This window comes from Eptesicus fuscus, chromosome 1 (assembly GCF_027574615.1).
Source record: "Eptesicus fuscus isolate TK198812 chromosome 1, DD_ASM_mEF_20220401, whole genome shotgun sequence".
NCBI classification, from domain to species: Eukaryota; Metazoa; Chordata; class Mammalia; order Chiroptera; family Vespertilionidae; genus Eptesicus; species Eptesicus fuscus.
This window is the reverse complement of record NC_072473.1, coordinates 46,188,084-46,260,172: the sequence shown is the minus strand read 5'-3', so window position 1 is coordinate 46,260,172 and position 72,089 is coordinate 46,188,084. Positions and strand designations below refer to the sequence as shown.

Sequence of the window (72,089 nt, the reverse complement as noted above, 5' to 3'; positions counted from 1 at the left end):
TCATCCAAGGAAATAGCTTGAAAGAAGAGGAGCTAAATTGACCAAATATCCAATGTTACCAGATAGTGTCCCAGTTTTAGCACTGAAAGTCCGATGCCAAGGGGAAGCCTTTTATGCATGAGCAAACCTGGATGATTGGGTATACCTATAGCCAGGATCAGAACCCATATCTCACAACTCTCAGACCAATGCCAATGCTAATGCTACTGTCCTATGCTGTCTGTATGCCAAGAACTATTATCTGAATGTTTCACCTTCTCTACATCTTAGTGAACCAGGACATTTATTCATGCTGGGTCATTTTTATTCATGCTGGGTCATTTTCTACTTCTGCTCTACCTAGAACAGAAGCAATAGCAGTTATGTGTCCTCAAAGGTACTTCACGCAATTTTGGCAAAAGAGAAGTGTCCTTCAGCTTTCTCAGCTACAAATGAAAGATAACCCCTATATTGCTCACCTCACATGGATGGAGTGTAGAACAAATATTATTGGATGTAAAGTGCTTTTTAAACTATTAATAGTTGGTCACATGTGAAAGATTGTGGTTATTCTCCTACCTCTCCCCCACTCCGCCCCCCTAGAAATCAGCTTCGTCGTTTTGTTCTTCTTCGTTAAGCAGTGATATAGCCAGCAACTGTGTGAACTTTGGCCAATTCCTTGGCCTCTGTGCCTCAGTTTCTTCATATTCAACTAGGGCTAATAATCATCCCTGCTATGATTGTTTTAAGGATTTAAATAATTATTATATGTAAAGCATTTAAAAGAGTTTCTGGCACATGGTCAAGGATGATATATGCATTAGCTGTTTTCTTTATTAAAAATTATCTTTATTGTGGAGAGTATTACAAATGCCCCCTTTCCCCCACATAGACCCCATATACCACACTCCCAACCCCCTCCACAGGCCTTCATTGCACTATTTTCTGCCTATGTGTTATGCATATATGCATATAAGTTCTTTGGTTAATCTCTTCCCGCCCCTGCCTCTCTTTCTCTGAAATTTGTCAGTCCATTACATGCTTCAATGTCTCTGGATCTATTATGTTTGCTGGTTTATTTTGTGTGTAAGATTCCACACATAAGTAAGATCATGTGATACTTATCTTTTCTGACTGGCTTATTTTGCCTAGCATAATGCTCTCCAGGTCCCTCCATTCTGTTTCAAACTGTCAGAGATCCATCTTTTTTACAGCTGCATAGCATTCCATTGTGTAAATGTACACAGCTCTTTTATCCATTCATTTACTGATGGTCATTTGGGCTGTTTCCAGATCTTAACTATTGTTAATAGCGCTGCTATGATTATAGGGGTGCATATATTCTTTCTGATTGGTGTGTCATGATTCTTAGAATACATTCCTAGAAGTGGGATTACTGGGTCAAATGGCAGTTCCATTTTTAATTTTTTGAGGAAACTCCATACTGTTTTCCATAGAGGCTGCACCCATATGCATTGCCACAAACAGTTACCAGGGTTCCCTTTTCTTGACATCCTCATAAACAATTATCATTTGTTGAGAGGCAACATGGTGACCTGCAGGAAGGTAGGGAGGGAGAGCGTGTGAGAGAGTGAGGGAGGGATACAGGTGTGTGTGGATGTGTGCGGGTGTGTGTGTGAGTGAAACAGGGAAAGTTAGACCCTGCAGTTCTACCAAGGGGCTGCCAATCTGGGCAGTCTTAGATGGCTGTGGAGGACACCAGCAGCACACAGACCACGCCACCTTGAATAACAGAACTGCTTAAGACTAGAATCCTAGCCTCGCCAACACCCAGTCTGGTCTCAGAAGCAAACCAGGACCCTACAGCCACTCTGGTAAAAGACTTGCGATCACTGCTGCAGACCCAGGGACACCAAGACTCCAGGCACCACAGACACAGATTTCTGTGAGTCACAAAGCCAATCTCCCTCCCCCGCTGCCCCTGCAGCAGCGACATAGAAACTACCAGACCCCAGCTGCACAATAAGGCTTTCTGCACACACAAAGCAGTGGTGACTCTACCTGACTTTGAGCCTTGGTGTCGGACATGGGAAGTTTGTTTCCCGAGATTCGTCCCCGTGCCCAGGCAGGGAGACTGAGCTGAATTTGAGCCTAGCTGCTCATCGCTAGGGAGGTAGTTTTCTGCGACCAGATTCTGTGCCCACGCAGGGTAGGGAGACAGCACTGACTTGAGCCTGGACTTGCGAACTTGGGGAATTTGTTTCCCGCGACTAGTCTCCATGCCCAGGCAGGGAGGCAGTCCTGAATTTGAGCATAGATGCACGATCTTGGGGAGATTGTTTTCTGTGACCAGATCCTGCACCCATGCAGGGAGACAGCGCTGAATTTGAGCCTGGGGGTGCAAACCCAGGGAGATTCTTTCCCATGACTAGACCCTGCACCTTAGCAAAGAGGGTGCGCTGAATTTGAACCTGGATGTGCGGACTCGGAGAGTTTGTTCCCCACAACCATACCCTGTGCCTACACAGGGAGGCAGTGCTGAATTGGAGCCTGGGTGCATGGACACGGGGAGTTTGTTTTCCACAGTGCACACCCGCATGACCAGACCTCACACCCACACTAAGTGGAAGTGCCACCTGACTTTGATTCAGGGCAAGCGCACACAGAAGGCTGTTTACCTCAGGGCAGAAGTGGACCTCCTGTCAACACAGTGTGACTAAGCAACCCGGTCTCCCAAGCAGATTGGGGAACCTGAATCTCCACGCAAGAGGCAGCAATGAGCACCAGTGACTAGACTCTGTTCCTCATTGCGTGCACCTGGGATTCCTGATTCCCAGTACTTTCACACTAAGAACCAGCGATTCCAATTCTTGGCACATGCACACACAGGGACCTTGATTCTCAGTTCGAGGTAGCACCAAGCAACAGAGACTCTGATACTTGATTCTTGGCATGAACACAGGGAGTCACTGACTCCTGATATGCAACAGGGGACCTTGATTTTTTGGCACACACCAGTGGGTTCTCTGTTTCAACGTGGCACAGGCCACACTAAGTCCCTGATTCTAGGTGCATACACGAAGCCACACTAAGAGCCTGTGACTGATCCAAGGTGAGCGTGGCTCCCACCAACCCACAGCAACCACACATCTTAGTGTCAGAGCTCTTCAATGACACTTGGGGGGTGCAAAACTCCCACTGCACATGGCCCAGGACCCCGCAACTCGACATTTGAACCTTCTGGTGGTAGTCAGAATAGAGAGACAATGAAGCAATCCCCAGAGGAAAGAAAAGAAGGAATTGCCAAGAAAGGAAATAAGTGAAACAGAAGCATGAAACAGGACAGAAAAACAATTCAGAGTAATGATCATACAGTTCATACACCAGATGGACAAGAAAATCAACAACCTATGACATGCGTGTCAGCACTGACACGCGTAGCCATTTCTGATGGCACGCAGCCGCATGCCGAAGATTAAACATTTGCTGCTCCAGAGGATGAAACATTTGAGAAATAATGTTTTTTTCCTCAATGTGACACACTACCCGAGTTATGCTCAGTTTTTTGGTGAAGTTTGACACACCAAGCTCAAAAGGTTGCCCATCACTGACCTATGCAAAAATCAGGAAGAAATAAAAAATGATATAGCTACAATCAAAAACACCATGGAAGGCTTCAACAGTAGACTAGAAGAAGGAAAGGACCAGATTAGTGAGTTAGAAGATCAGGTACAGAAACAAGTCCAATCTGAACAGCAGCGAGAGAAAAATATTAAAAAGAAGGAGGAGAGCCTAAGGGAGCTTTGGGACAATGCAAAACAAAATAACATACATATAAAAGGGCTGCCAGAAGGACAAGAAGAGCAGCAAGGATTAGAAAATTTATTTGAAGAAATAATGACAGAAAACTTCCTTGATATGGGGAAGAAAAAAGTTACTCAAGTACAGAGAGTTCCAAGCAAGATGAATCCCAAAAGACCCACACCAAGACACACCATAATTACAATGGCAAATGTTATTGACAAAGAGAGAATCTTAAAGACTGCAAGAGAGAGACAGAGAGTTACCTACAAATGATCCACCATCAGATTATCAAATGATTTCTCATTAATACACCACTGGCATCACTGGATAAATCCTCTAGACAAAAAAAATCAGCAAAGAAACAGCAATCCTAAATGACTCACTAGATCAGATGGACTTCATTGACATCTTCAGAACATTTAACCCCAAAGCTGTGGAATGTACGTTCTTCTCAAGTGCACATGTGACATTTTCAAAAATAGACCACATACTGTGTCACAAGTAAAAGTCTCCCAAAATTCAAGAAGATTGAAATCATACCAAGCATCTTTTCAGATCACAGTGGCATAATATTAGAAATAAACTACAATAAAAACAATCCAAAACACTCAAACACTTGGAAGCTGAATAGCATATTTTTAAATATTGATTGGGTTACCAATGAGATCAAAGAAGAAATTAAAAACATTCTGGACACTAATGACAAGAAAAACACAACAATCCAAAACCTATGGGACACAATGAAAGCAGTCCTGAGAGGGAAGTTTATAGCTCTACAGGCCTACCTCAAAAAAAAAAAAAAAAAAAGAAAAAATGGTAGTAAATCATATAACCTTACAACTCAAAGAATTGGAAAGAGAGCAACAAGAAAAGCCCAGAGTGAGCAGAAGGAAGGAGAAAATATTAATTACAACAGAAATAAATGACATAGAGAGAAAAAAACAATACTAAAGATTAATGAAACCAAGAGCTGGTTCTTTGAAAGGATAAACAAGATTGAGGAACCTCTACCCAGGCTCACCAAGAAGCAAAGAGAGAGGAATCAAATAAACAAAATCAGAAATGATAAAGGTGAAATAACAACAAACCCCACAGAAATACAAAGGATTGTTAGAATATATTAGGAACAACTATATTCCAACAAACTAGACAACCTGGAGAAAGTGAACGTATTCTGAGAAAAATACAACCTTCCAAAACTCAATCAGGAAGATTTTAAAAATCTCAATAGGCAATAACTATGGAAGAAATTGAAGCAATCATCAAAAAGCTTCCAGCAAACAAAATCCCAGGGCCAGACGGCTTCACAGGGGAGTTATACAAAACATTCAAGGAAGAATTAAAACCTATCCTCCTCAGACTATTCCAAAAATTCAAGAGGAAGGAACACTTCCAAACTCATTCTATGACACCAGCATCACCCTAATACCAAAACCAGATAAAGACAACACAATGAAAGAGAATTACACCCCAATAACCCTCATGAACATAGATGCCAAAATCCTCAACAAAATTCTAGCAAATCAGATCCAGCAGTACATCAGCAAGATCATACAACATGACCAAGTAGGATTCATCCCAGGCATGCAAGGATGGTACAATATCTGCAAATCAATAAACATGATACAACACATAAACTAATTGAGGGAGAAAAATCACATAGTCATATCAATTGATGCAGAAAAAGCATTTGACAAAATCCAACACCCTTTCTTGATAAAAACTCACAGCAAGGTGGGAATAGAAGGATCATACCTCAACATAATAAAAGCCATATATGACAAAAACGACAAGCCAGCATCACACTCAGTGGGCAAAAACTAAAGTCATTTCTCCTAAGAACAGGATCAAGACAGGAATGCCCTCTCTCACCACTCCTGTTTGACATAGTACTGGAAGTACTAGCCATTGCTATCAAACAAGAAGAAATAAAAGTCATCCAAATTGGCAAAGGAGAAGTAAAACTGTCCTTATTCACAGATGACATGACACTGTACATAGAAAACCCTAAAGACTCCATCAAAAAATTATTAGACATAATAAATGAATTCGGCACTATAGCAGGATACAAAATTAACGCCAAGAAGTCTATGGCATTTCTATACACCCATAGTGAACTTACAGAAAGAGAGACTAAAAAAGCAATCCCATTTACCATCGCACCAAAAAAATTAAGATACTTAAGAATAAACTTAATTAAAGAGGTAAAAGACCTATATGCAAAAAACTACAATACACCCTAACCGGTTTGGCTCAGTGGAAAGAGTGTCGACCTTCAGACTCAAGGGTCCCAGGTTTGATTCCAGTCAGAGGCATGTACCTTGGTTGCGGGCACATACCCAGTGGGGAGTGAGTAGGAGGCAGCTGATCGATGTTTCTCTCTCATCGATGTTTCCAACTCTCTATCCCTCTCCCTTCCTCTCTGTAAAATATCAATAAAATATATTTTTAAAAAAACTACAAGACACTGAAAAAAGAGATAGAGGAAGATATAAACAGATGGAAGAACACACCATGTTCATGGATTGGTAGAATCAACATCATCAAAATGTCCATACTACCCTAAGCAATCTATAGATTCAATGCAATCCCCATTAAAATACCAACGGCATATTTCACAGCCCTAGAAAGAACTCTCCAAAAATTCATCTGGAATAAAAATAAGACCCTGAATAGCTGCAGCAATCCTGAGAAAGAAGAACAAACTAGGCAGTATCTCAATACCAGGTATCAAGCTGTATTACAAAACCACTGTTCTCAAAACAGCCTGGTACTGGCACAAGAACAGACATATAGATCAATGGAATAGAATAGAGAACCCAGAAATAGACCCAAACCACTATACCCAGTTAATATTCGATAAAGGAGGCGTGAACATACAATGGAATCAAGACAGTCTCTTCAATAAATGGTGTTGGGAAAATTGGACAGATACATGCAAAAAAATGAAAGTAGACCACCAACTTACACCACACACAAAAATAAACTCAAAATGGATAAAGGACTTAAACATAAGATGGGAAACCATAAAAATACTAGAGGAATACACAGGCAGGAAAATCTCAGACATATGCAATAGGAACTACTTCACTGATACTGCTCCTAGGGCAATGGAAAATATAGAGAAAATAAACAAATGGGACTACATCAAAATAAAAAGCTTTTGCACAGCAAAGGAAACCATAAATAAAACAACAAGAAAGCCCATTACATGGGAGAACATATTTGCCAATGACATCAACGATAAGGGGTTAATCTCCAACATTTACAGGGAACTCATGCAGCTTAACAAAAAAAAAGATAAACAACCCAATAAAAAAATGGGCAACTGATCTAAATAGACACTTTTTGAAAGAAGACAGAAGGAAGGCCAAGAGACATATGAAAACCTGCTCTAAATCACTAATCATTAGAGAGATGCAAATCAAAACAACAATGCGGTACCACCTCACACCTGTCAGAATGGCCATTATCAACAAGTCAACAAATGACAAGTGCTGGGGAGGATGTGGAGAAAAAGGAACCCTCGTGCACTGCTGGTGGGAATGCAGACTGCTGCAGCCACTGTGGAGAACAGTATGGAGTTTCCTTAAAAAACTAAAAATAGAACTCCCATTTGACCCAGTGATCCCACTTCTAGGAATATATCCCAAGAAACTGGAAACATCAATCAGAAAGGATATATGCACCCGTATGTTCATAGCAGCACAATTCACCATAGCTAAGATTTGGAAACAGCCTAAGTGCCCATCAGCAGATGAGTGGATTAAAAAACTGTGGTACATCTACACAATGGAATACTATGCTGAGGTAAAAAAGGAGCTCTTACCATTTGCAACAATATGGATGGAGATGGAGAACATTATACTTAGTGAAATAATCCAGGCAGAGAAAGATAAATATCACATGATCTCACTCATTTGTGAAATATAATGAACAACATAAACTGATGGGGAAAAAATAGATCCAGAAACAGAGAAACATCAATCAGAACGTCAAACCTCAGGGAAGAAATTGTGAGGTAATCAGTAACCCAAGAATGCCTGAGAACGCCTTTCTAGCCATGCTAGCAATCATCAGATGTATGGTAATTTTACCTGGGACAAGAGGGTAAGTATTTTGGTCTTATGCTCCTGACCCTTCATGGGTAAGACCCCTTACATGGGCTGATCCTCTGCTAATGTAGTTACCAATAATACCAAACACCTTGGTCATCCAGGAGGTCCATGGGTGGGGCAAGAAAGTATAAATACACAGGGGTCTCCACCCATCTTCCCTTTTGTGTGACACAAAATCAAAACAATGTCCCTTCGTGTGTACAATTAAAGAGAGGTTTCTGGCTTGTGTGGACACCAAAGAAAAGGTGTCACTACTATCACTACTTGCCCCTGGTAGAGGTGCAGAAAATGTAACTAAGAACTTGTCTATATAAAAAGAAATGAACAGCCAGTTTGAAAGGGAATTGCCATGGACTAGAACAAAGAATATCCTTACATGATATTATTCTACACTATCATTAAAATTTTTCCCAGATTTGGATCACCCCCAGTACTTATAATAGTTCCTCGCACCCTTGGGGATAAGAAAAAAAAAATCATCTGTTTGGTGCTTGGAGACAAACTTAACACATCTCTTGATACTTTAGAATTACAACAGTATAATATACAATGATTCCAAACAAACTTACAAACTAATTCTTTGAATGCCTGGCAGCAATTTAAAAAGGACATGTAAGGATTTAATCCTTTTCATTGTGTAGAGGGCCTCCTGGGAAGGCACCTGAGCATTCTACATTGGTCCCTCTTACCCTTTAAGTCAAGTGAGACCCTCTTCTGACAATTCAATTGCTCACAGCTGTTGCATGAGCTCTCTGTTCATGTCGAGGTTGAAGTCTTGTGATGACTGGTGCCATGGATCTGTCTCTCACCCAGTGGGGGGAACTGAGCCCTCCCTGGAGAAGAAACCCGGGTTCCCCAAGATATGTGATCAGTGCTGGGGCCCCGCCAGCAGGTGAGGGGATCCCAAGGCAGGTGCTGGGCATGGAGGCCACGGGGGCATAGGCTACCAAGGAGACAAAACTGAACCTCACGTCACCTTGCTTGGCCCCGGAGGATGGCTGGTTAGCCAGAGATGGGTAAGATTACTCAAGGAAGGAACAACCTAAGACAGGCACAGTCGCAGAGGGGCCATCAGGAGAGAATTTGGGGATGAACAGAGGTGGGGCACAGACCCTCACCTCCCCCCAACATTGCAGGGGCCTGAATCCTAGCCCCTTCTGAGGGAGGTCTCCTGCCCCCATGGCTGCTTCGTGCTTCCCATGCCCAGCTCAGATCAGGACCCAGTTGACCAACAGAGACTTGGCCGACAGCAGCTGCCCTCTCACTCCAAAAGAATTTTTTGAGTTGTCTTGTACCCATGGTGTGGGGAAGTGGGTTTATGATATCTAAATCCAGCCTACCACCAGGAATGCTCAAGACCTACTCAAGAAGGCAAATAATCCTTTCCACTAATATTTACAGGATAAAATAAGATTGTTGTTAGAGTAATAAATTTGACAGTAAAATAGTAGTCAAGTTTTCAGGCAAATTTAAATTGGCTAGTTGAAACAAGCGAATATTCTAGAAAAATTAATTGTACTGGACAAAAAGTTGTTCCTAAAGTTTTAACTAAAATTTTATTGGTACTTCATCTCATGATAAAATTGTGCACCATGTAATGAACCTAAAACAGTAATAATATAGTGCAAAAAATTAAAATTTAAAAGCCATCAAGACTACATTATAAAATTTTCAAAAGTCTCCTAACATTTAAATCAAAAAAGGGGGGGATAGTAGAATAATATCATGTAAGGAAAAATACCCTGTAAGTAAATTACATCTAGGAAATTAATACTTTAGAAAATTAATTGTAAGGCTAAAAGCAAGACACCCATGAAAAACACACAAGGTGTCAAAACGAGCCAGAGGAAAACCATTTGGGCAAAAAATGAAATAGTATCCCAAGTCAAATTTATAGAAAATATTCCTTTATTAACTTTTGGTCGAGAAGATGTTTGTATATTTTCAGAAAACAACTCCGAGACCATGTGGATTCCAGCAACAGAGAGGAATCGATAGGACTACTCCAGCCATGAAGACAGAAGAGAAGCAGTCCAGAGACGGAAGACGCTGATGTGGCCTTCCCATACTAGCAGTTAGCAGCTGTGCATCACTGCAGGTTGCCCAGGACCAAACCAGAGAGAGTCGGACCTGCATTACCACCATTTTTCCACCATCGAGAACTGAAATGTCAGTGCTGATACGTACACATAAGGAACTGTTGGACATTGAAATTGGGTCTCAAAAGAACTGTTGGCCCAGAAAGAAACTCACTACAGACTGATTCATTTGCCTGTCACCATAGCCATTATTGCTTGTCTCATTTTCGGTTCTTATAAGTGTATTTCTAATAGCACATGATCTCACTCATCTAGGGGAAATAATGAAAACATAGACTGATGAACAAGAACAGACCCAGAAACAAGGAGGCATGGATCAGACTGTTGGGCCTCAGAGGGAGGGTAAGGGAGGGTGGGGGTAAAGGGGAGCGATCAACCAAAGGACTTGTGTGCAAGCATATAGCCTAACCAGCAGTTCAGGACAACAGGGGGGTGGGGGCATGCGTGTGGAGGGGTGTGGGATGGGAATGGGGGGATGAGGACAAATATGTGATACCTTAATCAATAAAGAAATTTAAAAAAAAAAGAAATGGGCAATGAACCTAAATGGAAACTTTTCGAAAGAAGACAGAAGGAAGGCCAAGAGCCATATGAAAACATGCTCAAAGTCACTAATTATCCGAGAGATGCAAATCAAAATGACAATGCGGTACCATCTCACACCTGTCAGAATGGCTATCATCAACAAATCAATAAATGACAAATGTTGGTGAGGATACAGAGAAAAAGGAACCCTTGTGCACTGCTGGTGCGAATGCAGATTGGTGAAGCCACTGTGGAGAACAGTATGGAGTTTCCTCAGAAAACTAAAAAAGAAACTCCCATTTGACTCAGTAATCCCACTTCTAGGAATATATCCCAAGAAACTAGAAACACCAATCAGAAAGGATATATGCAACCCTATGTTCATAGTGGCACAATTCACCTTAGCTAAGATTTGGAAACAGCCTAAGTACCCAACAGCAGATGAGTGGTTTAAAAAACTGTGGTACATCTACACAATGGAATACTACACTGCGCAAAAAAAGGAGGAATTTCTACCATTTGCAACAACATGGATGGAACTGGAGAGCATTATGCTAAGTGAAATTAGCCAGTCAGGGAAAGATAAATATCACATGATCTCACTCATCTATGGGAAATAATGAACAACATAAACTAATGATCAAAAACAGATCCAGCCGAAACCGGTTTGGCTCAGTGGATAGAGCGTCGGCCTGCGGACTGAAAGGTCCCAGGTTCTATTCCGGTCAAGGGCATGTACCTTGGTTGCGGGCACATCCCCAGTAGGGGTTGTGCAAGAGGCAGCTGATGGATGTTTCTCTCTCATCGATGTTTCTAACTCTCTATCCCTCTCTCTTCTTCTCTGTGAATAATCAATAAAATAAAAAATAAAAATAAAAATAAAAAAAAACAGATCCAGAGACAGGGAAGCATTGATCAGACTGTCATACCTCAGAGGGAATGTAGGGGAGGTTTTGGGTAAGGGGGAGAGATCAACCAAAGACTTGTATGCATGCATAAAAGCCTAACCAGTGGACACAGACAACAGCAGGTGAGGCCATCAGTGTGTGTGGGGGAACGTAATGGGGGGATGAGGACAAATATGTAATACCTTAACCAATAAAGAAATTTTTAAAAAATTTTCATTTGTTGATTTGTTGAGAATAGCCATTCTGGCAGGTGTGAAGTGATACCTCATTATCATTATAATTTGCATCTCTCTGTTGTTTACTTGCCTTGAGCAATTTTTCATATCTCTTGGCCATTAGTATGTCCTCTTTGGAGAATAGTCTACATCAGTACTTTGCCCATTTTTTAAAAATTGCATTGTTTCTTCCTTTTCTTAAGTTCTATGAGTTCTTTCTATATTTTGGAAATTAACCCCTTATCAGATGTATCATTGGCAAATATGTTCTCCCGTACAGTGGGATTCCTTTTTTGTTGTTGTTGATGGTTTCTCTTCCTGTGCAGCTTTTTATTTTGATGCAGTCCCATGTTAGAGAGTACACGAAACTTGGTTATAAATTTGTAAGGAGGACATTCTGAGAAAAGTGAAGGGTGTGGAAGGCCGTCTGCCCTATTTATCAGAATTCTGATGTAGGGGACTCAGGGAAGTGTCGAAGGCGGCACCCCTAATTATTCTTTGACCTTTCCTAACAAGTCTATGTACATGGTGCAGATCCCTGGGTGTTCCCTGGAATCCTTATGCTTAATCCCTGGATGTCCTTGCAATGTAAACACATGTGTCCTCCCCAAATTACTCACCCTACTGATTGTATCTTATATAATAAAGAGGTAATATGTAAATTGACCATCATTCCAACACACAAGATGGCCGCCTCCATGTGGTCAAAGATGGCACCCCCATGTGGACACCAGATGGCCACCACAAGATGGCCAGCAGGGGAGGGCAGTTAGGGGTGACTGGGCCAGCATAGGAGGGCAGTTGTGAGCAACCAGGCCTGCAGGGGAGGACACTTGTGGGGGACAAGCCCTTTAGGGGAGGGCAGTTGGAGGCAACCAGGCCTGCAGGGGAGGGCAGTTGGGAGGGACCAGGCCTGCAGGGGAGGGCAGTTGGGGGGGACCAGGCCTGCAGGGGAGGGCAGTTAGTGGCAACCAAGCCTGCAGGGGAGGACAGTTATTGGTGACCAGGCCAGCAGGGGAGGGCAGCTAGGGGCAATTGGGCCGGCAGGGGAGCAGTTAGGCGTAGATCAGGCTGGCACGGGAATGGTTAGGGGGTGATCAGGCTGGCAGGTAGAAGCGGTTAAGGGCAATCAGGCAGGCAGGCAGGCGAGTGATTGGGAGCCAGCAGTCCCAGATTGTGAGAGGGATGTCCCAGATTGGAGAGGTTGCAGGCTGGGCTGAGGGAAACACCCCCCATGCACAAATTTATATAGTCTAAAGATAAAATTCTAATAAAAGCCTAACGAGGCAGGTAATTGGGGCTTCTTGGACCCTTGAGTCAGGCAAGCTCCTTAGCCCTCTCTTTCACAGTGAAACTGTGTTGGAGTAATCTGTTGATCTGTCGTTCAGGGGCTGGTGGTCAGTCCCATTTGTTTATTTTTTCCTTTGTTTCCCTTGCCCTAGGAGATGTATCAGCAAACATATTGCTAGGAGATATGTCTGAGATTTTGCTGCTGAAGGTTTCTTCTAGGATTTTCATAGTTGCACATCTTACATTTAAGTCTTTTATTCATTTTGAGTTTATTCTCTTGTATGGTGTAACTTGGTGGTCTAGTTTTATTTTCTTGCTTGTCAAATTTCCCCAAAACCATTTATTGAAGACACTGTCTTTACCCCATTGTATGCTCTTGCATCCTTTGTCAAGTATTAATTGAGCATAATGGTTTGGGTCAATTTCTGGGTGTTCTATTCTGTTCCATTGATCTTTATGCCGTTTCTTGTGCCAGTATCAGACTGTTCTGATTACAATGGCTTTGTAGTATAATTTGATACCTGGTAATGTGATAACTCCAACTTTGTATTCCTTTCTCAAGATTTCTGTGACTTTTTGGAGTTTCTTTTGGTTCCAAATAATTTTTTGGACTATTTGTTCTATATCTGTGAAAGATGCCATTGTCATTTTAAGAGGGATTGAGCTGAATCTATAAATTGCTTTGGGTATTATGGGCATTTTAATTATGTTAATTATTCCAATCCATGAACAGAGTATATTCTTCAATTTGTTTGTATATTTCTCTCTTGCTTTTCTCAGTGTCCTGTAGTTCTGAGTATAGGCTTTTTACCTCATTGGTTAAGTTTATTCCAAGATATATTTTGTTGTTGTTGTTGCAATGACAAATGGTTTTTTTGGGGGTTTTTTTAGTTTCTCTTTCTGAGAGTTCATTACTGGTGTATAAAACTGCCATTGATTTCTAGATGTTAATTTTGTACATTGCTACTTTTCCAAATTCATTTATTAAATCTAGTGATTTTTGGTGGAGTCTAGAGTTTTCTATGTAAAATATCATGACAAACTGCAAATAATGAGTTTCATTTCCTCCTTTCCAATTTGGATGAATTTTATTTTTTCTTCTTATCTGATTGTGGTGGCTAAGACTTCCAGTACTATGCTAAATAAGGGTGGTGAAAGCGGGCACCCCTGTCTTGTTCCTGTTCTTAAGGGAAATGCTTTTATTTTTGCCAATTGAGTAATATTGGCTGTAGTTTTGTGATATATGGCCTTTATTTGTGTAATTGCTCTATATACACTTTGCTGAGAGTTGTTATAAAAAATTTGTGCTGGATTCTGTTAAATGCTTTTTCTGCATCTATTGATATGATCATATGATTTTTATCTTTCAGTTTGTTTATGTGATGTACCACATTATTGGTTTGCGAATATTGCACCAGGCTTGCATTCCTGGGATAAATCCTACTTGGTCATGGTGTATGATCTTTCTGATGTACTGCTGGATCCGATTTGCTAGAATTTTTTTGAGGATTTTGGCATCTATGTTCATGAGGGATATTGGCCTGCAATTCCCTTTCATTGTGTTGTCTTAATCTGGTTTTGGCATTAGGGTGATGCTGGCTTCATAGAAGGAGCTTGGAAGTGTTCCTTCCTCTTGAATTTTTTGGAATAGTCTGAGGAGGATAGGTTTTAGTTCTTCCCTGAATGTTTGGTATAACTCCCCTGTGAAGCCATCTGGCTCCGGGCTTTTGTTTGCTGGAAGCTTTTTGATGACTGCTTCAATTTCTTCCATAGTTATTGGCTTATTGAGCTGTTTAGATTCTTCCTGATTGAGTTTTGGAAGGTTACCTTTTTCTAGGAATATGTCCATTTCCTCCAGGTTGTCCAGTTTGTTGGAATAGAGTTGGTCATAGTATTTTTTGCTTGGTCATGATGGATAATCTTTTAAATATATTTCTGGGTCCGATTTGCTGATATTTTGTTTTGGATTTTGGCATGTATGTTCATCTGGGAAATTTTGCCAGTAATTTTCTTTTATTGTTGTTTTTCTGGTTTGGGAATTAGGATAAAGCTGGCCTCATAAAAAAAAAAACAACACCTTAGAAGTCTTCCTTTCTCTTGAACTTTTTGGAATATTTTGAAGAAGATAAGTGTTAGTTCTTCTTTGAATGCTTGGTAAAAAACCCCTGTCAAGCTGTCAGGTCCAAGACTTTTGTATCCTGGGAGGTTTGTTTTTTGTTTTTGTTGCTTGTTTGTTTTTTACCACTGCTTCAATTTCATTAGTTGTTATTCATTTATTCAGATGTTCTGATTCTTCCTGAGTCAGTTTTGGAAGACTGTATGTTTCTAGGAATTTATCCTTTTGTCCAGTTTATTCAATTTGTCGGGTTATAGTTGTTTGTAATATTTTCTTACAATCTCTGTCTTTATGTGGTGTCAGTTGCTGCTTCACTTCTCTCTTTTCTTATTTTATTTATTTGGGTCCTCTCTCTTTACTTCTTTTTTTATGGATTTTGTTTTCTTTATTGATTAAGGTATTACATGATGAGTGAATCTCTATGTGGCCTACTCTTTATGTCCTTGTTTATAAGGATTCTCCTCACCTAGTCTTCAGTTGGTTATTCAGGATGGTTTTACTATATTTTAGTTGTAACTCCAGTTTGGCCCTCAGAAAATGTCAGTATAGCTTCCACTTAATCAGCCACCATCTTGAAATCTTGCATTAGCTGTTTTAGTCAGGCTTCCCCAACCCATCTGTCTCAGAGTCTAAGACAAGTTTACTAGGTGTGCCAGTTAATAATGTGGATTATTTTCAATAGATGGAGTTACACATATGTTGATATATATGCGATTTGATATGTATGCTATTTTATTGTATTGACAGCAAGCTTCAAAACTTCATATGTCAAATTGCTAAAGGTGTTAACATCATAGGTATTTTTACGCTTAAAAATGTCAAATTTCATGTCAAAAGAAGAGCATTTGTGGGAAGTTTTAATTTATTTTGAAGAAAAAGTTATCATATACTTTGGGAAGCTTATGGTGAACATGCTCCATCTCAAGATACTTGTGAACACTGGTTTAAACGCTTTAAAAGTGATGATTTCTATGTGAAAGATAAAGAATGTCCAGGTCAACTGGAAAAGTTTGAAGACCAACAATTACAAGCATTTTTGTATGAAGATGCGTGTCAAACTCAAAAACAACCTGCAGAAAGATTAAATGTTGCTCAGCGAACAATTTCTGATCATTTATAAGCAATGGGAAAGTTTTTAAAGGAAGAAAAATGGGTGCCACATCAACTGAACAAAAGACAAATGAAAAACCGAACAGTCATCAGTAAAATGTTGCTTCAACAGCACAAAAGTCTTTTTTGCATCGAATTGTGACCGGCGATGAAAAGTGGATTTATTTTGAGAATCCCAAATGCACAAAATCATGAGTTGATCCAGGTCAACCATCAACATCGACTGCAAGGCCAAATCTCTTTGGAAAGAAGATAATGCTCTGCATTTGGTGGAATCAGGAAGGTTTGGTGTATTGTGAGCTTCTAAAACCAGGTGCAACCATTAATATTGATCACTACCGACAACAAATAATCAATTGGAACCACACTTTGATGATGAAATGACCATAATGTGCCAGAAGACACGGAAAAGTAATTTTGCTTCATGATAACACAACATCACACACTTCAAAACCAGTTAAAGACACGTTAAAAGATCTTGCCTGGGAAGTATTAACCCACCCGCTGTATTCACCAGACCTTGCTCCTTCAGATTACCACTTGTTCCGATCAATGGCACATCCACTTTCTGAGCAGCACTTCAAAACGTACGAAGAAATGGAAAATTGGGTCTCTGAATGGTTTGCCTCAAAAAAAGAAAAGTTCTATTTGAATGGTATCTACAAATTACCTGAAAGATGGGGAAAATGTGTAGCTAGCGATGCACATTACTTTGAATAAAGCACTTTTGATGTTTCTCTTGAAATTATCGTGTTTTCTTTTATTACAAAATCCACCATTATTAACTGGTATACCTAGTAAGAGTACACAGAAATTTTGAAAATAAATAAATAAATAAATAAATAAATAAATAATATTAAGAGGGCACATGAATCAAGTGACATCAAAGCTACTACTTACCTTGCAATCTATTTCTACTAGGTCCCTAGTTTTTTGTGTTCTGTACCCACAGCCCTCCCACCATGGATTACCAAGAAAATGAATATTGGGACCAATGGGGACAGTGTGTCACTTGCCAACTGTGTGGCCCTGGACAAGAGCTCTCCAAGGTAAGTCCTGGTGGTCAGAATATTTCTTCTGTTATATCTTAGGAACCATCTGGCAATAGAGAGAGTCCAAGATTGGGAGAGCCTCACATGTGCTTAATACAGTTCAATGGGCAAAATATGGAACCCAAAGATTATAACCATAGCTGTTATAGCTCCAACAAGAAGTCAGCCTGCCAAGGTGAGGGTCAGAGGAGCTTGTTTTCTGCTACCTTGTCTTCCAAATCACTGGTTTGATCCTTGGCTTCATCTAACCTACTGTTGATTCCTTCTAGTGTATTCTTCATCTCAGATCTTTTATTCATTTATGACTGATTCTTTTTTGTTTCTATGTCTTCTTTTATGCTTAGTATCTCTGTTTAAGTCCAAGTTTCCTGAGCATCCTTATAACCATTGCTTTGAGCTCTGTATCTGGTAGATTGCTTGCCTCTATTTCATTTAATTATTTTTTTCTGGGGATTTCTCCTATTTGTTTATTTGGGACATGTTTCTTTGTTTCCTTTTTTGGCTGCCTTTTTCTATTTGTTTATGTGTATTAGGTAGATGTACTATGTCTCCCAGTCTTAGTTTGGTGACTTTATGCAAGGTGTCCTGTGGGTACCAGTAGCACAGGCTCCCTTATCACCCAAGCAAGATGATCTAGGAATATCTCATGTGTGGGTTATATGAACCCTATTATTGTAGTTGAGTCTTGATTATTGTTGGCTCCTCTGTGAGTGGAGTCAACCCTCAGGCTGCCTGACTGTGGGAATTATCCTTTGCCAGAGCATATGAGCTATTGTGTATGTGATGACCACATGAAGTGGAATTGGCACTAGCAGGGTCTGGTTCCTGCTGAGATCTCCCCTTGGAGGTGATACTTGTGGAGCTAATTGAGTCCTGCTCTTATGTGATCTGAAACCTGTCACTGGGTGTGTTGTTACTGAGGGACTATATTGTAGGCCAATGTCAGACACTACTTGTGACTGGCCTTGAGATGTTTGGTGCTTCAAAGTGACCCACAGTTTGTTTCAGCCTCTACTGGGCCTATTTGTGCATAGGAGAGGCCAAGGTGCACACCAAGGATGGATTTCACCATCACCAAACCTAGTGATAAGTCTTAAAAATGCTCAAGGCACCCTCAGTTCCACCTTCACTTGCCTCTGCCTGCCAGCTGCCTTTTAAGTCAGTCACTGAAAAAAATCTCTGGAATTGTGTGAAATAGGTTCTCAGTGAGTCACCAGGTAAAAGTGAGCGGTGTTTACTAGATTGATATAGATTCAAACTTAGTTCCAGTTATGGGTTTCAGTCCAATCAGCAAAAGTTCCAGGGTACACCAAGGCCTGTAACCACCCACCAGATGCCTGTGGACCTTTGTGGTGGGCTGGCGTCTCAGGGAATTGTCAGGGTGAGGCCAGCAGCATTCATCAGGCCTAAACAGATCAATGTTTGTAGGAAGAGATGGTTCTGCGCAGGTGGGGAACACGAGTGGCAAAATGCCCCCATTTTAGAGCCACACAATTTAGTCTGCCTCTGGACCTCCTTGACAACCCTACTTCTGCAGGGCAGGGATGCTGGAGTCAGGAGGGTGGGGCTAGTAGATCTCCCATGGGGGGACTGTTCTGGTAAGGCTTTTGGGAAGGGGAGGCAAATGACCTCCACCCCAGTGCCACATAACTCTGTCTCTGACATCCACTGAGTCTTTCTGGACTATTCTTCAGTTGGTTATTCACGTGACCCAAACAGCTAACTGTCCTACAAAGTGTAAGCTCTGGGAGTCTAGAGGGTTGGGCTATTGCATTCCCTGAGGGTGATGCTCAATGGAGGGGAATGTTCCACCCAAGAAAGATGGTGTCTTTGGGATGGGAAAAGAAAGCACAGGGACTCTGGTGGCTGTCCCTTCAGCTTTCTTCCCAGAGCCACGCAACTTAGTCTTTCCTCAGAGGACTCTATTCTGCTCCAAGCCACCTTCCTTCTGCTGAAGCCCTAGGTGAGTGGATGTGAATGAGATTTTGTGCTGTGGACCTTTAAGAGGACTCCTGGGTTTCTAGCAGACTCCTGTCTCCCTGGCTGACAGAATTGTTACTGATTTTCACAGCCAAATGTTATGTGGGTTACTCTTCCTTGGTCTGGTGCTCTGGGCAGGGGAGCCTGTTGTAGGGTTGAGATTCCATCCTCCTAAGGGGGAACCTTTGCAGCTGAGATATCCCTCCAGAATCTCAGCCACCCCCCATGGGTGTGGGTCCAGCCCTTTTTACATCTCCACACTTCCTACTAGTCTCTATGTGGCTTCTATAAATCCTTAGTTATAAAACTGCTGTCTGGCTACTCTTCAGTTGGTTATTCACGTGGCTTTTTTTATATTTTAGTTGTAATTACACTTTGGTTCTGGGAAGAGGTGAATGTAACTTCCACCTTTAATCTCCTACAAAATCTATTTTAAATATCACATTGATCTCTTTTTTAATATAGTTTTATTGATTTCAGAGAGGAAGGGAGAGGGAGAGGGAGATAGAAACATCAATGATGAGAGAGAATCATTGATCAGTTGCTTCCTGCATGCCCTCTACTGGGTATTGATCCCAAATCCTAGGCATGTGAATTGAACCCATGACCCTTCAGTCCACAGGCCGACGCTCTACCCACTGAGCCAAACTGGGTAGAGCTCACATTGATCTTTATGATACAAATTATGTCACTCCCAAAAAACTATCTCTTACAAATGCTTCTGTCATGTGCATGGCCTTTATCTGTAAAGCTAGCTATCTGAACTTCTCCAAGGGAGAACAATAAGTGTTTCTATATGTCAAACTGCTTATCAAACTCTCAAAAAATTGTCCCATGATTAAATGTACATTTTTCTAAGCACCTCTCTGGTACCATTTTTTTTTTCTTCACCACTAGAAAGCTCAGAGAAAATGAATGAATTGCAATACTGTGCTCCTGCAAAACCTTTATATATAAATAGCTTATACTTATTTAGCAGTCTATACCTTGTAATGAGCTCTCACGTGCATTATTTCATTTGGCTCTCAGACTCACCAAGATGGTATTATCAGCCTCATAGGTTTTAGATGAGGAAAATAATATTCAAAGACAGAGGATAAGTGACTTTCTCAAAGTCAGAATGGTTCAGTAAAAATAAACCAGATACACCTGGATTTGAGTCCCAGGTTTCCTGTGGGCAAATTAGTTCATCATTGACTCAATTTGGATGTACTAAGTTAAAAGTAACAAAAACCCTTAACAGCTTGAACGATAGCACATTTATTTATTTAATGAAGTTTGGAGGCAGAGAGCTTTGTGGTTAGTTGGGCAGATCAACAACTTTGTGAAGGTTCTTTTTATCCTTCATCTTGGGCACCTTGATGTTTTGTCCTCATGCTTGTGGCCTCTTGGTTGCCACAACCCAAAACATCACATATTCACACTACAGTCAAAGTCAGGAAGAAGGTTCAGGGGAAACGTAGCTTGACTGTTATTAGGTAAGAAGTATTTTCCTAGAACTCCCAGAGATTTTCACTTATATCTTATGGACCAGAACTGCATGCTTCAAGTATCTTTATACTGCAATAGAAGCTAAAGGAGTACCTGCCAAATAGAAATGGGGTTGCCATGATTGACTAAGACCAATGAAGAATCAGTTTTTGTGGCTGGTCAACTTGTCACCAAGAATGAAATCAATGTTCTGTTAGAAAGGGAGGAAAAAATGAATAGTGAATTTTGAATAAACAGCTAACAGAATCTGACACATCTTTGTTTTTATAGTTACTTTTATTTTGTTTTAAAGTGCATTCATATGAATTGTAAACATCAATGCAAATAATTATTTGAAGAAAAATCAAAATTATTTTTCAGGACATATTTCTAGAAGTATAATTACCAAGCTATGTAATGCATACAGTTTTAAGATTCTTGAAATATATTAGCAGATAAGATTTTTTATTTATTTATTTTAGAGAGAGCATGAGAGAGAGGGAGAAAGAGAGATAGAGATTTGTTGTTCCACTTATTTATGCATTCATACATTGATGCTTGTATGTGGCCTGACCAAAGATTGAACCCACAACCTTGGCATATTGGGATGACACTCGAACCAACTGAGCTACTCAGCCAGGGCCAACACTTCTTATTTTTTACTAATTTTCATTGAAATTACATTTATTTTCAACAGTGCGTGGAATTCTTAAATTCCAGATGCTTAATCACACATGAATAATGCATGTTTTTGTCATCTATTAATTTTATGCCTTCCTTTGTAACATTAAATTACTAATTTATAAGGACTTTGTGAAATTTTTTTCATTCTTTGCTAGCGAAAAATCCAAATATTTTTGTGTTTATTTGTCTATTTGCATTTCCAATTTCATGAATTGTTTCTTATTGATTGTTTTTCTGTTTTACTCATTTTTTATAGTTCACTAGAGGCCCAGTGCACGAAATTCATGCATGGGGGGGTGTCCCTCAGCCCAGCCTGCACCCTCTCCAATCTGGGACTCCTCGAGGGATGTTTGACTGCCTAGGACTCACAACCCAGGACTCTTGGCTCCCAACCACTCACCTGCCTGCCTGCCTGATTGCCCCTAACTGCTTCTGCCTGCCAGCCTGATCACCCCCTAACGACTCCCCTGCCAGCCTGATCAACACCTAACTGCTCCCCTGCTGGCCCGATTGCCCCTAACTGCTCTCACCTGCCAGCTTGATCACCCCTAACTGCCCTCCCCTGCCAGCCTGGTCACCCCTAACTGTCCTCCCCTGCAGGCCTGGTCCCCCCAACAACTTCCCTCCCCTGCAGGCCTGGTCCCCCACAACTGCCCTCCCCTGCAGGCCTGGGTCCCCCCCAACTGTCCTCCCCTACAGGCCTGGTCACCCCCAACTGCCCTCCTCTGTCAGCCTGTTCAGCCCTAACTGCCCTCCCCTGCAGGCCTGGTCCCTCCCAACTGCCCTCCCCTGCAGGCCATCTTGTGGCAGCCATCTTCTGTCCACATGGGGGCAGCCATCTTGTGTGTTGGAGTGATGGTCAATTTGCATATTACTATTTTATTAGATAGGATTCTTGACTCAAATAAGGCAGCTGAGTAGACAAGCATGTAGCACAATAAAGAGTATTTTTTAAATAATTTATATAAAGTATAAAAATTTTAAAAATCAGAAATTGTTTTGAATTTTGTTTCATTTTATCATCTTTTGACTATTTCATATATTTTCCATTTGACATATTAATTTGATGACATATATTAATACATTACAAAAATTAAAATATCTTACATTCTCAAGAAAAACATTATTGATTGTAATTTTGGTTTAAATACCCTTTTATGTTTTATAAATTAATATTTTATTTATAATAAATAAATGCGCTTATAGCACTACAAACATCAAAATTTGTATCATAATCGTGTTAGCTTGGTAAAATTAATAAAGAAGATCAATGTTTTTCTGGTTATAAAACCAGTTATTAGCTAAAGAATTTTGTGGGCTTTGATTATTTGGAAGAATTTACTTTACCTCCTAATTAGGAAAGAGCATTCTCAATATAATATTTTATGGTTATTTGTTTCTTTTTAATTTTTAAAGAAATGATTCTCCATTCATTTAAGTAATTATTATTGAAGACAATTTGTGACTATTTATTTTTACCCAATATACAATTCTCTGCTTTTAATTGGTGTACATAAACCATTTATATTTAAGGTAATTATTGATATGTTAGAGCCTATTTCTGCTATTTTATTATTATTTTCTTTGATTTCTGTTTCTTGTTTCACTGTTTGCTTTTTCTTTATTTCCTGCAGTATATGTGAACATTTTTTAGGATTCCATCTTGATTTATTTGTAGTGTTTTTGTATAGTCTTTTTTAAAAAATATATTTTATTGATATTACAGAGAGGAAGGGAGAAGGATAGAGAGTTGGAAACATCGATGAGAGAGAAACATCAATCAGCTGCCTCCTGCACACCCCCTACTGGGGATGTGCCCACAACCAAGGTACATGCCCTTGACTGGAATCGAACCTGGGATCCTTCAGTCCGCAGGCCGATGCTCTATCCACTGAGCCAAACCGGTTAGGGCTATATAGTCTTTTTTTAATTAGTAACATATAATTCCTTTTTTAATTATATAATTTATTTTATTTTATTATGTTTTCAAATTTTTATTGAATTTATTGCGGTGACATTGGTTAATATAATTATATAGGTTTCAAGTGTATGTTCTATAATACATCATCTATCTACTGTATTGTGTGTTCACCACCCAAAGTCAAGTCTCTTTCCATCACCATTTATCCCTCTTTACCCTCTTCTGCCTCTCCCCACTGCCCTTTCCTTCTAGTAATCATCATACTGTTGTCTGTGTCTATGGGTATGTTTTTGCTTAATCTCTTCACCTTTTTTACCCAACTCCCCGCCCCTCTGAAAGCTCTCAGTCTGTTCTTTTCATCTATAAGTATTTTTCTATTTTGTCTGTTTGTTTATTCTGTTCATTAGATTCCACATATAAGTGAAATCATATGTTATTTGTCTTTCTGTTACTGGCTTATTTTCCTTAGCATAATACTCTTTTAAAAAATTGTTATTTGTTAATATAGTAGTCTATTTGCTGAGGTGTTTTTCAAACTATTTTTTGCAAAGACTGCCATATGTAGTCACTGAAGTCTCTGTTCCTTTAGATTATGTTCAGCTAATATTTTGACAGATTTCATGAGTTTCAAGTGTTAAAAAATTAGATAGACAGACATGTCCCTAGCCTTGTCCCAGAGCAAATAGAATGAACAGCTGAAATGAATTACATCCAACCTGAACTGGTGAAGGAGACTCAGCTGGTGAGACAGTTTGCAGCCAGGAAGGGAAGAGGATCCCAGGAGAAAGGTAAAATCAAGGATCTGCGCAGGAGAGTCTGCCAGACCTCTGAACCCAGAAGGTCAAAGGGAATCCACTCAGCATCAAGCTGCATCCCTGGGGACAAGCACAGCATCTGATTGTGGAAAGAAGGACCACAGGACTGCTGGACGGCAGGGGATTCTAGATCTGGGTCCACAGTCACTAAAGGCTGAACCCAGAGGGGGCAGCCTAAAGGGCTGATGAGACCGCCCAGTGCTGGCAGGAGAGGAGTGCGCAGAGGCGCAATCTTTCTCCTCTCTGTGGCCGGTGCCTTTCTTCACTGAACCTAGTTCATAGGACCTTTTGGATACAGACACTTATCTGTGGCTGAGGTGTGGGAGAAGGTGTGGACTGTGGAATCTGGGGAGAGGAGGGGGTCCAAGAGAAGTGGCAGCAAGTCTGGCGCTGAGTCATACCTAAGCCTGGGACCTGGGCAGCCATTTTGTCCTGAAGAGATAGCACCTCCCTCCAGTCTCCAGGCAACCAATACAGCCACACCCAGATTCCACCCTGAATGACACAAAGGATTAAAAAAAAATCTAAATAGTCCCTGAGAGTCCAAAGGGACTGGCCTAAAGAGAGACCTTCAGTCCCAGCAAGAGGAAACTGAGAAATAGTACAGTACAGAAGACTAGGATCTTAAGCCAGCCAAAGGAACAACACTTCACTTTTTCATTTTTATTTTTATTATTTTATTATTATTTTGTTATCTTTTTCTTTTTTTTCTTTGTTTTCCTGTTTTTGTTTGTTGTTTTATTTTCTATTTCTTTTTGCATCATTTTCCCATCACTCTATTTTATTTTTATTTGCTATTTTTTATTTTTATACCATTTTTGAAATCAATTTTTTGTAAATTTATTATTATTATTATTATTATTATTATTTTCTTCTCATTCTCTTTTTTCTTATCCACTCATCCCCTTTGCACTTCCTCTATACTGAACTGAGGTCCTCCCCATATTCATCCAATTCTTAACCTTATTTTCTGTATATAAGCTCATTCTCTACAGATTCTGCCCCCACCCTCTTTGCTGGGTGTTTGGTGTTTGTATTTTTTTGGTTTATCTATTGGTTCTGTGGTGTTTTCCATTATATATATATATATATATATATATATATATATATATATATATTCTCCTTTTTCTTCCTTTTTCTTTCTCTCATCTTTTTCTCTCTCTTCAATATCATTTGTGCACTCTTTTCTCTCCCCTAATTCTCTTTTCTCATATGGTCACTTATAGTGGGGTTATTGGTGTTGTGAGTACATTCATGCTTTGTTCCCTTTGTATTGTGTCTTGTTGAGGTGAATTTTATCCTGTCTGACCAGGTGCTAGAGAGCCAACCACATAAAAAGACACCTGTAGAGGAAACTCCATCCACGAATGGGTCAATAATACCCCAGACCCAACTACAGAGGCAGGAATAAGGCGGCAGTGAGGGAGAGAGCGTGAGTGAGGGAGGGAGCAAAAGAGGAGTGTGTGATCATGCGGTGTGTGTGTGTGTGTGTGTGTGTGTGTGTGTGGCACAGTTAGATCCCACAGGACCTTCGGGGGCAGGCTAACCAGGCTCGCCTAACTAGGCAGCCTCTGCTATTGTTGTAAACAGTACCAGGAGGCCAGCTCATCCTCAGAGGCCTCACCTTTTTGAAGGGGAGAGCTGCTATAATGGGGATCCCAGCCTCAACTCCACCCAGGGTGCCCTCAGAGAACAACTGGGACTCTACAACCACCCCTGCCAGGAATCTGCTACCTCAGCTATGGTCCCACAGTGAATGAGTGCAGCCACACTGGGCGCAGGCTCCTGTGAGTTCTGAAGCACGCTCCCCTCTGACCAGCCCAATGCTTTATCCCAGGGCATTGCAACCATGAGAACAGCAGACACGTGAGCAGCCCACTCCTGTCCAAGGAGCAGCAGCCCCGTGAGCAGCCTGCCTCTGTCCAAGGAGAAGCATCTGCATCCAGCCCACACACTGCACCTGTCCGAGGAGCAGCAGCTATGCGAACAACCTGCCCCCATCCAAGGAGCAGCAGCAGCACAAGCAGCCTGCCCCCATCCGAGGACCAGCAGCTGTGTGAGCAGATGCCCCTGTACAACGAACAACAGCACCACAAGCAGCCCGCCCCATTCGAGAAGCAGCAACCACCTGAGCAGCCGAACTCGGTCCAAGGAACAGCAGGCACATGAGCAGACTGCCCACATCTGAGGAGCAGAAGCCACATGCAGCCTGCACCTGTCCAACAAGCAGCAGCTGGAAGAGCAGCCTGCCCCCATCTGAGCATCAGTAGCCACATGTTCAGCTCATTCCCACCCAAGGAGTAGCAGCCACGCAAGCAGCCCATCCGCCGTCAAAGGAGAAGAAGCTGCATGACAAGCTCGCAACTCTACAAGGAACAGCAGCCATGCAAGCAACCTGCCCATGTCCAAGAAACAGCAGCCTCTTGAGCAGCCTGCCTCATCCGAGGAACAGCAACAGCATGCAGCCAGCCTGATCCAAGGTGCAGCTGCCACGTGAGGAGCCCACCACTGTCCAAGGAGAAGCAGCCACAGGCAGCCTGCCACCATCTGAGGAGCAGCAGCCTTGTGATCAGCCCACCACATCCAAGGAAGAGCAGCTGTGCAAGCAGCCTCCCCCACAAGCCAGAGGAGACACCAATGCTACGAACAAGACCCACCAGAGGAGCCGCTGCCAACTGAGGAGCAGCCGATTCCACAACTGCCTGAGTTGCAACCACAGCTTAAGGAGCCACTGCCACCCAAGGAGCAGCCACTGCATGACTCAACATCTAGATAAGTCGTTGACACCAAAAATGGGTAGACAAAGAAAACCCCCAAAGGAAAGAAAAGGAGGAATCGCCAGAAAAGCATCTTAGTGAAACAGAGGCATGCAATATGTCAGGAAAAGATTTCAGACTAAGGGTCATATATTTCATAAACCAGATGGATGAAAAAATCCAAAAACTTGTGTAAAAATCAAGAAGAAATGAATAAAAATATCAACAACTTATGTAAGAATCAAGAAGAAATGAAGAGTGATATAGCTGCAATAAAAAACACCATGGAAAGTTTCAACAGTAGACTAGGAGAAACAGAGGACCGAATTAGCAAATTAGAAGACAGGGAAGCAAAACACACCCAAACTGAACTACAATTGGAGAAAAAAAATAAAAGACAGAAGGAGAGCCTAAGGGAGCATTGGGACAACATAAAATGATGCAACATACAAATAATAGGGGTGCCAGAACAACAGAAAAAGGAACAAGGGTTAGAAAACCTATTTGAAGAAATAATATCAGAAAACTTCCATGATGTGGGGAAGAAAAAAGTCACATAAGCATAGAGAGTCCCAAACAAGATGAACCCAAAAAGACCCATACCAAGACTATCATAATTATGATGGCAAATGTTCAGGACAAAGAGAGAATCTTAAAGGCTGCAAAAGAGAGACAGAAAGTTACATACAAGGGATCTCCGATTAGATTATCAAACAATTTCTCAACAGAAACACATCAGGCCAGAAAAGAATGGAAGGAAATTTTCAAAATGAGGAAAAGCAAGGGACTGAATCAAAGAACACTCTATCCACCAAGGCTATTATTCAAAATTGAAGGGGGGGAAAGGAGCTTCACAGACAAAAAAAAAAAAAAAAGGTTAAGAGAGTTTATCACTACCAAGCCAGCAATGCAAGGAATGCTAAAGGGAATGCTATAAAAAGAAGAAATAGAAAGGTAAGAAGGAACACAGGCTCAAAAAATAAAAATGGATACAAACAAGTAACTTTCAATAATAACTTTAAAAGTAAATGGACTCAATGCTCCAATCAAAAGACATCAGGTGGCTGAATGGATAAAAAACATGACCCATATATATGCTGTATACAAGAGACCCACCTCAGAACAAGAGACTCACACAGACTGAAAGTGAAGGGATGGAAAAATATCTTTCAGGCAAATGGAAATGAAAAAACTCCTGGGGTCGCAATACTTATATCTGACAAAATAGACCTCAAAATGAAGGCCATAACAAGAGATAAGGAAAGTCACTTCATTATACTAAAGGGATTGATAAAAACAAGTGGATATAACCCTAGTAAACATATATGCACCCAATGCAGGAGCACCCAAATACTTAAAAAATCTACTGGAAGATATAAAGGGAGAGATCAACAACAATACAATCATAGTAGGGGACATTAATACACCACTGACATCACTGGATTAATCCTCTAGACAAAAAATAAGCAAAGAAACAGCAATCCTAAATGACTCGCTAGATCAGATGGACTTAATTGACATCTTCAGAACATTTCACCTCAAGGCCATGGAATATACATTCTTCTGAAGTGCACATGGGACATTTTCAAAAATAAAGCACATATTTGGTCACAAGCAAAGTCTCCCAAAATTTAATAAGGTTGAAATGATATCAAGCATTTTCACAGAGTACAATGGCATAATATTAGAAATGAAATATAATAAAAATAATCCAAAAAAATTCAAACACTTGAAAGCTGAATAGCATGCTATTAAACAATGATTGTGTTACCAAAGAGCTCAAAGAAGAAATTAAAAACATCCTGGATACAAAGACAATAAAATGACAACAATCCAAAATCTATGGGACACAATGATAGCAGTCCTGAGAGGAAAGTTTATAGCTCTTCAGGCCTACCTCAAAAAACAAGAAAACAAAATGGTAATAAATCATCTAATTCTACAACTCAAAGAATTAGAAAGAGAGCAACAACAAAAGCCCAGAATGAGCACAAGGAAGGAGATAATAAAGATCAAAGCAGAAATGAACGACATATAGACTAAAATAACAACACAAAAGATCAATGAAACCAAGAGCTGGTTCCTTGAAAGGATAAACAAGATTGATGTACCTCTAACCAGACTCACCAAGAATCAAAGTGAGAGGACCCCAATAAACAAAATCACAAATGAAAGAGGAGAAATAACAACAGACCACACAGAAATAGAAAGGATTGTTAAAAAATACTATGGAAAACTTTATTCTAACAAACTAGACAACCTGGAGGAAATGGACATATTCCTAGACAAATACAACCTCCCAAAACTCAATCAGGAAGATACTAAAAATCTCAATAGGCTGATAACTATGGAAGAAATTGAAGCAGTCATCAAAAAGCTTCCATCAAACAAAAGCCGGGACCAGATGGCTTCACAGGGGAGTTTTACCAAACATTCAAGGAAGAACTAAAACTTATCCTCCTCATACTATCCCAAAAAATTCAAGAGGAAGGCACACGTCCTGGCTCATTCTACGAAGCCAGCATCACCCTAATACCAAAACCAGATAAAGACAACACAATGAAAGAGAATTACAGGCCAATATCCCTCATGAACATACATGCCAAAATCCTTAACAAAATTCCAGTAAATCAGATCCAGCAGTACATCAGCAAGATCATACACCATGACCAAGTAGGATTTATCCTATGGATGCAAGGATTGTACTATATCCGCAAATCAATAAACATGATACATCACATATACAAATTGAAAGATAAAAATCACTTATTCATATTAATTGAGGCAGAAAAAGAATTTGCAAAATCCAACACCCTTTCTTGATTAAAAAAAAAAATACCTCTCAGCAAGGTGGGAATAGAAGTATCGTAACCAGACATTATAAAAGCCATATATGACAAACCCATACCCAACATCATACTCAATAGGCAAAAACTAAAACCATTTCCCATAAGAATGGGAACAAGAGAGGGATGCCCACTCTCACCACTCCTGTTCGACATAGTGCAGGAAGTACTAGCCATTGTGATTAGACAAGAAGAAGAAATAGAAGGCATCCAAATTGGAAAAGAAGAAGTAAAACTGTCCTTATTTGTAGATGACATGATATTGTACATAAAAAAATAAAGACTCCATCAAAAAACTATTAGACTTAATAAATGAATTTGGCAATGTAACAGGAGACAAAATTAACGTCAAGAAATCTATGGCGACAGAGACCCCACCATCTTGAAGAACAGAACGGCTTGAGACTAGAATCCTAGCTTAGCCACCACCCAGTCTGGTCTCGGAAGCAAACCAGGACACTACAGCCACTCTGGTAGAAGACCTGCCACCCCAGATGCATATGCACGGACCCAGAGAACTTAACCTCCAAAAGTGCGCCGCTGAAAGCAGTAAGTACAACCTCCCCCTCACCAGAGCCAGAACTCAGGATTTGACGCATTCCCAGCCTATAGGCACCCAGGCACCCCACTACCCAGGCAGTGTTTGGGAACCACTGAGAGCCCCCGAGGTGTGATTCTGCACAGTCAAGGGCGCTCGGCCATGCAGTAGAATTTCTGAACTACCTCTTCCTAAATAACTGCCCACAGACACCCCCGCTGTTTAACTTCAGTGCCAGGGCCCCTCAGAGTGCGTCAGAGCTCTGCGCAGGCAAACGCACCACCAGTTCGCATACACTTCCAGAGCTGGCAAACTCACGGCCACAGACAAGGAAAGGCACCCTGAGCCCATATATGAACAGGGTCTTCTGGGGAGCTGCCGTGAGCCCCTGCTGCGTGCGATTCTGTACAGACAAGGTCGCGCTGCCCCACAGCAGAAACTCTGAACTCCTTTCTCCTGAATAACTTCCCACATACACCCTAGCTGTTTAACTTCAGTGCCAGGGCCCCTCAGAGTGCTTCAGAGCTCTGCTCAGGCAAATGCACCACCAGTTTGCACAAACATCCAGAGCCGGCAAACTCACAGCCACAGACAAGGGAAGGTACCCTGAGCCCATATATCCACAGGGTCCTCTGGGGAGTTTCTTCGAGCCCCTGCTGGGAGGGATTATTACAGATAAGGTTGAGCTGTCCCGCAGCAGAAATTCCAAAACCCCTCTTCCTGAATAACGACCCACATTCACTCTAGCTGCTCAACCTCAGTGCCAGGACCCCTCAGACTGCATCAGAGCTCTGTGCCTGCAAACACACCTCCACAGAAGCGAATTTCCAACAGGCAGGCACCCTGAGCCCATCTACACACAGGACGCTAGTGGGAGCCATTGTGAGCTCTCCCAACAGACGGTTCCTGGGTGCCACTGTGAGTCCCCACTGGACACATGCGATTTCAACTAAGGGTGCAAGACAACTAAATAGAATGTCAATGGAACAATCCCCTCCATAGTGTCAATGGGACACTCCCTTCCATAGCTGCTGACTTCTAGACACCACAGTTGTGCCTCTCAACCTTGCAGGACTACATCAAGAAAACACAAATAGCTCAAGTAGGGAGCTACATTAGATTACCAAGCCCAGAAGAACTGAGAGATTACACCAGTAGCACCATCCCCAAAAGAACCTGGGTAGCAAAACAAGCAGATCTACAACTAAAACATTATAGAAAAACATGGGAAGACAAAAAGGCAATCCCCAAAGGAAAGTAAAAGAGGAATCACCAGAAAGGGAATTAAATGATATTGAGGCCAGCAGCTTATCAGAGAAAGAATTCAGAGTAATGGTTATAGGATGTTTATACGGATGGATGAAAAATACACACAACTCAATGAGAACTATAAGGAGCTGAATGAGAATGTCGCCTGCATGAAAAAAGAACCAAGAGAAAATGAAGAACGACATAGCTGCAATAAAGTGGAAGGCGTAAAAAGTAGAATAGAAGAAGATGAGGACTGCATCAGCGAAATAGAAGACAAAGTAGGAAAAAACTCACAAACACAGCAGCAACTGGAAAGAAGATTTACAAAGCAAGAGGAGAGCCTAAGGGAGCTTTGGGACAACACAAAATGAAACAATATTCGCTTAATTGGGATACCAGAAGGAGAGGAAGAGAAGCAAGGAATAGAAAACCTGTTACAAGAAATAATGACAGAAAACTTTCCTGATATTGGCAAGAAAAAAAACATGCAAGTCCAAGAATTACAGAGTCCCAAAGAAGTTGAACCCCAAAAGACCGACACTAAGACACATCATAATTAAACTGGCAAACACCAACGACAAAGTAAGAATCATAAAGGCTGCCAGAGAGAGACAGAAAGTTACCTACAAGGGATCTCGTATTAGAATATCAACCGATTTCTCAACAGAAACACACCAGGCCAGAAGGGAAAGGAATGAAATATACAAAGTGATGCAAAGCAAGGGTCTGAATCCAAGAATACTATACCCAGCAAGGCTATCATTCAAAATTGAAGGTGGAATCAGGAGCTTCACAGACAAAAAAGGGCTAAGAGAGTTTATCACTACCAAGCCAGCAATGCAAGAAATGCTAAAGGGACTGCTGTAAAAAGAAGAAAGAGAAAGGCAAGAAGAAACAAAAACACTAAGGAAATATATGACAATAAACATGTACTTGTCAATAATAACATTAAACGTAAATGAATTAAATGCACCAATCAAAAGACATAGGGTAGCTGAATGGATAAGAAAACATGACCCATATATTTGCTGTCTACAAGAGACCCACCTCAGAGCAAAGGATTCCCACAGACTGAGAGTGAAGGGATGGAAAAATATTTATCAGGCAAATGGAAATGAGAAAAAAGCTGGGGTTGTGATACTTATTGCTGATAAAATAGACCTCAAAAGAAAGACCATAATAAGAGATAAGGAAGGCCACTACATAATACTAAAGGGAGCAATTCAACAAGAAGATATAACTCTGGTAAACATATAGTCACCCAATGCAGGAGCACCCAAATACATAAAAAATCTCCTGGAAGATATCAAGGAAGAGATCTACAACAATACAATCATAGTAGGGAACTTGAATACACCACTGACATCACTGGATAAATCCTCTAGAAAAAAACATCAGCAAAGAAACAGCAATTCTAAATGACACACTAGATTAGATGGACCTAATTGACATCTTCAGAGCATTTCACCCCAAAGCCACGGAATATAAGTTCTTCTCAAATGCACATGGGACATTTTCAAAAATAGATCACATATTGGGTCACAAGCAAAGTCTCCCCAAATTTAAGAAGTTTGAAATCCTATCAAGCATTTTCTCAGACCACAATGGCATAATATTAGAAATAAACTACAATAAAACATTGCAAAAACAAAACAAAACACTTGGAAGCTGAATAGAATGCTACTAAACAATGATTGGGTTATCAATGACATCAAAGAATAAATTAAAAACATCCTGGAGACTAATGACAATAATAACACAACATTGAAAATCCTATGGGACACAATGAAAGCAGTCCTGAGAGGGCAATTTATAGCTCTTCAGGCCTACCTCAAAAAAACAAGAAAAAATGGTAATAAATCACCTAACTCAACAACTCAAAGAATTAGAAAGAGAGCAACAAGAAAAGCCCACACTGAGCATAAGAAAAGAAATAATAAAAATCAGAGCAGAAATAAATGACACAGAGACCAAAAAAACAATACACAAGATCAACAAAACCAAGAGCTGGTTCTTTGAAAGGATAAACAAGATTGATGAACCTCTAGCCAGGCTCACCAAGAAGGAAAGAGAGAGGACCCAAATAAACAAAATCAGAAATGAAAGAGGAGAAATAACAACAGACCCGACCAAAATACAAGAGATTGTTAAAAAATACTATGAAAAACTCTATTCTAACAAATTAGACAACACGGAAGAAATGGACACATTCCTAGAAAATTACAACCTTCCAAAACTTATTCAGGTAGATTCTAAAAATCTCAATAGGTTGATAACTATGGAAGAAATTGAAGCAGTCATCAAAAAGCTTCCAGCAAACAAAAGCCCGGGCCAGATGGCTTCACAAGGGACTTTTACCAAACATTCAAGGAAGAACTAAAACCTATCCTCCTCAGACTATTCCAAAAAGTTCAAGAGGAAGGAACACTTCCAAGCTCCTTCTATGAAGCCAGCATCATCCCAATACCAAAACCAGATAAAGACAACACAATGAAAGAGAATTAAAGGCCAATATCCCTCATGAACATAGATACCAAAATCCTCAACAAAATTCTAGCAAATCGGATCCAGCAGTACATCAGAAAAAATGATACACCATTACCAATCATAATTTATCCCAGGGATGCAAGGATGGTACAATATTCACAAATCAATAAACGTGATACATCACATAAACAAATTGAGAGATAAAAACCATATAGTCATATCAATTGATGCAGAAAAAGCATTTGACAAAATCCAACACCCTTTCTTGATAAAAACTCTCAGCAAGGTGGGAATAGAAGGATCATACCTCAACATAATAAAAGCTATATATGATAAACCCACAGCTAACATCATACTCAATGGGCAAAAACTAAAACCATTTCCCCTAAGAACAGGAACAAGACAGGGATGCCCACTCTTACCACGCCTGTTCAACATAGTGCTGGAAGTACTAGCCATTGCGATCAGACAAGAAGAAGAAATAAAAGGCATCTAAATCAGAAAAGAAGAAGTAAAACTCTCCTTATTCACAGATGACATGGTACTATATATAGAAAACCCTAAAGACTCCATCAAAAAATTATGAGAATTAATAAATGAATTCGGCACTGTAGCAGGATACAAAATTAACACCAAGAAATCTATGGCATTTCTATACACCCATAGTGAACTTAGAGAAAGAGAGACTAAAAAAGCAATCCCATTTACCATCACACCAAAAAAATTAAGATACCTAGGAATAAACTTAACTAAGGAGGTAAAAGACCTATCCGTGGAAAACTATGCAACACTGAAGAAAGAGATAGAGAAAGACATAAACATATGGAAGAACATACCATGTTCATGGATTGGTAGAATCAACATAATCAAAATGTCCATACTACCCAAAGGAATCTATAAATTCAATGCACTTCCCATTAAAATACCAACGGCATATTTCAAAGAGCTGGAACAAACTCTCCAAAAATTCATCTGGAATAAAAAAAAAGACCCCAAATAGCTGCAGCAATCCTGAGAAAGAAGAATAAAGTAGGTGTGATCTCAATATCAGATTTTAAGCTGTATTACGAAGTCACTGTTCTTAAAAAAGCCTGGTACTGGCACAAGAACAGACACATAGATCAATGGAATAGAATAGAGAACCCAGAAATTTACTCACACCACTATGCCAAATTGATATTAGTCAAAGGAGGCATGAACATACAATGGAGTCAAGACAGTCTTTTCAACAAATGGTGTTGGGAAAATTGGACAGATACATGCAAAAAAATGAAACTAGATCACTAACTTTCACCATACACAAAAATAAACTCAAAATGGATAAAGGACTTAAACATAAGACAGGAAACCATAAAAATACTAGAGGAATCTACAGGCAGCAAAATCTCAGACATATGTCAAAAGGACTTCTTCACTGATACTGCTCCTAGGCCAATGGAAAATAAAGAGAAAATAAACAAATGGGACTATACCAAAATAAAAAGCTTTTGCACAGCAAAGGAAACCATCAATACAACAACAAGAAAGCCCACTACATGGGAGAACATATTTGCCAATGATATCAACGATAAGCGTTTAATCTCCAACATTTACAGAGAACTCATACAACTTAACAAAAAGAAGATAAACAACCCAATCAAAAAATTGGCAACTGATCTTAATAGACACTTTTCGCAAGAAGACAGAAGGAAGGCCAAGAGACATATGAAAACCTGCGCAAAGTCACTAATCATCAGAGAGATGCAAATAAAAACAACAATGTGGTACCATCTCACACGTGTCAGAATGGCTATCATGAAAAAATCAACAAACAACAAGTGTTGGCGAGGATGTGGAGAAAAAGGAAGTCTTTTGCACTGCTGGTAGGAATGCAGACTGGTACAGCCACTGTGGAGAACAGTATGGAGTTTCCTCAAAAAATGAAAAATGGAACTCCCATTTGACCAAGTGATCCCACTTCTAGGAATATATCCCAAGAAACTAGAAACACTAACAAGAAAGGATATATGTACCCCTATGTTCATAGCAGCACAATTCACCATAGCTAAGATTTGGAAACAGCCCAAATGCCCATCAGCAGATGAGTGGATTATAAAACTGTGGTATATCTACACAATGGGATACTATGCTGCGGTAAAAAGAAGGAGCTCCTACCATTTGCAACAACATGGATGGAGATGGAGAGCATTATGCTAAGTGAAATAAGCCAGGCAGAGAAAGATAAATATCACATGATCTCACTCATTTGTGGAGTATAATGAACGGCATAGACTGATGAACAAGAACTGATCCGGAGACTGACAAACATCGATCAGAACCTTAAACCTCAGGGAAGGAGGCGGGTGGAGGGAGAAAAGGGGAGAGATCACCCAAGGGACTTGTGTACATTCCAAAACTCTAATCAATGGACACAGACAACAGGGGGGTGGGGCACGAATTGGAGATGGGGGGGAATGGGGTATAAGGACACATAAAAAAATAATAATAATAAAAATAAAAAAAATTTTAAAATAAAAATAAAAAAGAAATTGTGAGGTAACCAGAACCCCAAGGATGCCTGAGAACATCTTTCTTGCCATGCTAGCAGTCATCATCTGTATGGTAAGATTACCTGGGGCAAATGGGGAAGTATTTTGGACTTATGTTCCTGACTCTTCATGGGTAAGAGCCCTTACGAAGGCTGATCCCCCTCCTAATCTAGTCACCAATAATACCAAACACCTTAGTCATCCAGGAGGACCATGGATGGGGCAAGGAAGTATAATTACACAGGGGTCTCCACCAAGCTTCCCTTTTGTATGACACCAAATCAAACCATTGCTCCTTTGTATGTAAAATTAAAGAGAGGTTTTTGGCTTGTGTGGATACCAAAGAAAGGGATTACCACTACTTGCTCCTGGGAGAGGTGTAGAAAATGTAGCTAAGGCCTTGTCTATACAAAAAGAAACTGGCAGCCAGTTTGAAATGGAATTGCCATGGTCTAGAGCAAAGAATATCCTTACATGATATTATTCTACAATGTCATTATAATTTTTCCCAGATTTGTATTACCCCCATTACCTATAATAGTACCTCACACCCTTGGGGATCAATAAAAAAATCATCTTTTTGGTGCTTGGAGACAAAGGTAACACATCTCTAGATATTTTAGAATTACAACAGCATAATATACAATTATCCCAAACAAACTTACAAACTAATTTTTTGAATATCTGGCAGCAATTTAAAAAGGACATGAAAGGGTTTAATCCTTTCCACTATGTAGAGGGCCCCCCGGGAAGGCACCTGAGCATTCTACATTGGACCCTCTTGCCCTTTTGGCCAAGAGGGACCCTCTTTTCACAATCCAATTGTCCACAGCTGTTGCCTGAGCTTCTGTTCATGCCAAGGTTGAAGCCTCATGATGGCTGGTACCATGGATCTGTCTCTCACCCAGTGGGGTGAGCTGGGCCTCCTTGGAGAAGAAACCTGGGTTCCACAAGATATGTGATCAGTGCTGGTACTCTGCCAGCAGGCGAGGGGATCCCAAGGCAGGTGCTGGGCATAGAGGCCATGGGGGCATAGGCGACCAAGGAGCCAGAACTAAACCTCACATCACCCTGCTTGGCCCCGGAGGATGGCTGGTTAACCAGAGATGGGTAAGATTCCTCAGGGAAGGAATAACCTAAGACAGGCACAGTCGCAAAGGGGCCATCAGGAGAGAATTTGCGGATCAACAGAGGTGGGACACAGACCTTCACCTCCCCCCAAGTTTGCAGGGGCCTGAAACCTCACCCCTGCTGAGGGAGGTCTCCTGCCCCCATAGCTGCTTAGCTTCCCATGCCCATCTCAAATTGGGACCCAGGTAACAGAGACTTGGCTGACAGCAGATGCCCTCTCACTGCAACAAGATTTGATGGAGATGTCTTGCACCCATGATGCAGGGAACTGGGGTCTTTGATATCTAAATCCAACCTAGCACCAGGAATGCTCAGGGCCTACTCAAGAAGGCAAATAATACTATCCACTAATATTTACAGGGTAAAATAAGATGGTTGTTAGAGTATTAAATTTGATAGTATAATGGTAGTCAAGTTTTCAGACTAATTTAAATTGGCCAATCAAAAGAAGCGAATATTCTAGAAAAATCAATTGTACTGGACAAAAAAGCTGTTCCTAAAGTGTTAACTAAAATTTTTATTGGTAGTGCATCTCATTGTAAAATTGCATAACATATAATGAATCTTAAAGTAGTCACATTTTAGTGCAAAAAAGTAAAATTTAAATGCTATCAAGATTACAGCATAAAATTCCCAAAAGCCTCCTAATATTTAAACCAAAAAAGGGGGGATAGTAGAAGAATATAATGTAAGGAAAAATATCCTGTAAGTAAATTACATATACAAAATTTGTACTTTAGAAAATTAACTTTCATTTGTAAGGCTAACAGCAAGACACCCAGGTAAAACATACATGGTGTCAAAACAAGCCAAAGGTAAATCGTTTAGGCAAAAAATGAAATAGGATCGCAAGTCAAATTTATAGAAAAGATTCCTTTATTAACTTTTGGTCAAGAATATGTTTGTTTATTTTCAGAAAACAATTCCGAGACCATGTGGATTCCTGCAACAGAGAGGAATTGACAGGAGTACTCCAGCCATGAAGACAGAAGAGAAACAGTCCAGAGATGGAAGATGCTGACAATGCCTTGCCATATTAGCAGTCAGCAGATGTGCATCACTGCAGATTGCACAGGACCAAACCAGAGAGGGTCGGACCTGCATTACCACTATTTGTCCACCATCCAGAACTGAAATAGCATTGTTGTTATGGACACATAAAGAACTGTTGGACATAGAAATTGGGACTCAAAAGAACTGTTGGCCCAGAAAGAAACTCACTATAGACTGATTCATTTGCCTCTCAGCATAACCATTATTGCTTGTCTCATTTTCGGTTCCTGTAAGTGTATTCCTAGTATCACATGAGCTCACTCATCTAGGGGAAAAGATGAACAACATAGACTGAAGAACAAGAAGAGCATTGATCAGACTGTCAGACCTCAGAGGGAAGGTAGGGTAGGGTGGGGATAAGGGAGCTAGATCAACCAAAGGACTTGTGTGCTTGCATATGAGTCTAACCAGTGATCACAGACAACAGGGGGCTGTGGGCATGCGTGTGGAGGGGTTTCGGATGGGAATCGGGGTGGGGATTGAGGACAAATATGTGATACCTTACTCAATAAAGTAATTAAAATAAAATAAATCTATGGCATTTCTATCCACTAATAGTGAACTTAGGAAGAGAGACTAGACTAAAAATGCAATCCCATTTACCATCACACCAAAAAAATTAAGATACCTAGGAATAAACTTACCTAAGGAGGTAAAAGACCTATACGTGGAAAACTACAGGACACTGAAAAAAGAGATAGAGGGAGACATAAACATATGGAAGAACATATCATGTTCATGGATTGATAAAATCAACATCATTAAAATGTCCATACTACCCAAAGCAATCTATAGATTCAATGCATTCCCCATTATAATACCAATGGCATATTTCACAGACCTAGAAAGAGCTCTGCAAAAATTCATCTGGAATAAAAAAAGACCCTGAATAGCCACAGCAATCCTGAGAAAGAAGAACAAAGTAGGTGTGATCCCAATACCAGATATCAAGCTGTATTACAAAGCCACTGTTCTGAAAACAGCCTGGTCCTGGCACAAGAACAGACATATAGACCAATGGAATAAAACAGAGAACCAAGATATCGACCCAAACCACTATGCTCAATTAATATTTGACAAAGGAAGCTTGAACATACAATGGAATCAAGACAGTCTCTTCAATAAATGGTGTTGGAAAAATTGGACAGATACATGCAAAAAAAAATGAAACTAGAACACCACCTTAAACCATACACAAAAATAAACTCAAAATGGATAAAGGACTTAAACATAAGACAAGAAACCATAAAAATACTAGAGGAATTCACAGGCAGAGAAATCTTAGACATATGCTGAAGCAATTTCTTCACCGATAACACTCCTAGGGCAATGGAAACTAAAGAGAAAATAAACCAATAGAACTACATCAAAATGAAAAGCTTTTGCACAGCAATAGAAACCGTCAACAAAACAATGAGAAAGACCACTAAATGGGAGAACATATTTGCCAATGTTATCACTGATAAGGGTTTAATCTCCAACATTTACAGGGAATTCATACAACTTAACAAAAGGAAGATAAACGATCCACTAAAAAAATAGGCAACGGACCTAAATAGATAGTTTTCGAAAGAAGACAGAAGGAAGGCCAAGAGAAATATGAAAATATGCTCAAAGTCACTAATTATCCAATAGATGCAAATTAAAACGACAATGCAGTACCATCTCACACCTGTCAGAATGGCAATCATCAACCAATCAATAAACAACAAGTACTGTTGAGGATGTGAAGAAAAAGGAACCCTCGTGCACTGCTGGTGGGAATGCAGACTGGTGCAGCCACTGTGGAGAACAGTATGGAGTTTCCTCAAAAAATTAAAAATGGAACTCTCATTCGACCCAGTGATCTCACTTCTAGGAATATATCGCAAGAAGCTAGAAACACCAATTACCGTACTTTCCGGCGTATAAGACGACTGGGCATATAAGATTTTCCTGGGTTAAAAAGTCATTTTATACGCCGGAAAATACAGTATATTGGATTATATTGATGGGATTAGATATAATGGATTAGATATATTGGACTACCATATTTTCTGGCATATAAGACAACTTTTTAACCCAGGAAAATCTTTTATGCCCAGTCGTCTTATACGCCGGAAAATACGGACGAAAGGATATATGCACCCCTATGCTCATAGCAGCACAATTTACCATAGCTAACATTTGGAAACAGCCCAAGTGCCCATCAGCAGATGAGTGGATTAAAAAACTGTGGTACATCTACACAATAGAATCCTACGCTGCAGTAAAAAAGCAGGAGTTCTTACCATTCGCAACAGCATGGATGGAACTGGAGAGTATTATGCTAAGTGAAATTAGCCAGTCAGAGAAAGATAAATATCACTTGATCTCACTGATTTATGGAATATAATGAACAACATAAACTGATGAACAAAAACATATCTAGAGACAGAAACATCGATCAGACCATCAAACCTCAGATGGCTGGTAGGGGATGGTGGGAGTAAGGAGGAGAGATCAACCAAAGAGCTTGTATGCATGCATATAAGCCTAACTAATGGACACAGACAATAGGGGGGTGAGGGCATGAGTCGGGGTGATGGGGAGGATAATGGGGGATAAGGACATTTATGTAATATCTTATTTAAGAAATTTTAAAAATGAGTTAAAAAATTAAACAACATCAACAACCTAAACACACACACACACACACACACACACACACACACACACCTCCCTGTTTTTGGAGATTGGCTCTGTGCTGAAGCACTCTTTCAACACTTAGCCAAACTTGCACTTACCCCTTACCCTATGGTTCAGCCCTGTGTGTAAACTTTGGGTATTCTCTGGTCTTTTCATGTGTCTTGCCCTAGGCATGCGTGTGCCTTTCTAAATCACCCCATATAGTATATGGGAACTTTCTTAGTTTCCTAAAGAATATTCCCTAGTTTTAGCTCCTATGGTTAGACAGTTTATTGTGTGTGTTAACCCATTATTTGTGGTTTGTTAGTTTGCTTTGTGACATTTTTTTAAACAAATGCCCACCCCTTTTTCAGTCTGCATTCTGAATTGAGTGACACAGAGGTGATCACCATGTCTCAGTCCTTCAGGTGGCCCCTGGACACATTACAGCAAACATACACAATATATTTTGTGAATAAGCTTTGCTGAACTCACTTGGAAACTAGGAATAAATATTTCACACTAAGAACATAGGCTGATGTCACGTAAAGACTGCCTCCACTTTAGGAATGGTAATGTTCTGGAGAGAGAGCTGTGGAAAGGGAAAGTAAAAATAGCACAAAAATTTCCTATCATTTACAAGTTGCCTTTTTCTCCATTCAGCATTTATTTCATTATATAAACCTTTGACTGTTTCCAAAAGTTATGACAATATTGATTCTGACAGTTTCTGCTTGCTGCTTTTCTATGTTTCTATGAAGGAATGAAATCTTGAACTGCTGCCTCTTCCATTGTCCTGGCATCCTCTGTCATTTTTAATATATAGATTTCACCATCTCCCTGTGTATCCCTATGTACCAGAAAATCAAATTATGAAGAAAATGAAGGATATTTTAAGTATAAAGCATTTGGGGAGCAGGCTTGGGAAAGGCACATGTCATTTTAATCCATGGGCTAAAAACTAGGCACATGGCTCACCTAACTGCAGTGGTGAACAACACAGTTTCTGCCAGAACTACCAATGGTTCATATCCATTGATAATTAGAATTGTGTCTTTGAGAAAGAGCTATGACATATCAGGCTGGAACATTTTTCCTAGGTTAAAATGTCATAGCTAAAAGAATATTTATAGGCCATCTATTTGAATTTCATACGACTCCCCCAAAATTGAGAGGGGTCAGCCAGAGTCACACTGAGTCAATACCAGATCTCAGCCAAGAGCCAGCTGAATTATTCATCTCTCCTCTATACCATTGGCATTCAGAGATTTTTGACCATTGCCAAGAGTAATAATAAATTTTTTATCACAAGCCAACACATACTTATATAGATTTTATCTGTAAAATTTTACAAAGCAATACTGAGGTAGATAGTGAATACAGCTATTTGTCCAATCTCTCTAGTTCCTTACTTTCTAGAACATTGTAGAATTTCACTTTCTTTTACTTTCATAGTTATTAATAATCAGGTGATATGTGTGGTCAAGGATATGAGAGCAACATGACATGGGACAGAACCAGTGCATAGATCACTATGTTCTCTTTTCCCTGATGCTCCAATCATGGCGGCACAAAGATGAAGCCTCTGTCACCCTGGGTGACCCAATGAGAATAATGTAAAGCAGAGCCCCCATGAAACTTCTGGTAGGCAAATAGTGTGAATGAGAAATAAAATTTTGTGGGATTGTTTTTAAGACACTGAGATTTGGAGTTTACTTTTTGCCATAACATGATATAGCCTATGCTGACTGATATAAGTACCTAGCTTTAGTGTATGCTATGCACTGTAGTATTTTATATCATTATTTTATTTTGCCTTGTTTAAAATTTTTAGTGCTGCTTGAAACCTAGTAAACTGATTTCATGACTTGGTAATGGGTTTCAACTTGCAGTTTGTAAACTCTGTACAATGTCCACTTATCCCATAGCTGATCCTCTATCCAAGTTCCTGTATGGCAATGTTAGTGACTCCCATTTCTCTGCAGGATTGTGGTTATGGAGAGGGTGGAGATGTATACTGCACAGCCTTCCCTCCATGCAGATACAAAAGTAGCTGGGGCCATCATAGATGTCAGAGTTGCATCACCTGTGCTGTCATCAATTGTGTTCAGAAGGCCAATTGCACAGCTACCTCTAATGCTGTCTGTGGGGACTGTCTTCCAAGGTGAGCCTGCTGTATGAAGTGAAGCTGTTCTGGGCCTTCTCCAGCCCTTGGAGGTCTCTCAGAGCCTAAATAAAGTAATCTAACTGTCCATATCTTGATGAGTTTAAGCACCCACTAAAGCAAAGCAGTGTCTTGCAAGATCCCACTATAAAGGGCCTATCACATGGTCAGCCACAGATGAGTATTTAACAACTTTATTATTATGCTGGCATGTTTAGCTCAGGCCCAACATTCAAGGTAAATCTCATTGTAGACATAAAAGAGATTAGGAAGCAATTGGTGTGAAAGCAGTGCTCTCCTCTCTTGTGATATTAATTCCCTTTTCGGCTATAGGGTATGGTGAATTGGGGGGGGGGGGAATGTGGAGTATCTGGGACTCTGAGTCTGAATAAGACATAGAGACAGATAATTCATGAGGGGTGATGGTGCGTGCTGGCTTCCAGGAGGGCAAGACTCCTAAAAGCTGCCTATGGTCTCAGGAAGGACAAATCCAAGGGCATTGATTATTTGATCACCTTGCAGCTCTTTCTTGCTCTGACCACAGGTTCTACCAAAAGACACGCATTGGAGGCCTGCAGGACTGAGAGTGCATCCCGTGCACAAAGCAGACCCCCACCTCTGATGTTCAATGTTTGTATCCAGTTCTCTTCTCTTTTTCCTTCCCCAACCCATTGGGTGGCAGTAAGACAGGGTAGTAAAGACTTCTACTAACCCCTCATACTTCTTCCTATAGGGTAGGTTGGCAAGGGAATCAGATTTGAATCCTGGTTTTCCAATGTATTATCTGTGTAACCCTCTGCAAATCATTGAAATTTGTTGACCCTCATCTGAAAAAAAAATATGTTAGGACAATTATTATTTTTCATATTTTATTGGATGGCTATCTAGATCTAATAAAATAATGGATTTAGAAAGTAGCTTATAAATTATAATATGTGTATACTTGTGAATGATGATGATGATGATGATTATATGAGGTTTATAATAGTCCCTAGTGCTTAGGACTAGTAAAGGCTAAATGAAGTACTAGGATCTAGTCTATGCTTATATCACCATCAATATATCTGTCTATCTGTCTATAATTTTCATCTATCTATCATCTGTATATCTACTCATGTATTCTTTTTAAAATATTGATGACTTTTTAAATAATAATATAGTTCAAATATGTAGAAATATTTAAAATGCAGAAAATATAAAATGCTCATTTATACAACATCCATAAATCTTGACATTTTGCATATTTACTTCAGATATTTTTAAAAGAATGAAGACTCCACATGTTTAATGGAATTCCCTTTTTCATCCTTTCTGAGTTCTAATATCTACCAACCTCCCAGAGGAAACCACTATCATGAAATTGTATGTATCTTGCTGGTAGGCTATGCTACAGTAACAAACTCCACAATCTGAGTAACTTCATACAATAAAAGTTTGTTTTTCACTATGCAAAGGCCTTCCTCTATCTTGTGACTATATCATCCACATCATGTGACTTCCAGGTTAATGGGACATGAAAAGAGATTGAGAGGCATACTTTCTTTTAACTACTTCAGTCTGCAAGTGACACACATCCATTGGCCAGAAGTACTCTGATGGCCTTAGTATAAGAGTAAGTGGGAAATGCAGGGAAGCATGTAAATAATTGGTGAGCACTATGACTCTCCAATTTCTCTACCCATGATTTAATACTTATATTCTTTTGTAACATCTATAATAATAAAAGCATGATATGCAAATCAACCAAACAGCCGTACAGCAGAACGACTGTCTGGATGACCATGCACTGGTGCCAGGCCAGCCAAGGCGGGTGTGATGAGATTGGTTGGGGCCTCACAATCACCCCGCAGAGGGAGGCTCCACTCACCTGGTCAGGGCTCCATGATTGATCTCTCTGCAGAGGGAGGCCCAGGCTACTCGGCCTATGGTGCTGCGGTGGGTGGGCAGGGCCTCCTTCTTTGGAGCGTTTGATTGCAGGGCTCCAGGACTGTGAGAGGGCTCAGGCCAGGCTGAGGGACTCCCCCCACTGAGTGCCCAAATTTTGTGCATCAGGCCTCTAGTATATACATATTTATCTATCAACAATATATGCTGTTATTTATATTTTATAATGTTTTATATAAATGACATCAAGCTACACACTTTCTTTTTCTGATTTGTTTTCTCCTCTTGATTATTTATATGAATCCATACAGGTATGTTATTTTAAATGCTATATAATAATATTATATCATAGGATTATATCAAAATTTATTTATCCTGTGCCCATGGATGAACACTTTAATTTGTTTCCATTTTCCTAGGTTATATAACTAGAGGTGACATAGAAAGACCATAGGACATGTACATCTTCAAATATTTGTACTAATTTATACCATATTAGCAGTATATGCTAATATCTCTGCTTTGTTCTTTACATTTTTTCCTGATCCACAAAGGAGTAAAACCAGCTTATCAGCCCTAAAAGGGAAAGACCTTAGGGAGAGATGGATGGCCTGAGGAAGTCCAGGCCCAGTGTCAGGGTGACTGTTGACTGCCTACACTGACTGACTTCCCCCAATTTCTTTTTTTTTTTATAATATATATATTTTATTGATTTTTTACAGAGAGGAAGGGAGAGGGATAGAGAGTTAGAAACATCGATGAGAGAGAAACGTCGATCAGCTGCCTCCTGTACACCCCCTACCGGGGATGTGCCTACAACCAAGGTACATGCCCTTGACCGGAATCGAACCTGGGACCCTTCAGTCCGCAGACTGATGCTCTATCCACTGAGCCAAACCGGTTTCGGCATCCCCCAATTTCTTATCTCACAGGTGCCTTCCAGTTGAGCTTAGTGAAGGCAGATGTACCCACAGTGCCCCCTCAGGAGGCCACACTTGTACTGGTGATCAGTCTGCTCATGGTGTTTACCCTGGCATTTCTAAGGCTCTTCTTCCTCTACTGCAAGCAGTTCTTCAACAGACATTGCCAGGATGGTAAGTGTAGCTGCTTCAAGTATTACATTAATCAAGGCTATGATCACCAGAAAAGATGAATTTTCTGGGACTGGGAGCTAATAGACCTTCCATACAGTGCTGGAAAACCCCAGAGGTAGACTATCGGGAGCTGACAATAGAAAGCATTGGACTTCAGAGATGACTGAGACCAACCCTGAGCATTCACAGGACCTGCTTCATTAAGATACAGAGGTTCATAAAGGAACAAAACATCATGGGAAAACCATTAAAATAAATTTTGCAGACCTAAGTTCTAAATCTACGTCTGAATCACTGTTTAACTATAGATAAGTCATCTAACTTCTTTGAGCCTCTTTCTCCCTAATCTTTAAAATGACAGAATTAGATTACTTGGTTTTTTAAGTCATTTTAAAATTTTTCATTTCTACTAATAAGAATATGTCAGGAATGAAGGGAAGCTGACTGAATTTGAGATATGACTGTAATAAGAGTGGGTGAAGTCTCAGGTAACTGTTATTAGTATAGTTATAACCCAAATGTTGATAGCTGAGAGCCCTGAGTACAGAGGAGTTGGCAAATCTATGCATTCTTTCCCCAGACAATGATATCCAAAAAGATCTGGCAGCCCATAGGAGATAGCCATGTAAAATTCTAAATGGAAGGTCATATTTAAATCAGTGGTAACATTGTGATCTCTTTACATTACAACTTCAACCATTATCCAAGAATGGAGGAAAAAATGTCTAGATCACTGAGGGCAAAGATGGGGGGTGTAGGATGATGGCAGGCCAGGACCAAGAAGGGTATTAAAACTCCAGTCAAGGGTACTGAAGCTCAGTACAGTTTAAGCATCATCAAGGGAACTGAAAGCTATGGAGAGATACTAAAACAGGAACACAGGCTACTGAATGTTCTTAATGCATCTGCAAAGTGCTGTTGATTTAGTAAGGTTTACAGGATATTGGGGTGCTTAAGACTCCTCTGTAGTTGACTGGATACAGGGCCCAAAGCAATACAACTTTTACTTCTCTATATTTGTATGAGAAGATCCCTCTTATATAGACCTACCTTAGTCAGTTTGACTCTAGAGCCTGTCATATGATCTTTAAAAAGTCTAACATATGTGTTTGGCTATACCCCTGGCTTAAATTGAGATTAATCTAGCATTTCATGGGCTTCAGGGACACAAGGGGAACACTGTTGTTGATTTATAACCCTTATTAAACTCTATTTCTCTCTCCTCTACTCATTGGAAATTGTGGTTCAGGGTAGACCATCCTATATTTGACCTTGGAGGTTAGTTTCTCAAATAGGAACTGTTGCTCAGTCCTTGGGCCTGGGCATAAAACATAGACAATGAAGTCTGTGGGCCACAGAGCCCAGAAAGATGAGGCACCATCTGAGAGCTGTCTGTCTCCCTTTTCTTGGTTCTGAGAGAAGAAATAGGTAACTTTTCTATGCTTTTTCTCTGTCATCAACATAATGTAGTACCCTTCTGTGAAGAACTGAGGGCAGGCAGCTCCCTTAGGGTCTCCACATGGAAAAGAGTGTTAGACAATATTTCCATTGGGATGGGTGCTTATCAGGAGTCAAAAGCATACTGTGGCTGTATAGGTGAGATTAAAATGTGAATTAGATCCAATATAAGGTGCAATAGAGAGTAGTAGTGACTGTGGCAAACTGAAGAATTCATCTCCTGTGTAAAGTGGAATTTACTACTCAGATTCAGTTATTTGTTACCATGTGAGGATACTCAATGTTTCAAGATCTCCTGGAGTTTTCAAAAGAGCAAAATATCTGGATTTTTTAAATGAAACAGTTTTGAGAGAGAACCAAGATGGCAACATAGGTAAACACCTCTACTTGCTGCCTCCCATAACCACATCAAAATTACAACTAAAATACATAACAACTATCATCCAGAACCACAGGAAAGCTGGATGAGTGGAAGAACTACAACTAGAGAGGTTAAGAAGAAGGCGCATTGAGACTGGTAGGAGATGAGGAGGCACAGAACAGGCTGGCACCTGGGTGTGCTGCTTTTTTAATCAGGAGGGAGATACAAGCTCCCACCTGCTCTGAGCTCCAGTGCCGGGCCAGACTCGAGGGGACCCAGACACATACTGGGAGAAACTGGACAGTCTGGCATCAGGGCAGGAACACAGGGGCGGCTTTCTTCCAGACGGAGGTGCTCACCATGGTCATGGACATTGTTCCTGTGCTGGGACCTCCCCGGTGCAGGGCTGACTGGCAGCCATTGCTGTTTGCTCCACCCTGGAGATTCCCTAAGATCCCGCCTTACTCAATTTACAACCCTACCCAAGCTGTGCACAGCGGCTTTTGCATATGAATGGTCTGTCTTTTCTCAGCCTAAAACCTGTCAAACAAGCTGTAGCTGGGTCAGGGAGCCCCAAAGCTAGCAAAAGAAGGCCCAGCACCAGCCTGCTTTATTTCACAGATGGGCCTCATCTAAGCAATTCCAAACCTGATACAAAGAGGAGGAATCTGAAGATCTCTCTGTAGCTCCTGCTGGGTAGCCCCAGGTAGTGGCTGACTTTGCACCTCCTTGGAGATCCAAGAGCCAGTGTACCCAGTGGTCAGTGCAAGACCATATCAGATTACAACTCTTCACATCCATAAATGACACACTCAAGGGGCAGACTCAGTGAGCACCAAAGCCCCACTGAAGCAAGTCTGGTCCCATAAGGGTGTCTACTGCACAGCAGCTCTTCCATTGTAGACACAGCTGGTCCTCACAGCCAAGTGGCCTGGAGGTCAATTCCTCCCAGTGATACCAACAGGAATCAAGGCTCAACTACAACAAGACTGTGCACACAGCCCACAAATGGGTGCACCAAGAGTGTCCACCTCAGGTAATTGGGGAGGCTGAGCCACTGGGCCCTACAGAAAACCTACTACACAAGGCCACTCTATCAACTCAAGAAGACTTGCCAGCTACACAATACATGGAAACAAACACAGGGAAGCAGCCAAAATACAGAGACAAAGAGAAATGTCACAAATGAAAGAAATGGAAGAAAGCAAACTACTAGATATAGATTTCAAAACCACACTTATAAGGTTACTCCAGAATATTCTAGAAACCTCCTAGGAACTTAGTGAGACCTTCAAGGATCTAGGGAGAATGCCAAAAAATAAAAAATAAAGGAAAAGGGCCAGTCAGAAATTAAGCATACACTGACTGAAATAAAGAATAATATACAGAGATTCAATAGTAGACTATAGGATCCCAAGAATCAAGTCAAAGATTTGAAATACAAGAAAGCAAAAAACACCCAACTGGAAGAGCAAAAAGAAAAAAGAATCCAAACATATGAAGATAGTGTAAGGAGCCTCTGGGACAACTTCAAGCGTACCAACATCAGAATTATGGGGGTGCCAGAAGAAGAGAGAGAGCAAGATACTGAAAACCTATTTAAAGAAATAACAAAAACCTTCCCCTACCTGGTGAAAGAAATAGACTTACAAGTCCAGGAAGCACAGAGAACCCCAAACAAAAGGAATCCAAAGAGGACCACACCAAGACACATCATAATTAAAATGCCAAGAGCAAAAGACAAAGAGAGAATATTAAAAGCAGAAAGAGAAAAGCAGTTAGTTACTTACAAGGGAGTACCCATATGATTGTCAGCTGATTTCTCAACAGAAACTATGCAGTCCAGAAGGGAGTGGCAAGAAATATTCAAAGTGATGAATAGCAAGAACCTACAACCAAGATTACCCAGCAAAACTATCATTTAGAATTGAATATCAGATAAAGAGCTTCACAGACATGAAAAAAGCTAAAGGAGTTCATCACAACCAAAGCAATATTAAATTAAATGCTGAAGGGTATTTTTTAAGAAGAGGAAGAAGAAGAAAAAGGTAAAGATAAAAAAATACGAACAACAAAGTGACAACAAATACATATCTATCAACAAGTGAATCTAAAAATCAAATGAATAAAAAATCTGATGAACAGAATAAACTGGTGAATGTAATAGAATCAGGGGCATAGAAATGTAGTGGACTGACAATTCTGAGGAGGAAGGGGTTATGGGGGAGGTGTGGGAAGAAATTGGACAAATATCTTATATACATGTATGCAGTAGCTATGGACGTGGACAGTGGGGTGGCGAGGACCTGGGGTGGGGTGGTAATCGGGTGGAGGGGAGCTGTGGGGGGTGGGGAGGAAGGGTCATCTGTAATAATCTGAACAATAAAGATTAACAAATTAAAAAATAAATAAAATTTAAAAATAATAATAAAATGAAATAGTTTTAAGCTCTGACAATGAGTTCTAATAAAAAGTAAAATAACAACCACAATGTGAAGGTCAAGAAAATACACATAGGCTCACAGTTTGTAATCTGATGTCAAATCACACTTAGGCATGAAGGATATATTACTTTTCCATCACTGACATAACAAATTACCGCAAATTTGATGGCTTAAAAATGACACCCATTTATTATCTCTCTATTTCCATAGATCAGAAGTTTTGCAGACTCAGTTGAATATCAACTTAGAGTTTCACAAGGCTGAAATAAAGGTGTAGGGAGGCCTATGTTCCTTTCTGGAAGCTCCAGAGGAGACTGCATTTCCTTGATCATTCAGGGAGATGGAAGAATTCAGTTCCTTGCATTTATAAGGCTGAGGTCCCATTTATATGTTGACTGTCAGCTGAGAGTCATTTCCAGTTTCTAGAGGTCACCCACATTCTCTGGCTTATGACCCTGTTCCATCTTCAAAATTAGCAATGATGAGTTGAGTTCTTTTGATGACTCATCTTTCTGATATTCTCTCTGATTCTTCTGGCCCCCTCTTCTACTGTTAAGGACACATGTGATTACTTTTGGCCCACTTGGGTAATCCAGGGCAATGTCCCTATTTTAAGGCCAATGTTCTTAATACTATCTTAAGTGCCTTTGCCATATAACATACATACAGACATAACACCAGAGGGTGAAAATCATGGGGTTGGGTGTCAAAACCCTGCTTCCCACAAAGGTTTACTCTTTCTCTGGATAAATGAGTCTTTTATCAAATATATATTTTTTTTATTCTTGACAGTATTGCAGACATCCCTCTTCCCCCTTTTTCCCCATCCACCAAGCCCCTACCCCTCTAGCCCTTCACCACACTATTGTCTGTGTCCATGGGCAATGCATATAAGTATATGAATTATTTAGTTTATCTCTTCCATGCCTCCATGCCTCTGGACCTATTTTGTTGGTCCTTTTATTTTGTTCATTAGATTCCACAAATAAGTGAGATCCTATGATATTTGTCTTTTTCTGACTGACTTATTTCACTTAGCATTATAATATCCCCTGCTTCACTACCAAGTAACCTCAATATGATACCCCAATTTAAGTGTGTTTCTCAAATGTCATCTCAGACTGGTGTTAGGTGGTCTGGTCCCCAGGAAGAAGAAGGAGAGTGCTAGCTCCCAGACCCTTTTTATCTTGTATTCATGACCAGGTGCCTTCTGAAAGGAGCCCCTGCCTTTGGGTGACCCAGTGGCTTTCTGCTTCAAGTTACAGGAGGTTCACTGCAGTTTGAGGCTGACAAGTCAGCGAAGGAAGAATCTCTCTTCCCTATGCCACCTGGTCAAGAGGCCAATCCTGAGTCCCCACTGAGTGAAAGCATCTTTGAGACCCAGCCATTTAACCCCATCCTGGATGATGACCGCAGCTCAACTCGTGGCTTCCCCACCCAGGAATCTTTTACCATGGCCTCCTGCGCCTCAGAGAGACACTCTCACTGGGTCCACACTCCCATCAAATGCACAGAGTTGGACCTGCAAAAGTTTTCCATATCTGACTCCTATACTGGAACTGAGACCTTGCGGGGGGACACAGCTGAAAGCTCTGGAGAAAGGCTGAAACTCAATGTGCCTCTTGAAGTTCGCAGCCCTTAGCTCTACTGAGGTGAGGTGGAAAGATGGGGAAGAAAGACCAGAAGTTTGGGACCACCCCAGAAGAATTTTCCTCTTGAATACTGTTGTTCAGTAGGGCTAGCAGTAGAGAAACAGCGAACTAGGATCACTGGTGGATGTTAGAATAACAGTGATAATACTATTCATTTGAGCAAGTCAGATATCACATTTCTGGGCCTTCAAGGAACTGACTAGGTTGATGTGACACCTGTCTCTTTATTCTGGCCTATCGCAAGGATTATCAGGTCCCACTTTCTAATAGTTATTCGGTGATCTCCTTCATGTAAACAAGCACCAGGACACAGTAGAAAAATATACAGGCCCTGACATTTGAGAGCCCTATATTTCAAATCTACCTACATCCATTAATAGCTATGTGAACCTGTGTAAATCTCTTTACCTCTATGAGCTTCAGGTCCTTAATCTGTAAAATTTAGAAAGCACAAGTCACCTCATATCTTCTGCGAGTGTTGAATGAGAAATGCATGTGCAACTGCCTTTTATAGTATTTGATGCATTAGAGATGTTTAAATTATGTTAGTTTTTCTTTCCTTTCACCACTCCCAGCCACAATCTACACAGTCATTCATACTCACTAAACTCAAATTTAAAACATCCCTTTATTGTAAGCAGGTTGGGGGTTATTAGCCTTATTTTATAGAGGCAGGGACTGAGACACAGAAAGGGAACATGATTTGCTCAAAATCAGTCATAGAGCAAATCTGTTGCAGAACTAAGCTCAAGCCGGTTTGGGGGCTACAATACAGAGTTTTTCCAACTCTATCAGTGCAACTATTCCATAGACAATGTTGCTTTCTCAAAGCCTTAAGTAGCATGAGGCAGTGTGAGGCAAGAGGGTGGGTAGATTCCTACTTTTCAACTAACCAGCTACCTTTCACTACACATTTCCACATTTCTCTACCTAAGATATTGTCCAAGTCCTTCAATTACATGCTCCTCCCTACATCATACCTGAGAAAATGTGAACAATATGTGGATGAATGTCAAAACTACTATCAAAACAGCCAAGGTAGGGGAGGGTGGGGATAAGTGGGGGGGAGATCAACCAAAGGACTTGTATGATGCATATAAGCCTAACCAGTGAACACAGACAACAGGGGATGAGGGCATGAGTGGGGGTTTGGGAAGGTAATGGGGGGATGAAGACAAATATGTAATACCTCAATCAATAAAGAAATTAAAATGAAAAAAAGAATAAAAACAGTCAAGTCCAACCTACCCTTAAAGTACACCAATCCATGCATGAGTCCCTTTTATAATATTCCACCAAGTTTCTTTGTCATCCTTACTCACATATTTGTAGTGTCAGTAAGATTACCACTCACTGCTCAATGTGTATTGCAACTATGATTAGTGGATTTGAACTCAACAGGAAGAAAAACTTTCTGTCTCCTATAGTAACCACTACTGTGTCCTGGTTCTATTCCTTGGGCTGCACAGAACTCATTTGTTTCTCTGCCTTGTGATAGCCCTGAAAAAGTCTGGAGATAGCATCTTCTCTCTGGAAAGTACCACTTTGGGTTCCTCTGAAGTATGTGCAACTTAGAGCTGAACCCAGTTTCATAAGTAATGGTCTCACCAGTGTAGAATAAACTATCATCTCCCTAGCTAGATGATGTATTTCTGCTATTGAAGCCTAAATTATTGGCCTAAACCAGTGGTTCTCAACCTTTCTAATGCCGCGACCCTTTACAGTTCCTCATGTTGTGGTGACCCCCAACCATACAATTATTTCCGTTGCTACTTCATAACTTTAATTTTGCTACTGTTATGAATTGTAATGTAAATATCTGTGTTTTCCGATGGTCTTGTCGTGACCCACAGGTTGAGAACCGCTAGCAGGGTCGCCTAAGACCATCGGAAAACACAGATATTTACATTACGATTCATAACAGTAGCAAAATTACAGTTATGAAGTAACAATGAAAATAATTTTATGGTTGGGGGTCACCACAACATGAGGAACTGTATTAAAGGGTCGCGGCATTAGAAAGGTTGAGAACCACTGGCCTAAACCATGCTAGATAGTTTTTATTTGAGGAGGGAGTTTTCTAACTTGCTCTGCTCCTTCCTTAGGTCTCTTGAGCTCCTGGCAGCCTTGCCTAGTCATTCTTCCTGGGTTCTCCTGCCTTGTTTCTATACCACAACAGCAGGGCCTGGAATGTGGTGTCCTCTACAGATGGGGTATATCCTATCCCCTCCTACCAGAGAACTGATTCTTCACCATTTTCCCAAGACTGATCTATAGCATTTCTTGCTTAACTATTCTAGCTAGCCTGGAGAGCTGGATTCCATAGCCATGGCTCTACCAAACATGTTCCTAGCTCAACTTGATTATAGAGAAGAGGGAAGGTGTTGAGAATTAATGGTATAGAGTTTTACTGAGTGCATCTTTGATCAGGTGGACCTAAAGGAATGGTCTCTCAGTACTCTATTGATACATCTACCTAACACTTTAGGGACAAAAATCAAATTCTTCCCCTTTTAGATCCTCTGCACGGACCCTCTCCCTAACACACACACACACACACACACACACACACACACACACACACACACAGACACACACACGCACACACGCACCCGGGCACATCTACATGTATCTTGGGAGAGGTCTGGCATTTTGATTCCCCATTCATCTTCTAGATTTCTTTTACTGTGATCGCTCTGGAGTTATCCCATTTGCCAAGGTCTGCCATCCCATATATAAGTATCTACTCTTCTTTAGTGGGAATTTAACTAAGTATCTTTTTGATCTTTAAAATAGTTCCTTTTATTTTTACTTATCTTCAACTGTTGCCTCTTTTGTTCCTGGTTACTGGTCTTTTAAAGGTTAAGGTTGAGTTCTTTGATTCCCTGGGCCAAATTCAGAGCTCAGAGATTTAGTTTGGGGGGTTACAGTGAAGTTCCTGAGATCTAGGGGGCACTGAGAACTTAAGGCTCTCAATGAGGCCTGACCATAGGGTGCCCTGGCTAGTATGGTCAAGTGGTTGGAGTGTAAGCCTGCACACCAAATGGTCATAGGTTCAATTCCCAGTTAAGGGCATATACCTGGGTTGCAGGTTTGATCCTGGTCCCACTTGGGGTATGTGTGGGAGGCAACCAATGGATGTGTCTCTCTCACATAGATATTTCTCTCTCCCCCTCCCCCTCTCCCTTCTACTTTCTCTAGAAAACAATGTAAAATATCCTCAAGTGAGGACTTTAAAAAAAAAACATTAATGCTTTCTTGGTTTAGAGAAAAACAATTTTGAATCCCTCATCACCAGTTTTACATGCTTCTAAGAATAAAATAATGGAACTCTTTTCCCGTGACTTATTTCATAGAGAACCTCAGGGCTCAGATGTAGACACCATTGATTGTTTTTTTAAGTCTACTTTATGTCCATAATGGGATATTGGACTGATGCTCACTTCCTCACAATGGATCATAAGGAAAACGTGTTCAATTGAATGCAGCAACCATCTCCTTTGTTTGGGAGCAGCCTATATAGTTCAGAATGCTGGATGTGACTTAATTTGTAAAAAACATCACTAGAGAGAGGGGATTGTTATCCTGGGATGGGAAGACTGCAATTTACTACATGTATATGGATGCTGCACTTTACAGTTTGCAATGTACCTTCATAGCCATCACCTCATTGGATCTTTACACTGGCAATAAGGTGGGCAAGGCAAGGGTTACAATCCCCAGTTTACAGGTGAGAGATGAAAAATGACTGGCCTTACCTACTTAGTGATGTAGGGGTAAATAGCAAAGCTAGGGGGATCTCCGATATCTTGAAATCTTCATTTTCTGGAAGACAGTGTTTTGGAGTAGGAGTATTTTGGTTTTCTGGCATATCTGTTCCAGAAAACAACTCTCTTTGGAAAGAAAGATGGTAGAGACAAATAAGGTTGCTATGCCTAAATGTGAATAAGGTAATGTCTTTTCCCATCATACCAAGCCTATCCTTGCCCTTTCCCACCAGCTCTCCCACCCACCTTGCAGTCAACCTGGATGTATATTCTCTGCAAGATCTGAACCCAGTGGGAAACTAAGAGATTTTCTGTTCATTGCTGACTCACAAGAGTTCAAAAGAAGGGCTGCAAGGTTAGATAAGACTCTTTCTACTTGTCTATCTCTCTTATTTGCCCCTGGGGTGTGAAAAGACGAGATAAAGGCTGGAGCCAGTAGGAGCATTCATCCTACTTGACTCCTACCCCCCTACATTCCTCAATTCAATTTAAGAGTCTCCGATCTTGGTTTGGGGAAGACTCAAGACTTTAACTTTATTTGGAAGTATGTATGGAGCAATTATCCAATCTCTAAAAGTCTCTCCCAGCTGTTATTTAAGCAAATCTGTCAATTATAATACTTCAGTGCTTTACAGTCTATAAAAGTTTATTCATACATTTTGCCTATTTTAAAGAACAGGAAACTGAGGTCCAGATATGAATAGTAACTTACGCAAAGCAGTTCATATTTGGGAGAAACAGCCTGCCCCACATACCCACCCATAGAGCAAAGTATGGATCCCATAGCTGATAGTAGAGGCTAGGAAGGGAGAGTAGATCACACACTGCTCTTGGTATGCCATAGGGATAGGCAGGGGTGTTGGAGGGCACTGGTTATTTTTCTTTATTGCCTAAATAACTCTCATAAGATCACTGAGGAGCACACAAAAATAGGAAAGGGACTTAGGATATTGATTAGACAGTTAATCCCTACTACCAGGAAAAACAGCTGACCCATAGTCAAGTGTTGATGAGGAAGTCTTCCATTGAAAGATAGCACATCATGTCACCTGCGGGATGGAAAGGACTTTGTTTTCTTTGTTTTTTGCTTTTTCTCTCCCTGTATTTCTTACCTTGTATGACATATAAGGTTTCCTCTGCCTTCTTTCAGGTCCCTAGGCACACTGTACTCCCTCGGTCAGCTAGAAGGTCTTATGTATGTTTAAAGAGCAATGGTCCTGCATTGCAGCATAGGGCAGGGCAATTAACTTTCCTGTGGATCTCCTGGACCTCAACCGTTTGAGGTGCTATAACTCTACCTCCAGCAGGAAATAGGGCTGGATTTGCTCTCTTGGAACCTTATAGAATAATTCTGAGCCAAGGTGAACTTCCCACCAGGGCATGATTTCTGCAAACTACCTTTCAGCGATCCCCCAAAGATATCCCCTAATCCATTTAGGGGCAGTGAGTGGGGTGAAGAAAGGAGCTCCACTTCTTATTTCTATTGACATGTTAATTGGATCCCAGCTCTCCCACCACCACTTTCCATTTGATTATTTCTGAAGTGTTTTGGCTTTAGCTCCTACCTATACATCCCAATACCAGGGAAAAACAAGCTCTATGGAGGCTGTATTCTTTTTATTATTTGGTTGATTTTCTGAAGCCTATATAGCTATTTCCTGCCCCACAAGTTAACCATTGGTTACTTAAGTGCATGGGCCATCACAAGGTCCTAGCCCTGGAAAAGGAATGCTCTCTAAGCAAGACCTCTGCTTTCATGATCATATTAAATTAATCTTTGGGGACAGTTTCTCTATAAATGCTGATTAAGGAACCTTGGGGCAACCCATTGATCAGGGTACTAAAAACACCCTGAGAGAAAGTTGAAATGCCCCATTGTACTTTGCTGGGGATTAGAAACAACTGAATTGCAAGTCTCCATCAAGCAGCCTGGTCTCATGTATGTATTAGCAAATATGTGTCAACCAAGGGTTTAGGCCTTGGCCTTTACATTTTCTGTTCCTTTCTTTCTGGGACAGTTTACTCTTATCTCACTGGTTTTAATTAGTCATGTATACACCTTCTGATAGGGTAAAAACTAGTATTCAAATAGAAGATGATTCAGCTTGAGCAGGCCTTAGGTGTTCAAATATCACAATGTTCCTGGCAGTGGTTCAAGCCCAAGTCTAATACTGCTGCTCTATGGGAAAAAATGGTGATTGTAACACAGTAATAATAACAATAGTATAGTGATAAAATGACACAGTCAGCCTTCCCTCTTCACTGCCTGCTCTAGACTTTATAATTTAAAAGCTCTTTTATACACATAGTATCATTTCATACACACAAGCCCTGAAATCAGGGGTTACTATATCCCTTTTAAAGCTCATAGGCCAGAGATCAGTCGGGTTCAGGTGTCCTGATTCCTGGCACAGGGCTTTCTCCATTGCTGAAGACCTCCCCTAACAACTATGTTAAGATGGTAGAGTTATCATAGTGGAACTGGGGACTTGTGGGGTGCAAGCTCTTCAGCCACAGACTTGGCCATCCTTGGTGAGAAAAATTGGGAAAACAGGCATGTACAGGCAGGCAAATAGGACATGCTTTATTCCATACAAAAGCAGCCATAGCAGGCTGGTCTGTGACAGCTTATATACATGCTCAAACAAGCTCAAACAAAGAAGGCACTTTGCCAAACAATAACTACAGAAAGGTGCATCTGCACAGTGTAAGACTTGTGGCGACCTTGCACCAGCATAAAGTATCTAACCTTGAGTGCCCATAATTAGCTCATGCTTAGAGCAGCCTTGAATCATCTGGTGTATACTTAGACAAGGCCCCACACTTTACCCCTTACACTGGATGGTTTCTATGGTTACTATGGGGCTGCTAGCCCATATGCTAGCACCTTGGGCACAGAGCCCACAACAGCAATACAAACTACAGCATGATATAAGCAGTACTCCGGCTCCAATAGCAACACTCACAAATGCCCAGTGCCAAGCTTGGAGGGGGTCATGGGACAGGGCTTGTATAGCCTATATTTCCTTGTCTATCTCTTCCAGGGCACTGGTTACATTCTCTTGATTGTTAGGTATATATGTACAGCATTCTACATGTAGGACAGCACAAGTGCCCCTACCCCCGCCCCCCTGCCCCGTGCAACAGTTAACAAACCTAGTGCCATTCTATTCTGTAGTACCACCTTTCACATCTGCATAGTTTCATCCATCATTAAAGTAAGGGCTTGCCAGGTCTGATTCAAAGTTTTAGCTGTATGCTCGGCTAAAACTATCACTTCTAATTCTACCCCAATTGTTTCTCCTGCAGGGAAGAACACAGCTAAGGGGTAAAACCACCAGTGAATCTGTTTAACATGATGCCACTGGTGGTAAACTGAGCCCCAGTTATGGGGAATCTTTCCTAAAGTCTTAAGAATTCACCCAGGGATGTAGGGCCTTCCCCAGGTATATCAACCCAACCAATTCGCTGGAAGGTAGGGCCAGCCATACCTTCCACACACCCATAAGTATCCTGGTATCATCATATCTACAGGTTTTGTGCCAGTATAATTCTTTCCATTCCAGGGCTTCTGGACCTCAACATTAGTAGTTACATTATGGCATAAGTCTGGAGGCAGCCAGCCAACAGTGTGATCCTTACTGTGTTGCTGCTGCTCCACAAACCTGTCTGCAGGCTCTCTTAATTCTACTTGCTCTCCTAACAGCCACCTCCCAGCCACTCCACACTGCATAACCAATAAAAGGGCGAGTATTGCCATGGTCCTGCCAGATCAGAGTCTCTGTAGCTTGGTGCACTGGGTCCCAGGAGGCGTTGCCGAAGTCCTGGTCAGCTAGCCATGTCCAATTGGCAGCACTGGCAGGGTGGATACACCATGGGAATCCTCCGGCTGCTCCTGGGGGAATTTCTGTGCACACCCAACAATGGGAGACATTGTGTACTCGAGCATAGGTGTGTGCCCACGACACTATGCTGTTAGCCAAGCTCACCCTAGTCAAAGAGACAAAAGAGAAACTGAGACCATGATATGGAGATCCCGGCCTTCCAGCAAGATACAAGCAACTGTGTCTCCTCTAGACAGCACTGTGGCTAGACTCGGAGGACGACCTGGCTGGTGATACCAAACAAGATATCCCCCTTCATAGGGGCCTGGCATCACATGGGAAGCAATGGGAAATCTGGGCACTGGCCAGAGAGCAAAAGCATAAGTCTGCTTTAACAATGTTCCCTTCCCATGTTTACCGGATTGGACTTGCACAATTAGAGGACAGGGCTGGATTAAAGGGTGCAACTGTAAATTATAATCATACCCAGTTCCCCAAGGGGATAGAAGGGATACCCAGGGCCCTTCCCCAGTAACAGTCCACACTGCCTCTTCCCCCTCTGCCAAGATGTAGGCAGCAGCAAAGTTCCAGATGTGTGTACCTTAGGGTGCAACAGTTCCTGTGTCATTTTCACCTGCACGTGAAGCATCTGAGGATACCTCCGCATCATTAACTCTAAAGAAGAGGCACATGTCTTCCTGGGCTGCTCCTTCAGCAATCTGATGGCTATATCCAAACGTCTAGCCTAACCTTTTAGGCTAGGTGGGTCCAACCCTAGATGGAGCTTGTCTTTCAACAGGCCTTTATACCATTCAATCATCCCAGCAGCTTGGGGACGATATGGAACATGAAACTGCCAAGCTATGTTCTGGGCCTTGGTCCAGCTCTGTACCTCTTTCCCTATGAAATGGGTTCCATTATCAGTTGCTATGCTAAGGGGTGGCCCATAAGTGGCCCTCAAGTATTCCAAACCCTGGACAGCTGTCTGTTGGGCAGCTTCTTTTGCAGGGTAAGTGAAGAGGAGGCCATTGGCATTATCCACAGCCATCAGGGCATACTTAAGGGAGAGGCCCAATGAAATCCACCTGCCAATGTTGCAGGGAGAGGGCCTCCTTTGAGGACACGGCCCTCCTTTTCCTGGAGGCCATATTGACGGAGGGTGCCTAAGCACAGCAGGGACAATCTCGTACTGCAGCGAGGGCTCCCCGCCATGGATAGGGCCAGGCTCCATTGCTTAGCCACCTGCATCATTGTTTGTGGTCCCATGTGCCCCAATTTCTGATGGAGCCACCAAACCTGATCCTTAGGGGAAGGTACCCTTGCCAAGACCCTTGCCAAGGCATCTGCCTCATCATTTCCAGGGGCTAACAGCAGTCGATGGCCACTCAAATGACATATTGTTGCTTCTTTGGAAGTCCCTACTTCCCATATATCCTTCCACATTTCCTGTCCCTACATGGAACGATGTCCTATCAGCCACTGCTGCTTGTGCCATTGTGGCAACCATAAAGTTAAGCCTTTAAAGACAAGCCAGATGTCTGTACCAATTGCCTAAGGGCCAGGCTCCTTTGTCAAAACCATACAGACTTCTCTTAGTTCAGCCCATTGGCTACTTTGACAAATTTCAGAGTCAAACTGCAGTTCGTCTGTATCCAAATGGACAGCCACTACCATCCATGTAGCAGGTTCCCCCTACCTGACCCATCCATGTATCACATGGTCTCTGGGAAGGGTGGTTCCCCCTCATGGAAGGGGCAATGGAGTAGCTTCTCCTTCATAAGAGCCTCCTCCCTTGACAGGGTCTCATATGTCACAGAACCCAACAGGGTTTACAATTGCTGTGACAGAGGGCTGGTACTCAATGCTTCCCTCTGTTCCAAATAGGCACCCCACTTTGCTAAAGTTGTGTTTTGTACCACTTCCAACTTGGGCATGGTCACCCAGGACCTAAGCCAACCAGCTATAGGATAGGCAATCTTTATGAGCACTTTACTTTGTGCCATGATTACCTCATAGGCCTGCAAGGCCACATAAGTGGCTGTCAACTGCTTCTCAATGAGGGAGTACTGACTCTCAGCCCCCTTCCACAGCTGAGACCAGAACCCAATGGGCACCCTTCTCTGACCATGCTGTTGCCACAGACTGCAATCAAACCCCAGTGGAGTAACAGTTATGTCCAGCTGGAATGGTTGTGTCGGGTCTACAGCCTATAAGTTCTGGGCTTGGGCCACCACCCTCTTAGTTCACTGCCCATCCTCTTAGCAACGAGAAAGGCCTCCTTAACCTCTGGAGTTCAGTCCCACATAGCTCCCTTCCTACACAACTGGTACAAGGGTGACAACAATTGCGCCAGGTGGGGAATGAAGACTCTCCAATACCCCAAAAGACATCTGTAATTGTTTCACTGTAGTATGATGGGGAAAAGCCTGCACTTTGTCAATGACTGCCTCGGGTATCACCTTGGTCTTACCCGACCAGACAACTCCCAAGAATTTGATAGAGAAGCCAGGTCCCTGGACCTTGCAGTCTTTCACTGCCCATCCACATGAGTCCAATGCCTTCAGTAGGCTACTGGAAGCTGCATTCAAATCTGTAAGAAAATTAGAAGTTAGCATGATGTAATCAATATAGTGAAACATTGTCACTGTAGGAGGCTTGCCCCAGGTGGCTAAATCTTGGGCCACCAGACCATGACAGATAGTGGGGCTGTGCACATATCCTTGAGGGAGAACAACAAAAGTCCACTGTAGGCCTTCCATGTAAAGGCAAACCACTCCTGACTCTCCGGGGCTATATCTATGGGAAAAAAGCATTAGCCAAATCCACCAAATAGTGATATTGCACTAACGACAAACTCAAAGGGTCCATCAAGTCTGTTACAGTCGGTACTGCAGAATGTAAGGGGGGAGTCACTTTATTCAGTCTATGTAATCCACAGTCATTCGCCAGGTGCACACTGGTTTCTTCACAAGCCATATTGGAGCATTGTAGGAGCTGTGCGTGGGCTGGATGATCTTTTCCTTCTCCAGCTGCAAAATCGTCTGTCTGATCTCCTCATGCCCTCCTGGGAGGCTATACTGCCATCACTGCCATACTGCCATACTCGCACCACTGGGGGTGGGAGGGTGGGAGGTTGAGGGGTGGAAAGTGGGGTGTTAGGCAAAGCCACAGCTGCGTGATGCGGGTGCCCTCTTGTGGTGGGCTTTACCACACCCACCCGCAGGCAAAATTCGCCCTGGGTCATTGCAATAGTACATCCATTCCCAAGATGTATTCAGGTATGGGGGAGATATACACAGTGTAGGCCAGTGATGGCGAACCTATGACACCCGTGTCAGCACTGACACGTGTAGCCATTTCTGATGACACGCGGTCGGTGAGGCAGCCGCATGCCGAGGATGAAACATTTGCTGCTCCTGAGGATGAAACATTTGCGACTAGAGTCTTGGAGTTAGACTCTAACTCCAAGACTCTAACTCCAAGACTCTAGTCCAGTGATGGGCAACCTTTTGAGCTTGGTGTGTCAAACTTCACCAAAAAACTGAGCATAACTCGGGTAGTATGTCACTTTGAGGAAAAAACTAACTCCAAGACTCTAGTCGCAAATGTTTCATCCTCAGGAGCAGCAAATGTTTCATCCTCGGCATGCGGCCGCGTGTCATCAGAAATGGCTACGCGTGTCAGTGCTGACACGCATGTCATAGGTTCGCCATCACAGCTCTAGTAGCAAATGTTTCATCGTTCCCTATTAGACACTCTGTGCCGGAGGTCTGTAGGCCAAAACAACAGAAGTCTGGCACAGAACGTCTAGTTCTGGGACTTCCAGTTAAGCCGGGATCTTTGCCCTCACTTCCGCCGGCAGAGCAGGGAGCAGCGGAACCCAGCGGGGGACGCATCTTTGGGGGCCCTGCCATTACCAGTAACCAAATAACAGTTAACCACAGCAACCATTATCTACTGTTCTGGGGTGTCATGGATTTCTAATCCATCATTACTGAGATAAGTGAGGGGGAGGCTGGGAGAGGCGAGGGTTTGTGGCGTGCTATGGGTTCCGTTTCCCACCATTGGAAATAGTGGCAGCCATTTTAATTCACATAAGGAACACCATCTTGCTCCATAGTGCAGACTCCATTTTACCACTATTACTGTTGTGCATCCTTATTAACCCCTATTTCTGCTTATTAACGCTGCCCTTTCCTAAAAGACAGTTATATGCACCATTTTGTGGTTAGTTAGGCTAGTTAACCCCTAATTGCCTGCAGGCCTAACAAGCTATCTATAATTCTATCTTCTGTCACTGCCCCCCTGATGGAGAACCCAAAAAATAAAAAACTAAGGTTAAGTAAAGGAAGTGGTAGTTGCAGTGGCCGACCCTTTCAAGAGACATGGAATGAGATGTATGGCTTTATAGAAAAAAAATGGCAGGTCATTTTGCATTCTATATACTGAAACGGTAGTAAGCAGAACGTGGAATATAAATAGACATTTTGAAACTAATCATTCCCAGCTCTTAGGAAAAAGTGAGGATGAAAGGAAGGAATACATTTCCAGGCAGCTACACCTTTATAAGAGCCAATCTAATTCCATCCTTAAATTTATGAAAGGCTCTACAAATTTAACATCTGCAAGTTTGAGCATTGCTCACTCTATAGCTCAGCATGGAAAAGTGCTCAGTGAGGGAGAATTTATTAAAGAAACTCTCCTAGGATGTGCACCAGTTCTATTTCACGATATGCAGAATAAAGATGCAATTATTAAGAGAATATCTGAGTTACCACTCAGTGAAATATCATAAAAGACCAAATAATGAGACTGAACACAAATGTACAACATCAATAAAAGAGAGACATAAGGAAGTGTAAATATTTTTTTATCTCTCTTGATGAAACTACTGATGTCACATCACATGCTCAGTTGGCCATTATTGGTCGATATTCTGATGGTCTCACAATGAGAGAAGAGTTGATAAAGTTAGTATCAGTGTCAACAAGTAAATCAGGAAGCAAAATATGTAAGGTTGTTATACAAACATTTCGTGACCTAAGCATTGATATCTCTAAAGTTGTGTCAGTGACGACAGATGGGGCACCAAATATGGTGGGGGGAAAAGTCGGATTTGTCAAATTGTTTACAGAAGCTATTGGACATCCGATTGTGCCTTTTCATTGTATTATCCATCAGGAGGCTTTATGTGCCAAGGCAGGATTCACCGACTTAAACGACTTAATGTCAGTTGTTACAAAAATAGTTAATTTAATAGCTGCTCGCCCCCTTCACAAGCGAGAATTTTCGGCACTTTTACTGGAGGTTGATTCCACCTACAGTGGACTGCTGATGTACAATAATGTAAGATGGCTGAAAAGAGGCAAAGTTCTTGAGCGCTTTGTGGAGTACTTTGAAGAAATTAAGGTATTTCTTGACAATAAGGATCTGGGAAACTCTCCTCAGCTTAATGATGATAAGTGGGTCAACACCCTGATGTTTTTTACAGATCTCTCTATTCATATTAATGAACTGAACTTAAAGTTACAAGGTTTTGGCAAAAGTATTGACATTATGTTTGGATACATAAAAGCTTTTGAAAGTAAAGTTAAAATTTTCAAGCGAGATGTAGAAACTGAAACTTATAAGTATTTTCCTCGAGTAACAAAGTATTTTGAGAAGGCCAGTGCAGCTGTACAAAATGAAATGGAACTCTTGCATATGAAGTACCAGCATGTTTTAGACTCGTTACTTGACCAGTTTAGTGATAGATTTAGTCAATTTAGAAGTCTAGAACAGACCATGAAAATAATTAAGTATTCTGATGTAGTAGTCTACAGTAGTTTGGAATTAAATGGTTTCCAATGGATGCAAATTGATGATTTGGAGATGCAACTTGCAGAATTTCAAGACAGTATCTGGGCTCAGGTGTTTGTCGACTTGAGGTCAAAGTTTGAGAATCTGGAAAGGTGCCGCTTGGAGAATCAAGAGGAGTGCCACTACGAACAGGAAATTTGGAGTGCCTGGAATCGACTACCAGACACTTTTAGCACCCTGAAAAATATAGCAATGGCTTTACTCACAATTTTTCCCTCTATATACTTTTGTGAGGCCTTATTCTCAGCATTAAATAATATCAAAACCAACAAAAGAAAAAGATTGACAGATGAAGTTAGTAGCGCTTGCTTGGGCCTGAAGTGTACAAAATACCAACCTTCAATTGAAGATTTAGCCAATGAAATTCAGCAACAAAAAAGTCACTAATAGGCAGGTTAGTTAAAGAATTCCCCCTCCCCCTCACTTATCTTAGTTCACAGCACCCCACAAAAGCTAAATAATATCAAGACCAACAAAAGAAACTGACTGACGGATGAACAAAGAAGTCACTAAACAGGTAAGTTAAATATTTAGTTTTTGGTTTATTAAATACAATTATATATAACAATTATACATTTATGTTATTTAAACTATAAATATCGCAAAATAATGTTTTTTCCTCAAAGTGACACACTACCCAAGTTATGCTCAGTTTTTTGGCGAAGTTTGACACACTAAGCTCAAAAGGTTGCCCATCACTGGTGTAGGCCTTCGCGGGGAGGCGGCCAATACCCAGTGTCAAAGTTACCTGCCATACATGGACAGTCCTGCCTCCGTACCCATATATATAGGCCACTGGGCATATATCTATCCAGATTGCCCTACAACAAGCTGCAGTCCGAACCCCTGTCCACCAGTGCCAACACAGATTGCACTGGGGGACCAGTGAATATTAAGTTCAACATGAGGCCTCGGATTCTCTGGGTATCCCCCTAATCAGGTCTCTTGGCCTTTTTCTCAGTCTCAAAGATTTTATTCCTCCTACCTGGGGGGGAGTCTAAGTAATCTTGGAGGCCCACCGGTCTCAGGGAACTGACTTTCATCAGTAGCTTCTGGAAACACCGTCCTACTGATAATTGTTTCCAAAAGCCAGTAACACATAATTAGGCTGCTGATCTATCTTCTCTTTTTGAACTCCTGCAGCCAGAAAGTCTACCCACATTTGCTTGCAGGAGATTTTCAGAGGCTCTGCCCCACTCTGCTCTTCTAGATCCCAAGCCCACTATCTTAGGCACTGCCTTACGTACCTTAGGCTTCTGCACAGTCACGGGTCTTGCTACTCCCTTTTCTCATCGCTTGAGCTCCATGTCTTCCAAGCCGGCCATGGCTGTAGTGACCTCATGTATACTGTGGTCTACAAAAAGGTTCAGAATAGCTGCCAGCGAGCCAAATGCCGCTGGAGAAGCAGCAGCGAGAATTAAGTCTTTCATATGGGTTGTAAAATGCTCGTCATCAGGGCCACGAGTATTCAAGTTAAACATGCCTTGTCTCATTGCCCATTTTCCATATCCCTTTCACAAAATCTACATACGTAGTCCATTTACTCACAGTCTCAGGCAATTCTCCTGCATCCTGCCAAATGCTTCGAGATGCTGCCATTAACCAGTTCATCAGGGAGTAATCTCCCTGTCCTACTCCCAAATGGTGACTAATCTGCAGTCGCTGCCATAAGAAGGGATGGGTTGTTATGGAGGCTAACTACTCGGGCTGGAGACAACTGCAAGCTATCTGCACCATCATTTCACAGCCTTAGGAGCCACACTGGAAGTGGCTCCCCAGGCCTCTGCTGTCTCTGTTTTCCTAACTCACTAAGCTCCCAGAATCCTGCCAACTCCAACTATGCCAACGGTTGAGTGCCAGCTCTTCAACCAGGGGCTCGACCCTCCTCGGTGAGGGGAATCGGGAAAACAGGCATGTACAGGCAGGCAAATGGGACATGCTTTATTCCACACAAAAGCAGCCATATCAAGCTGGTCAGTGATAGCTTATATACACTGAGTGGCCAGATTATTATGATCTCTGAACGCATAATAATCTGGCCACTCAGTGTGTGTGTGTGTGTGTGTGTGTGTGTGTGTGTGTGTACATGAATTCGTGCATGGGTGGGGTCTGGCCACCCTGGCCAGGTGGAGGGGACATGGGTGGTTGGCCGGCCTGCCTGCTGGTCGAACTCTTGGTCGAGGGGACAATTTGCATATTAGCTTTTTATTATATAGGATATACACTGAGTGGCCAGATTATTATGCGTTCAGAGATCATAGTAATCTGGCCACTCAGTGTACATGCTCAAACAAAGAAGGCACTTTGCCAAACAATAACATTAGTATTTTGCTACAGAAAGGGGCATCTTCGCAGTGTGAGGCTTGCATCTACCTTGCACCAGCATAAAATATTTAACCTTGAGCGCCCCTGATTAGCTCATGCTTAGAGCGGCCATGAATCATTCAGTGTATACTTAGGGCCCACAGGGCATCATTGCAGAAATGCCAGCAGTCATGTAGCACAATCCCCCAATGGAGTGTCCATAGCACTATCACTGCACAGTTCAGTATGAATCCCACTCAAGACAAAAAACTTCCTGGCTGGAATACCCAGACCGAAATAGCTTCTTAGCACTGACTTTTGCTGTAGCAATGAAGATACCAGCCTTGTTTGCTGGGACTACCTCAGTTTGCAGTTATGCCAGCCAGGAGCAAGGTCCTTATGTTATGAACATTGTATGCCCATCTCAAATCATACCAAAAATCACTGTGATTCTAACTTTATTTCTGAAGTTCAAAAATTGGAGTTTGCAATTAGAATATGGGAATCAAGTTTTATTTGATTTTTAAGGTATCTTAGCTAGAGATGAGGTAAAGCATGTATTTCTCCTTTAAAATTGTTGTTTGGCATGGCAAACGTCACACTTAGGTGTTTGCTCCTGAAGAGTGCTTTAAAAGATTTTCTTTCCATTTGTTTCAGCACCTTGGTTTTATGTGTCTTTTCTACTTGGAAGTTATTGGTCCAAGTGGAAACACAAAAAGCACTTAACAAAAATGTTTTCAACATACCCCGGAGCCTAGATAATAGTTGAGTTGTCTATATTTGAACTAGCAAAAGAAAGTTGTTTTTATTTTTGAGAGTGTGGAAGTATTTCCTGGGGATGAGTTTGGTTTTTTGGTTTCCTACACACACACACACACACACACACACACACACACACACACACACACAGCCATCTCCCGCTTTATACACCTTGATTTTAATCTTTGCAGGGATAAGTCTGGGAGAGCAACATGTTTGCATTTGATTATTAGATTCACTTGTTGATAGATATGTATTTGTTGTTAATAATTTTTATCTTTACCTTTTTCTTCTTCCTCCTCTTCTTAAATAATACCTTTCAGCATTTCATATAATACTGGTTTGGCGGTGATGAACTCCTTTAGCTTTTTCTTATCTGTGAAGCTCTATGTCTGACCTTCAATTCTGAATGATAACTTTGCTGGGTAAAGTAATCTTGGTTGTAGGTTCTTGCTATTCAAAACTTTGAATATTTCTTGCCACTCCCATCTGGCCTGCATAGTTTCCATTGAGAAATCAACTGACAATCATATGGGTGCTCCCTTATAGGTAACTAACTGTTTTTCTCTTGCTGCTTTTAATATTCTCTCTCTGTCTTTTGCTCTTGGCATTTTAATTATGATGTGTCTTGGTGTGTTCCTCTTTGGATTCCTTTTGCTTGGGGTTCTCTGCACTTCCTGGACTTGTAAGTCTATTTTTTTCACCAGATGGGTGAACTTTTCTCTCATTATTTCTTCAAATAGGATTTCAGTATCTTGCTTTCTCTCTTCTTCTGGCACCCCCATAATTCTGATGTTGGTACGCTTGAAGTTGTCCCAGAGGCTCCTTACACTATCTTCATATTTTTGGATTCTTTTTTCTTTTTGCTTTTCCAGTTGGGTGTTTTTTGCTTCCTTGTATTTCAAATCTTTGACTTTATTCTTGCAATCCTCTAGTCTGCTGTTGGATCTCTGTATAGTATTTTTTATTTCAGTCAGTGTATGCTTAATTTCTAGTTGGTCCTTTTTCATATCCTTGAGGGTCTTGCTAAATTTATCAGACTTTTCTAGAAAATTCTTGAAAAACCTTATAACCGTGGTTTTGAACTCTATATCCAGTCATTTGCTTTCCTCCATTTCTTTCATTTGTGACCTGTTTCTTTGTCTCCACATTTTGGCTGCTTCCCTGAGTTTATAGAGTGGCTTTGTGTGCTAGGTGTCCTATAGGACCCAATGGATCAGCCTCCCCAGTTACCTGAGGTGGACACTCTTGGTGCACCCCTTTGTGGGCTGTGTGCACAGTCTTGTTGTAGTTAAGCCTTGATTGTTGTTGGTATCACTGGGAGGAATTGACTTCCAGGTCAATTGGCTGTGAGGATCAGCTGTGTCTACGCTGGGAGAACTTCTGTGCTGGAGACACCCTTATGAGACAAGACTTGCAAAAGCCTCTGTGCTCAGCTTGGTTGGGGCAGAGTCTCAGGGCAGAGCAGACAGCAATGGCTTCCTGTCATCCCTGCCCTAAGAGGCCCCTGGGTCTCAGTGTCCCACGGTAATCACTGCAACACCTCTGAGAGAAAGCTGCCCTTGAGTTTTGCCCGCTGCCAGACAGTCCAGTTACTCCCCGAACGAGTCTGGGTCCCCAGAGTCTTGCCCAGAACTGGAGTTTAGAGCAGTCAGGAGCTTCTGCGTACTCAGTTGCCAGCCCTCTCTGCACACACGCCTCCATACCTCTGCCTTCTGCAGCTCCTTTGAGTCTCAGTGTGCTTTTCTCTTTTCTTCTAGTTGTAGAATTTCCACTCAGCCAGCCTTCCTGTGGTTCTGGATGATGTCCGTTTTGTCTTTTAGTTGTAGTTTTGAAATTGTTTTGCGAGGCAGCAGTTTAGGTGTTTACCTAAGCTGCCACCTTGGTTTCTCCTCTGCATTTATTCCTTGATTTACTCAGTTGCAGACTCATTCCCCTGAGGGCAGTTCAGGAGGCAGCCAATCGATGATGTTCCTCTCTCATCAATGTTTCTATCCCTCTCCCTTCTTCTATCTAGAATATAGTATATGCCCAGATGGTATGGCTCAGTGGTTGAATGTTGACTTCTGAACCAGGAGGTCACAGGTTCGATTCCAGTCAGGGCACATGCCTGTGTTGTGGATCCCCTGTGGGCGGTGTGCAGGAAGCAGCCAATCAATGATTATTTCTCAACATTGATGTTTCTATCTCTCTCTCCTTCTCCCCTCCTCACTTTCAGGGTGTAGAAGAGACCAGGCTTTCTCCCTGGGGTGAATCTAACTTGTCAAGGACAGAAGGATCACGTGGCAGAAAGCTGCAGGGCTGCAGTCGCAGATGTCTCATTGTAGTTTTGATTTGCATTTCCATAATTGACAATGAGGTTTAACATCTTTTCATATATGTATTGGTTATTCATATGTTTTCTTGGGAGAGGTGTGTATTTTTAGGTCCTCTGCCCACTTTTTGATTGGGGATTGGGTTGTTTGTTTGGTGTTGAGTTTTATGAGTTTTTTATATATTTTGGAAATTAAACCTTTGTTGGAGCTACTGTTTGCAAATATCATCTCCCATCTGGTTGGCTGCCTCTTTGTTTTATTGTCAGTTCCTTTTGCTGTGCAGAAGCTTTTTAGTTTAATATAGTCCCATTCATTTATTTTTGCCTTTACTTCCTTTGCCTTTGGGGCCAAGTTCATAAAATGTTCTCTTAAGACCAAGGTCCATAAGTTTGGTACGTATATTTTCTTCTATGTAACTTATTGTTTCCAGTCTTATATTTAGGTATTTGATCCATTTTGAATTAATTTTTGTACATGGGACAAATTGTTACCCAGTTTCATTCATTTGCATGTGGCTTTCCAGTTATCCTAGCACCATCTACTGAAGAGACTCCATTGTGTATTTCTGGCTCTTGTGTTGAAAATTATCTGTCCATATACATGTGGTTTTATAGCTGGCTCTCTATTCTGTTCCACTGATATGTGTGTCTGTTCCTCTCCCAATACCATGTTATTTTGATTATCGTAGCTCTGTAGTGTAACTTGAGGTTAGGTAGTGTGATACCTCCAGCTTCATTCCTTTTTTTTAATCTTTATTGTTGAAAGTGTTACATAGATCCCCCCCACCCATAAACCTCTTTCAGCCTGCTCCTGTCCTCCTCCCCTCCCTCAGGATTACTTTGGCTATTCAGGGTCTTATGTGGTTTCATACAAATCTAATGCTTTTTCATTTTATTTGTTTAAAAAATTGGGATTTTGATA

The 72,089-nt window shown here is 41.3% G+C and overlaps 1 protein-coding gene across 1 annotated transcript; it reads left to right on the top strand.

Moving 5' to 3' along the window:
• Positions 1-17,087: 17,087 nt before the first annotated feature.
• Positions 17,088-52,330, top strand: EDA2R (ectodysplasin A2 receptor). The gene is given in 5 exon segments (XM_028135652.2): positions 17,088-17,174; positions 43,269-43,447; positions 43,992-44,077; positions 46,264-46,425; positions 51,948-52,330. Coding segments are annotated over 5 exon segments (897 nt in total).
• The last annotated feature ends 19,759 nt before the right edge of the window (positions 52,331-72,089 follow it).